At 40.5% G+C, this 71,879-nt stretch overlaps 4 protein-coding genes across 9 annotated transcripts; 2 read left to right on the top strand and 2 right to left on the bottom strand.

Annotated features, from left to right (window-relative positions):
• The first annotated feature begins 6,941 nt into the window (after positions 1-6,941).
• LOC134224826 (E3 ubiquitin-protein ligase TRIM37-like) lies at positions 6,942-18,347 on the top strand. The gene is made up of 3 exons (XM_062704426.1): positions 6,942-7,892; positions 7,960-8,061; positions 17,734-18,347. The coding sequence occupies exons 1-3, from the start codon at positions 7,087-7,089 to the stop codon at positions 18,194-18,196; spliced, it is 1,371 nt and encodes a 456-aa protein (XP_062560410.1). The 5' UTR covers positions 6,942-7,086; the 3' UTR covers positions 18,197-18,347.
• A 757-nt stretch (positions 18,348-19,104) lies between these two features.
• Positions 19,105-62,872, top strand: LOC134220307 (E3 ubiquitin-protein ligase SIAH1B-like). 5 transcript variants are annotated; one of them, XM_062699327.1, is made up of 5 exons: positions 19,105-19,358; positions 28,741-28,956; positions 38,119-38,306; positions 38,361-39,186; positions 62,535-62,872. In XM_062699327.1, exons 2-5 carry the CDS (start codon positions 28,831-28,833, stop codon positions 62,742-62,744), a joined length of 1,350 nt encoding a protein of 449 aa, XP_062555311.1. In that variant the 5' UTR covers positions 19,105-19,358; positions 28,741-28,830; the 3' UTR covers positions 62,745-62,872. The 5 variants fall into 5 exon arrangements, with proteins under 5 accessions (XP_062555311.1, XP_062555309.1, XP_062555310.1 ...); XM_062699325.1 differs by having other exon boundaries at positions 28,701-28,956; XM_062699326.1 differs by having other exon boundaries at positions 19,105-19,429.
• LOC134222554 (uncharacterized) lies at positions 25,867-28,129 on the bottom strand. The gene is made up of 2 exons (XM_062701715.1): positions 28,109-28,129; positions 25,867-27,429 (listed from the first exon to the last, which is right to left on the bottom strand). The coding sequence occupies exons 1-2, from the start codon at positions 28,127-28,129 to the stop codon at positions 25,867-25,869; spliced, it is 1,584 nt and encodes a 527-aa protein (XP_062557699.1).
• Positions 43,020-47,277, bottom strand: LOC134220305 (uncharacterized protein K02A2.6-like). 2 transcript variants are annotated; one of them, XM_062699322.1, is made up of 2 exons: positions 47,066-47,277; positions 43,020-43,185 (listed from the first exon to the last, which is right to left on the bottom strand). In XM_062699322.1, the coding sequence occupies exons 1-2, from the start codon at positions 47,267-47,269 to the stop codon at positions 43,033-43,035; spliced, it is 357 nt and encodes a 118-aa protein (XP_062555306.1). In that variant the 5' UTR covers positions 47,270-47,277; the 3' UTR covers positions 43,020-43,032. The 2 variants fall into 2 exon arrangements, with proteins under 2 accessions (XP_062555306.1, XP_062555305.1); XM_062699321.1 differs by lacking the exon at positions 47,066-47,277 and adding an exon at positions 43,262-44,369.
• Positions 62,873-71,879: the final 9,007 nt, after the last annotated feature.

Below are 71,879 nucleotides of genomic sequence, written 5' to 3'. Positions count from 1 at the left end.
GGGCACATCACGGTACATTATAAGACTCATTTACATTATTAACTTATTTAACAGATTCAAAAAATCTGAATAAGCGCCATTGAAGCGAATTATATTACTAAATGGTTTAGTAAAGATTGAGAAAAAATTGTGTAACATGCTGTAAAGTAGTTGTGCAGACACGTCAAAAACAGCTGAATAGATTCGCCAGATTTGCTGGTAAAAGCATTGAATAGAAGTTCTTGATCATATGTATAGCACACATATTCAGCTTGAAGCCGTATAGACGAGTTGAAATAACATTTACATTGACATTAAATGTTAGTTGGGAAGTCCTAGTTGATCACTATTGAATTTGGTAACGATCGACCGTTGCGTATAGAAGTTATGAAGAAAATGGTTCATCGAACTATATTAGCTCCATATAAGGTTGGTGTCTTGGCTAAATGCGAGAAAGGCAGTATCACTACTCGGTTAATTAAGTTGGGTTTTTTAAAAACACATGAATATTACCCAACTAACATTTCTAGACCAACATTTGAAAAGGGCGTAACAGCCAAAATTTATTCCTTCTGATTCCTCGCCTACATATATAGTTATACATGTAGACAAAGAATCAGAAGGAATGAATTTTGGCTGTTACGCCCTTTTCAAATGTTGGTCTAGATTTAATGTCAATGTAAATGTTATTTCAACTCGTCTATACGGCTTCAAGCTGAATATGTGTGCTATACATATGATCAAGAACTTCTATTCAATGCTTTTACCAGCAAATCTGGCGAATCTATTCAGCTGTTTTTGACGTGTCTGCACAACTACTTTACAGCATGTTACACATTTTTTTCTCAATCTTTACTAAACCATTTAGTAATATAATTCGCTTCAATGGCGCGAAAACGTTTTCATTGTGAACGTTACTCACCGTAATGTGGGAAGTTGCTAACAAGCAACTCAGTTACATACATGAGCTCTTAACCGATAAGCTTTGTTGCTAATTCAGACAGAGCTGTTTTATGACTATATGAAAGCTGCATAAACGATAAAAGATTAAATATATTCGGCACACTGACTAGCTGATAGATATTTGGGTAATAGTCGAGTTGAAGTTTAAGGGATTATTTGCAGAGGCTTTTCTTTTATTCAGCATTGGCTGCTTTTATTCAAATATTATACAGCCAAAGGCTAGAAGTTGAAGCTTTTAGCACCAAAATTGTTAGTTGGGTAGTGCTTGGCACTATTTCCGTCAAAGTTCCAAAAAAATTGACACCAAATCCTAAATTTGAAACAAAATCCAAAACAATTTAAACCAGTTCCTACGGAGGTTCCTCTGAAAATTCTCCAGGGAATTTCTACAGAATTTCCTCCGGGAATTCATTCAGGCTTTCTTTCTGGAAAGCTCTGTGAGCTCCTCAGGGAATTCTCCGGAAGATCCTCTGATGATGATGATGGGCCAGCTACAAATCCCTACAAAGCTTTCAGCTAGACGAGATTTGTCTATAAGATGAATTATCCAAGATTTTTTTCCGAGAATTCTTCTGGTAGTTTCGCTGGCAGTTCCTCCGGGGGTTCTACCAGTAGCTCTTCCAGGAAATGTTTCAGGCTGTTTTCAGGGAATCATGTCGGCTTTCTTCAGAAATTTAGCTGTAAATTTCTCCCGAAGTTCTTCCGATAGTTTCCAACTAAAAATTTTGGTGCCTTTGGTGCCTTTTTTCTAGCCTTAGGCTGTATAATATTTGAATTAAAGCAGCCAATGCTGAATAAAAGAAAAACCTCCGCAAATAATCCCTTAAACTTCAACTCGACTATTACCCAAACATCTATCAGCTAGTCAGTGTGCCGAATAAATTTAATCTTTTATCGTTTATGCAGCTTTCATATAGTCATAAAACAGCTCTGTCTGAATTAGCAACAAAGCTTATCGGTTAAGAGCTCATGTATGTAACTGAGTTGCATGTTACGGTGAGTAGCATTCACAATGAAAACGTTTTTGCTGTTGTTACAGCACTAACAATATAGCGTAATGGCGCTATAAATGAACTGACGAAGCTTTTAGGCAACTTCTGTATCTTTGAAGATTACACAACGTTTAAGTATTCCTTATACTGCTTCTTTTGCTAGCATATCAGTATGGAACGTCAAAACCGCTATGTTTACATTTGATTTTTGTTGCCGGAGCTGTGTATGAGCTATTGATTTCTGTAATGCAGCTACAAAGGTATTCACCTGCTCTTATAGCAACTGAAAAAGCGCTGTCATTAATGCTAGCAGATAGCGTAAGAGAACAAGCCACTTAAAAGCGATATTTCTGTTGACGGCTACTGTTAAACGATTAGCAGCAAAGTAGCATCTATACAGATCGAGAAAATGTTGCCTAAAAACAATTTCAGCGATTGATGATGGATAAAAGTTAGCCAACAGAACATGCTGATAGATGTTTGAATAATGGTTGAAATAATGCTGAAAGCATAATTTTTATGCTTATGTGCTGAAAGCAGCATGTAGGCCTCTTTCTAACGTTTATACAGCATGAATCTGAAAATAGCGTTAGTAAAACAACCTATAGGGTATGCGAAGAAGCACATCCATAATTTTCTTTGTTATTTACATATGTCAAAGTGACGGTGATGACAGAGCAGCGGCCATTGAATCAGGAGATCAGGAGTTCGAATCCATCCAACAAAATTGATATTTGAGTTTTCACAATGGTGGATCTTCTGAAGGAAATTTTTGAATCCCATATGAAGTTCCGTAAAAATTCCAGGAGGAACTCCTGGAAGAATTCTTAAAGGACTTGCAGGAGGAATTCCCGGAGGACCTCACAGATAAACACCCTTATTCTTGTTTACGTACGAACGCGCTTTCGAACGAAAGCTGATGTGCATTATCGTTTACGCCAGCAAATTCAAATGGGGCAGGGATTCGAACGAACTGCATTCGTTCGTTCGTAAACAAGAATAGGGGTGAAATTCTCCTAGTAACTTCTGTAGGAATTTGTAGATAAATTCCTAAAGAAAGCCTAAATGAATTTCAAGAGGAACTACTAGTGGAATTACCGGAGGAATTTTCAAAGGAACAGCCGGTGGAATACCTGGAGTTGAGTTTCTAGAGGAACTTCCGAAATCCAATTTCCCGGAAAATTCCTGCCAAATATCCTCCCTGTGAAGTTCCTGGAGGGATTCCCGGAAGAACTCTTGCAAAAACTCCTGGAAATGCTCCCGGAGGAACTCCCACAAGCACTTCCGGAGGAATTCCCACAAGGAAATTCCCAGATGAATTGCTGAAGAAATTACCGGATGAATTCCCGGGAGTTTATTCTGAAGAAATTCCTGGAAGAACTCTTGGAAGATATCCTGGAGGAACTCTCAAATTAATTTCCAAATGAAATTCTGGAGTAAATTCCGAAAAAAAATTCTGGAACAATTCCGCAGAAAAAATCCCGGAGAAATTCCTGAAGGAATTCCTGGAGAAGTACATGAGGGAGTTCCTGGAAAAATACCTGGAAGAATTTCCGGGGAAAAAACTTGGACGAATTCCTGGAGAAATTCCTAAAGAAATTTCTAGAGGAATTCTTGAAGGATATTCTGAAGTAATTGCGAAAAGAATTCCAGAATGAAATCCTAGAGGATTTCGCTATTGAATTTATGGAGGTATTCCCGGAAACATTCCTGGAAGTTATCCCGGAGGAATTTAAGGAAGAGTTCTTGGAGGAATGCCCGGAGAAGTTCATTGAAGAATTTCCGAAGGAATTTCTTATAGATTTACAAGTAAAATTATGGAGCGAAATCGGAGAATTTCCGTTCCGTCATACATTTCTGAAGAAACTGGGAGGAAATTCCGTATGTATTCTTGAAGAAACTCACGAATGCATTCCTGAAGGAAATGCTGGATATTTTTCTGGAAGAATAGCCGAAGAAATGTCTAGTAGTAAAACTTGGAGAGAAGAAAAGAAATCTTCAAGGAATTTCCTCATGAATTCCCTAAAAGAATAGTTACGGTTTTCAAGATAATTTATTTATTTGCCGTCAATCAAAAAAAATTAGTTTATATCGAAACAGATAACACTGAATCAACAATTTGTCGCCACAATACACGGTTCGAGGCCGCATCTCTCCATCCTCGAATGTGCCCCACGCTTGCCAAGTCGTTTTGCACCTGGTCTGCCCACCTCGCTCGCTGCGCTCCACGCCGTCTCGTACCTACCGGATCGGAAGCGAACACCATCTTTGAAGGGTTACTGTCCGGCATTCTCGCAACATGCCCTGCCCATCGTACCCTTCCGTGTTTAGCTACCTTCTGGATACTGGGTTTGCCGTAGAGCTAAGCGAGCTCGTGGTTAAGAATACTCCGAGTGCTTGCAAGTCCTCCTCGAGCATTGTCCATGTTTCATGTCCGTAGAGGACAACCGGTCTTATTAGCGTCGCGTACATGACACATTTGGTGCGGTGGCGAATCTTTTTTGACTGCAGTTTCTTCTGGAGCCCGTGGTAGGCCCGACTTCCCCAGATGATGTGCTTTCGTATTTCGTGACTAACATTTTTATCAGCCGTTAGCAAGGATCCAAGGTACACGAATTCCTCGACCACCTCGAAGGTATCCCCGTCTATGGTAACACTGCTTCCCAGGCGGGCTTTGTCGCGCTCGGTTCCGCCCACATGCATGTATTTACTTTATCTTTGACGCATTCACCACCAGTCCAACTTTCGTTGCTTCACGTTTCAGGCGGGTGAACAGTTCTGCCCCCTTGCAAATGTTCGGCCGATAATATCCATGTCATTCGCGAAACAAATAAATTGACTGGATCTGTTGAAAATCGTACCCCGGCTGTTACACCCGGCTCTCCGCATAACACCTTCTAGCGCAATGTTGAACATCAGGCACGAAAGTCCATCACCTTGTCTTAGTTCCCGGCGCGATTCGAACGAACTGGAGTGTTCGCCCGAAATCTGCACACAGTTTTGTACACCATCCACCGTTGCTTTGATCAGTCTGGTAAGCTTCCCAGGGAAGCTGTTCTCGTCCATAATTTTCTATAGATCTACGCGGTCTATACTGTCGTATGCCGCCTTGAAATCAACGAACATATGGCGCGTTGGGACCTGGTATTCACGACATTTTTTAAGGATTTGCCGTACAGTAAAGATCCGTTGTCCTGGTCCGTTGTCGAGTGGCCGTCAACGAAGCCGGCTTGATAACTTCCCACGAACTCATTCACTAATGGTGACAGACGTCGGAAGATGATCTGGGATATCACTTTGCAGGCGGCATTAAGGATGGTGATCGCTCGAAAGTTCTCACACTCCATCTTGTCGCCTTTCTTGTAGATATGGCATATTACCCCTTCCTTCCACTCTTCCGGTAGCTGTTCAGTTTCCCAGATTCTGACTATCAGTTTATGCAGGCAAGTGGCTAGCTTTTCCGGGCCCATCTTGATGAGCTCAGCTCCGATACCATCCTTACCAGCTGCTTCATTGGTCTTTAGCTGTTGGATGACATCCTTAACTTCTCTCAATGTGGGGGCTGGTTGGCTTCCATCGTCCGCTGAACTGGCGTAGTAATCTCCTCCGCTGCCTTGACTTTCACTGCCTGTACTCTCAGCGCCATTCAAATGTTGCTCGTAGTGCTGCTTCCACCTTTCGTTACCACAATTCGTCCGTCAAGATGCTCCCATCCTTATCCCTGCACAGTTCGGCTCGCGGCACGAAGCCTTTGCGGGATGCGTTGAGCTTCTGATAGAACTTGCGTGTTTCATGAGAACGGCACAGCTGTTCCATCTCCTCGCACTCCGCTTCTTCCAGGCGACGTTTATTTTCCTGAAAAAGGCGGGTCTGCTGTCTCCGCTTCTGTCTATAACGTTCCACGTTCTGCCGGGTACCTTGCTGCAGCGCGACCGCCCGCGCTGCAGCCTTCTCCTCCAGAATCTGTCTGCAAAAAAAAATGATTTTCTAACGGACGAGTTGCCGAATAATATGCCAATATGACCCCAGAGCACAGACAACGTAAGTTTTTTGAGCACAGACAGAAGGTTGAAATAAAATAAAAATCTAAAAATCGCAGCGCTACGTAGGTCATACAAGTTTATTTATAATTTTTTGATTTTTTCCTGGAAAAAAAAATTACTATTTTAAATGCACTTGTCATAAGACGAGTTTGTACAATCCCATTGAATTCCACCACTTAATTGTATCTTGACAGATACGTATTTCGACCTCAACAGTAAGGCCGTCTTCAGTGTCTCGTACTTGACTCGACTTAATACGTATCTGTCAAGATCAGGCTTGTAAAATGTCATATGCATGTCATTTGACTAATTTGTTCATAACTTTCTCCAGAAGCCAAATTTTTTCCATAATTTTAGATGTACTCATAACGCTTGAGTAGGGCTATATTTTTGTCCAAGGGTACATTGCTCTAAATATAACATATGAGGCGGATAGTGAAAACTCTCCAAAATGTCACGTGTCATTTGACATAATGTTATTTGAATGGCATTTTGCCTCCCTCGCCTCAGATTACATATTTACAGCAATGTCTTGTTAGACAAAGTTGTAGGCAAATTTAAGCGCTATAAGTTCGTCATACATCAAGAATGATGGCTACCTTCAGAAATAAGTTCTGGGAAAATTATACAAACGAATGCAAATGACATTTTACAACACTGGTCAATATACAATTAAGTGGTGGAATTCAATGGGATTGTACAAACTCGTCTTATGACACGTGAAGACACTAAAAAGCTCAAAATAATTTTCTTAACAGTATTTTAAATGATTGATTTTAGGTTTATTCGTGATTCCGTGTGATCAAATTTACCAAAGTTTTTTTTTAATAAACCTAGCTTTTTGCCTACCGTTTGCAACTATACTGTAATGTGTGTGATATCATTGCTTTTCAAATTTATTGTATAACTGGAGAACGCTCTATTGATGGCTATTGATGACCCGGTGCACCAATAGAATTATTGTGAGACACCATTCGTACTTGATCATTGCACCGGGCAACGTTGATCGTTGACCGTTATTTGGCAGTCTTGTTTAATCTACCCAAGTTAATCTAAATTGTGACTAAAATTGTTTTCGATCAGTGATAAAACGCCTAAAATTAAAATCGATGGATTTGAGTGGACATTTGCGCATGTCATCGATGGAACAAAGTAAGGAGATCGCCAAAAATTGGCTCCACGAACAGATCAACGCCGATATCCTATTTGCATGCGCCATTTGCCACAACGCGATAAACGTGGACCACCCCATCCATTGTCCGCAGTGTTCCAAGCTGTTCTGCGCTACATGCATAGAGAAGTGGTTCAACACGGGAGGTCCGCGGCCGTCGGTTGTGTCCAGCGTTAAACGTTGCCCATGCTGCCAGGCCAAGGTAGCGATGAATCAGTTCACCTACTGTCGCGTCTACCAGGAGGTACGTGAGTTAATAGAGGGCCTCCAGAGTAACATGGAACAGTTGATTCATCAGTTGAGCAAACCAATCAATTACTGCGACAAGCATGACAAAGAACTCATTTTGTTCTGCCAAGAGTGCCATAAGTGTATATGCATAAAGTGTACTCTAGTCGATCGACACCGAGGACATATCGATCAGGTCTTGGAATTGGACGACGCTCGAGAGAAGCTGAAACTTGCGATCCTCAGGGAAAACAACTTCTTGGTGAACAGATTGGCAGCGTTGAACAGGGTGACTGCCAAACTGACGACGCGGGAAAACGATCTGCATCGATCTTACGAAACAATGGTGAACGAATTGAATATCGCCGTTGATGGCATTATCGAAACGATCCATGAAGAAAAGGAGGAAAAAATACAAAGGCAAATAGCGCCCGTGAAAGCCTCAACAAAGCGCCAACAGGAAGAAGTGGAAACGATTATACAACAATCGTTTGAATTGGCTAATGAGGAGACCAGGTAATATTTTAAGAGTTGCGACATGTCATAATTGCACGATATATTAAACGATAATCATCTTTTACAGTCCCGATGTAATAGTCAAGACGTACCAGATGATACAAGCCATCAAGAAAATGCATTACGAACCTTTTCCTGTTGATCAACTTCCCAACGTCGAGTTTACAAAGTAAGTTTTTCAATAGCTTGTTTCAATTTTGATAAACAATAATTCAACCACTATAAGCTGTGTTACGGTACTCATATGTAGTTGATTCTATATGTAAAATCCTGCTTTAATTCGATACATCTTTCTAGAAATACGAGAAAGGCAACACATGTAGAAAACACGTCGTAGGTAATTGCAAAGCAATGCAACAAAAAATATTTAAAAAAAATGGTAATTTTTCATAATTAATGGCATTGTTTTTTTTTTTATCTAAAGGCTCTTAAACCACTGGATTGATTATTTTTTAATTTTTTCTGGAAAGTTGTTTCCTGAAAATTCTTATGATTTTTCCCTGCGAAGTTTTTCTGATTTTTTTTTTGATTCTAGGACATTTTTTTTTTCCAGAAAATTCTTCTCAGTTTTGCCGTGACCTTTTGAGTTTTTATGGCATTTAATTTTTAAACTTTTCTGAAAAAAAAAACTTCCACGGGGAATTCTTCTGAAATTTAAATTTCTTAGCTATAGCGCTGTATGAGCTATATTCTGAGCTATAGCGAATTTTTTTTCTCTAAATTTCTTCAAGAAAATGTTTTTTACTACCCAAGGAACATTCTTCTAAATATCTCAATGAACTTTTAACTAAATTTCTTCAGAAAATTCATCTGAACGTCCACGGCGAATTCTTCTGAATTAGCTCGTAAAACTTTAGATCTTTAGAATTTTCTCGATAAATTCCGCTTGAATCCTCTAAATACCCCTTAATAATCTTCTAAATTTCCGTGGAAAATTGCTCTGAATTTCTTCGCGTTTGCTTGCTAGACAAACCAGTTTTCAAGAACTAATGCAAGTTTCGAAACTGTCCCCAATGAGGAAATATGAAATCTTATTTCAGCAATTCTGCCCTATTTTTTAATCTACTCGATCCTGCTGTTCTATGCATAATTTCCTTATGTTACCTTTGAGCTTAAGCTTGATTGATCGCCGGTTGTTGCTACTGCATAATTGCCAGATTAGCTCTATTTGTACAGGATGTTGGGATAGGCATTCATCTTCAATGTATAAGTACTCGTGATCTCATTTGTTTGGCAATACTGGCGCTTGCCACGTCGAAATGCAGATCAATGTAGGGAAAGAGAAGGAGTTGATTATGCATTTGCCAGCGGTCACTAGCTGAATATACCTCTGTCCTAGTGCGGACTCATGCATATTTTCATGGGGTTGAGAAATTTGTATTTAATGGCAAAGGTTCGTCTTGGTTAATGGATTGTCACTTAAAAGGTATTGAAACAAGGATAAGCTTGAGAAGTGAAACAATATTATGAAAACGGTTCCGCGTCCGTTGCGGCTTTAGCAAGTGCTAGAACCAATATGATAGAGCTATTTCATTGATGATTGTTGGAACAGTCTAGTGGAGGATGTAAAAGGTTTTAGGGAAAAGAGAATTATTCTATAATCTTGGTTATCTTCCCTTGTCGTACTCACGCACTCGTTCTTCCTACACTGCGTACTAATCAAAACACAAACAAACGCGTATTTTAAACTCACCGACCACACAAGGTAGAACACATTCTAAAATCCTAATACGATACACGTCCAATCATGAACTCTGGTTGCCAATCGCATCGCACTGAACAAAATAACCCGGATCTCGTACCAACATTATTCGATTTACTTTCCGACCGCACAAAACAGAACTGAACATCCGCATCTGCGTTCGTTACGAAACACGTTCAATCGCAAACTTACATAACTGCCCCATGGGGGGGGGGGGGGGGGGGTTGGTAAAAAGATATTTTAGTTACTAGATAAAGATTGTCGCTGTCGTTGCTGTCCGGAACATCTTTTGCCGGCGAGGATAGGGGATTTAAATGTCAATGAAGGAAAAATACATACGATTTGACAGTTTAGTACCACACATGTTTCGTACAGCAGAACAAAAAGAACCGAAGCTACAATGCAGCTGAAGAGTGCGTATTAATTCGTGTTTTCTACAAGTATGCGAAACGATCGCGCGATCATCGGAAATAATTTGTTCTGCTTTGTGCGGCCGGTGAATTAATCAATCAGTTCGTGTTTATTCGTGTTTAGGAGAAGTTTGAAAAACGATCTTCAGAAAAAAAAGGTTCTACTTAGTGCGGCCGGTAAATTAATTAATTAATTTATTTATTTATTATTTATAATTCATCTGATTTGATCTGATCTTAACCCTTTATAAGGCAGACGAATCTAAACAATAAATTAACCAAAACAACAATAGGACACATATACATTATACATTAAACAGTTCAGAATTGAAAAATTGGTGGCAATATAGTTGCCACTGCCCGGCAAGCGGGAAAACAGGCAACAACAAAAATAAATAAAAGTTTTTTTTAAAATTAGGTTTTACGTAAAACCAGTCAAATCAAGACACGTTACATTTTTTGGTAAAGAGTCCTAGTCGGAAAACGCATTATAAGTAAAAAAAAAATTGCGCTTTTGTTCCCAAGGGGGACCCTTGGGAAAAAAAACACAATTTCGTAAAAAAAAAACAAAAACCAAATATACAGAAAGGCAAACTTTTTTTTCACGCTAATCATGTAATAATCTAACACAGGAGATTCAAAATAATTAATACCAACGGGGAAAAATATATCTTTGTCGTTTTTTGAACGAATTAACAGAAAATCCTTCTTACACTCGAAACCTACGATCTGTTCGTAAAAAAACAACAAATTGAGATGTAGTCAATTCAAAATCAAACACAGATTCAACTGATTGAAAGCTCATATCATCGCGCAAATGGGCTGGTTATATGCATAACGATTTCGTTGAAATCCCTGTTGCATCAAAGTGTGTTGCCTTAAAAGTCTTCCTGATGCACGAAAGTCCAGCAAAGATAAAAGATGGGTGCGGTCGAGGTCTCCGTTGAGTAATTTAACGATGAATCTTACGCCGCCGATCGAGAGTTTCGAGACCAAGTAGTTGGCATCTATCGGGATAAGCTGGTAGCTGGTAGGTTCAATGGGTCACGCAATGGTAGATTCCTCAAAGCAAGCCGCACAAACCAGGGGGAGAAGGCGGAGCACTGAATCCCTACCACCACATTTGCGACATCTGGATTTGGTTCTAAACTGTAAACAACAGTATTAATTCTTTACCACCTTTTGTTATGGCGAGGCAATTTTTATGCACACTTTTGTTTTTGATATTTTATCAAAATTAAACACTCAATCATGCACCAATATAACGATGTGATATGCTTGAGATACCTGTTTTATTATAGGGACTCGAAAAAGAATTTATTTGCAGTAACTAACCAAGTATAAAAATGTTCACATTAACGATTGCGCCCTAACACCGGTTCTAAGCTTCGATGCAGAGTACACGAGCTTTGTTCGCCAGTGACAGGCGTATGAGGCCCGTTTTTGGACTCGCTCAAACCGTTTTTGGACTCGCTCAATTCGCAAATTCAATGCCACGTCATTTGGAGCCCAGACAATTGCGGCATTTTCCAGGATGGGTCGTACAAGCGAACAATAAAGCGCTTTGAGGCAGTGCGGGTCTGTAAATTCTCCGGCGATTTTAGAGATGAAACCGAGCACACGGTTTGCCTTGCTTATTATTGAAGCATAATGCGAGTTAAGGAAAGTTTTGTGTCCAATGTAACGCCGAGATCTTTTGCTTGATCAACTATGCTTAGTAGAGTGTTATCTATGTTATTAACGCATTTGCCCAAAAGTACACGCGGCGCTCCCCTAAAGAAACGACGCACCGCGCTTTTTGCTGCCCGTATACTCGATTCTTATGGGGAGATAACATTGCGGCGTTTCCTAGGGTGCGGTTGTTCCTTTCAAATGGGAAACGCCGCGTGGAATCTTGTGCAAATGCGCTTTTGTAAACATTACAACAGCCGCGCGGTGTATCGTATTGACAGCACCCTACAATATATTCAACAATAATCGGGTTCATCAAACGATGAAAAGTCATTACTGCACATTTACCGACGCTAATCTTAAGCTTATTCATGCTACACCAGTTGACAAACACATTGACACCACGTCGTCGAAAAATATTACAAACGATTGGCAAATAATATTGACTAGTTGCTGCAATACCAGAAAGAAGGCACTTCAGAGGATTCAAAATAAAATTTTGAAAATGATTTTGAAGTTGCCTCCGTGGTATAGTACCAATGAACTTCATAGAATTTCTAATATTGAGACATTGCAACAAATGTCCACCAAAATAATTTCCAATTTTAGACAAAAATCGTTGCAATCTTCTATTGCAACGATTAACTCCTTGTACCCTTAGTATTAATTAGGTTAAGTTTAGTTTAAGTAGAAAACATTGTAATTCCTACATGGTTTATTTCAACCAGAGGAAAAATTCTAACTGCCAAAGGCAATTGAAATGTATTAATAATAACTAAAACTGTAACATAGCAAATAAGGATGATAGTGTTAAGAAAACACGGAACACCTAGTCTAAGAGATGAATGCATGTATTAGATAATTAGCAAATAAAATAAGTTTAAAAAAAAACGATTGGCAAATAAACGTCCCACAAAGAAGAAGTCGAAGGATGATATTTGAAAAAAAAAAATGCACGGGGAAGCATACGGGAAGTTTTTTAAAACTCTTCTCAAAAATTCTAGGAGTAATTTAATTAAAAACGGTTAGCAGTACGGGATTGGACTTTCTACTGCATAATAAACGCAATTTTTCGATATCAAATTTTATTTTATGATATCACCCTTGGGGCCCTCCTTAGCCGTGCGGTAAGACGCGGTTACAAAGCAAGACCATGCTGAGGGTGGCTGGGTTCGATTCCCGGTGCCGGTCTAGGCAATTTTCGGATTGGAAATTGTATCGACTTCCCTGGGCATAAAAGTATCATCGTGTTAGCCTCATGATATACGAATGCAAAAATGGTAACCTGGCTTAGAAACCTCGCAGTTAATAACTGTGGAAGTGCTTAATGAACACTAAGCTGCGAGGCGGCTCTGTCCCAGTGTGGGGATGTAATGCCAATAAGAAGAAGAAGAAGAAGAAGAAGAAGAAGAAGAAGAAGAAGAAGAAGAAAAACCCTTGGTACACAGTACAAGCAAAGTCCAACCCTGTACTACTTTCCGTTTTTTTATGCAGCTAGCTCAGCATCGACGTCAGTCGATGATTCAAACTAGAAAACGGATGAAAAATGCCTTGTACCCTTAGGGGTCCCACATACGCTCCGACATGTTGTACAACTTTGACTCCGCCCCTAGCAAATTTGGTTCGGTCGGAGTAAAGTCGGACCGTCTGTGGGTAAGTTGTACGACTGTTGAACAGTACAACTTGCCCACAGACGGTCCGACTTTACTCCGACCGAGCCAAATTTTCTGGGGGCGGAGTCAAAGTTGTACAACATGTCGGAGCGTGTATGGGGCCCCTTAGGCTGACCGATGACAGGCTGACCGATGAGCTTGCAAAAATTTCCGCTTTAATATTCGGAGACCAGGGGTGCTGTAGGGAGGGAAGACACGCCTTTTCTTCATTGGTACATTCTCATTCAGCCACTGATTGACAACATCACAAAAAACTGTAACCATATCGTGAACAGTCACACTATAATACACACAACTCCAATTTGTACCGGACAAAAAACGCATTAACTGCTCAAAATAAATTTTGCGAAAATTTAGAGCTTTTTCACACTCATTTGCAACCGGTAAGTGATCCCCCCGATCAGATGAAAAGGTATTTTAGTTACCAGATAAAGATTGTCGCTGTCGGTTCCCTTTGTTCTGCTGTCCGAAACATGTGTGGTACCTAACTGTCAAATCGTATGTATTTTTCCTTCATTAACATTTAGATCCCCTATCCTCGCCAGCAAAAGATGTTCCGGACAGCGACGACAGCGACAATCTTTATCTGGTAACTAAAATATCTTTTGACCAACGATTGACCAACGGCGAGGACACAGAAGTTGCCGTCGATGACAATTGTTTAATTTCGGTCTGAAGATTGTTGATCGCGTCAGTTAGAGAAACCTGTGGAGATTTTTCATCTGTTGCTTTGGTGATAGAACGTAGATGCGAGTTGTCGAATAGATCTGCACATTTGTCACACATCCAGAATAAGTTTTTCCGGTAAAATAATTCATTAGTGCACGTGTGGCTCCAGTGCAAGTCATATGGAACTCGCAACCACAGTATCCACGGCAGACGACAATATCGATGCCGTTTATGACCTGGTTGCATTTGACGCAGTTTTTCTCCATTTCGTTACGTTGTCGTTTGTCGTTGATACAGAAGCACGAAGGTCTCTACGTCTCTACTTTTGAAGTGTTCAACATTTACACATTAAAAACTACGAAAAACATGATAAAATAATGAAATAAATCAACACCTTCTGAATCGAAATCGGTCCAGCTTGGTCGGATTTCGAATCAAAGGATCAAAATCGGTACAGTTTAACTGTAATATTAAATAAATATTTTCTATCTAAATATTCAAAATGCATGAATCTGTCTGATTGACTAAACTACCACTGTAAATATTTCAATACGCACCTTATTTTATGATTCGAACGTTGCAATTGAATGGACAGTTACTTTTTGTGCAATTATGTGCTACATGAAAACAAATGGCGCCAGAAACTCTGCGTTTCGTGTTTTTGATTTATGTTTTTTGTGCTTTGCAGCAAAAAGACAACTTTGGTGATCATTTTTCAAGGCTCTTAAAGATGTGAAATTTATCCGCTATACAAATAGCACGTGCTATCAAAGCATTCATCGCCACAATCCACCACGTGGCGCCTGCATTTTAGAAAAATCAAAGTAGCTCTTTTCTTGCAGGTATGTTTTTCTTAGGCGACTGTTTAGAGCTCATTTTCTGTTGCGATTAAAAATAATCAGGTCTAGATTTTTTTTATGAGCGGTACAATAATTTCAAAGCTTTCTTTTTATCGCATTTGCTTAAAAGCTTACTGGCAAGTATTTATTTGAACAGGATAAAATAAATGATTTATAAACTAATTACAATTACCTTAAACCCCCTTCGATAAATTCTTATCTCATGAGGTGGACGGATTTTGGACCCCCATGGTATCATCTGCGTTAAATATTACATTCCACTTTGAAGTGTATCCAAACTTGATCACGGTGTACGTTGACGTGTTGTTCGTAACTAATCAGCGGAAAAACAGTATTGCTTTGCGAACGTGCTATAAGTCATGGTCTACTGATGCTCATTTATGTCGCGAATAGAAATATATACTAGAATAAGAGATCGGCGAAGACGCCATCTTGTTCATTACATGCATTTTCATACGTTTCCAATTCGACAGTTTTTCACTCTGCCGGTCTCTGGTTATAGGGTTGCTAGGGTTAAACGTCCTATCGTTGTGGTATGTCCTAATGTTGCGGTAGTGTTAAAATAGTCGATTCTGGATATAATAAATAGCATTCAAAACAATTATGGATACGCTAAAACTCCTCGAATTAACGACTAGAACAGCTTTTGTTTGACAAAATTCCCTTCAAAATTATGAAAAACCAACATTTTTCATAAAAAAATTGAATTCTTTGTAGTTTGTTTTTATTGTGGTAAAAACAAAACAACATAAGTTTAGCACAATGGACGTAACATTTACGAATCTATAGTTAACGAGCAACCTATTCGACTACTGCAATGTGGAAAAAGACCACCAGGTAACTTTTAAGGAATTCTTTAAATCAATTTTGTTTTTACACGTTGCTTAATCCCTCCATAATAGGTCGTTTTACCCTAGTCGCGAATGAAAACTTTACACTGCGCTGTTGTCTCTAAATTCCGGGCTAAAGGCCACCTACACCTCGGGAGGGAGGGAGTGAGTGAGAGAGATTGAGTGGCAGCGGCACGAGTCGCTTGACGCCTTGGGATTAGAGTTAGGGACGATGGTCCCGGTCTAACTCGCAGTGGCTATGGGGAGGTTCGTCAAGCCCTTGGACAAAGTCCCTGCTGCCCCCGAGTGGCAGAGAGAAAGAGGAAATGAGTGAGCACGTGAGTGAGAGTAAGTGAGTGAGGGTGACTGAGTGAGAGTGAGTGAGTAAGCCAAAGTGAGAGATAGTGAGTGAGAATGAGTAAGTGAGCGTGAATAAGTGAGTGAGAGTAAATAAGTGATGTGTGTGAGATTTAGTGAGTGAAAATAAGTGTGTGTGTGTGTGTGTGTAAGATTGAGTAAGTGCGTGGCAGAGAGATAATGAGTGAGAGAGTGAGTAAGAGTGAGTGAGACTGAGGGAGAGAGTGAGTAAGAGAGTAAGTGAGAGTGAAAAAGTGAGTGGGGGAACGAGTTAGTCATTGAGAGTGATAGAGTGAGAATGAGTTACAGTGAGTGAGTAAGTTCGCGAGTGAGTGAGAGAGATAATGAGTAAGTGAGAAATAGTGGATGAGAGAGCATGAGTGTGAGAGAGAGAGAGAGTGGGTGGTTGAGGGAGAAAGGTGGCCGTCTCACTATGCATTATTTCTCAAACTTCTTTTCAAACTTCTCCATTTTCACTGCTCACTTTCAACTTCTCACTTCTTACAATTCATTTCGCACTTTACGCTTTTTACGTCTCAGTTTCAATTCTCAATTCTCACTATTAATTTCTTCACTTCTCACAACTCATTTCTCACTTCTCATTTCTCATTAGTCACTAGACACTTCTCACTTTTTTTTCTCACTGCTCATTGTGCACTACTTACTTCTCATTTTCATTTCTCGCTCATCATTACACAGTTTCCTCTTCACACTTCTCACATCTCTCACTTTCCAGTATCCACTTCACTAGGCTCTTTCCATAATAAATTTCCGTCAGAGATTACGCATTTCCCGTGCGGAATCAATTCAAAACGGAAATGTTTCCCCGCGGGATTTGCATCTCTACACATGGGATTTTTCACCGTACACTTTTCCCACGATTGGGTTTCCGCTTCGGGAAATTATTTTTTCGTGTAGACTTCTTCTCCTGTCACGAGAAACGCAAATCTCGCTACCGTTTAAATTACATGGGAGACCAAACCCCGGGACACGTTTTCCGAACTGTAAATGTGCCAAATTTCTGCTGGTCAAACAACTTGTGGAAAAGTCACGGAAAGTCACGCGAAAATAAAGTCTTGCGTTTGGACGCACACCCTACTTGCAACTGATGATGGAACTAATTCGCTCCAGAGTCATGATCGTTTGGGTTATCTTCATGTATTTTATTTTCATAAATGCCTACTGACCGCAATACAAATGACAAAACATCGATTTATTGGCCGCTTTATTGCAATAAGATGATGTTATTTTGAGACATATTTACATATTAACGTATATTCGTCTTCTTATTCTACTTATTAAGTTATGGGGCACCACATCCCCTACTGGGACATTTCCGCCGTCATAGCATGAGTAAGTCTCATTAGAATTCACATGACTTGTCTAATGTCTGATGCTCACAAGTTTCTTTTTATTCAGGTAATCTAAATGTAACAAATTATAAATAACCTTCCCACATAAAGTTTTAGTTCACGAAGTGTTTCCTGTTTACTTAAGACTGTTTAAGTAAGTCTGTTATAAATCAAATAAGTGTTGTACGCGAGAAATAAGAACATTATATAGACAAAAAATTGCTAACTTTGGATATCACATATTTTAACATTAGGTCATGTTTCTGCTACAAAATATTTTAATATTTTTTCGCTCAATATATAATCTATCATTGCAGCCCGATTACGCCACCCCCGTTAGAAGTGCGCTTCTCCGTACCCTGCTTCTCGCAGCGAATTCTCCGTTCCTGCACGGTGTTCTCCATTCCGCAGAGCTTCGACGGTTTTATGTTGCAGCTCAAAGGCTACCACGATGCGGACGAGGACGCGATCAAACTCTCGCTTCGCATTCTCGAGGGCTACGATGTGAACGATATAAAGGTGGTCTGTCATCCGATGCGAGAAGGAGAACCGCTGGTTCGGTGTATGGACCTGAAGAAGGGCGAAGACAACACGGTGCTGGAGTTTGCCAGTTTTGCCGGGATGGGTGGCTTCTTGGACACCCAGCTCGACGAGCTGGTCATTGAGATGAAGCTGAACCTGTGGCGCACGTACTATGCCAAATGTGCGCACAAGGACTGGTGCATCAAGAAACTGAGCGGACTCAAGGAAGTGATGGACGATATTCAAAAAAGCAGTTGAGAAGACTGTCTCATAGGGATCGCGCTGGACGTGACCATTGGTTAGATACGTTGATCTTTATTGTGACTTCAAATTTTATGATTGTTCAAATTACCTGTAATAGATCTATCTTAGCCATCAATCAATATAATAAATGTTGTAGTACTGTAAACAGTGATTTGATTGAAATCATATACTGCGAATAGTCCTCCCAAATTAGTAGCTCCGATAAGGCCACAGTTATGATGACTTGTTTATATCTGTTGGCGGTGTTTGTAACGCTGATACAGTTTGTTCATTAGTTGTTAAGATAAGCAAAACACGCCTTCTGCTTCTGCTGGAATTCCTGCCACAGCTTGGACGCCGATCAACAGTGATTCCTTTTCGGCTTTTAACATGATTGCATGGATTATTTAGAACAATTAGATCACATCAAGATCGACTTGTGTGACATCAAAAGATTATAATTATTGAATTTCACGAGAAAATGATTAATCTACGTTGGGGGCTGTCCATATACCACGTGGACAGTTAAGAGTATTTCGAATGTGCATGACTAATAAATTTTTCTTTAGAAAATTTATAAGATTAGTTATCCACACTTGTCGAGTATATCTGAAACCAGATATGTATTATCTAAAATCCAGACCACATGGTACATGGACAACCCCTCAGGGGAAGCTTAAACTGTTGTCACTTTTAATTCTCCTTCGTCAACGTGTGTCGTTTAGATAATACCGCGCAAGACGGAATGGCACTCGTCAATTTGGTGTCGATAAGAGAATGGCACCCGAAATCGGAGAAATCTGCGAGCGAAGCCACAGCGATAAGATATGTTGTTACTCGGAATAACAAATTCAGCATTGCGTTGCCTTACCGCAACCAATCAGTATTGCACTGGCAGTTGGCCCCGTAGGCCATAGGCTAGGATCAGGTACCGATATTGAGATTAGATTTCGAAATTACCCGAAACCCGGATATGTGGGAGTTTTTTCTTAGTGCAAATGTGTTGTGACATAAATGATAGGAAACTCTGCAAATTATTCATACCAATTAAACTGCGAACACAATTTGTTGCCACTCCGCGGTGATTCATAGAACTTTGGTGTTATTTCCATACCACCTGTCACGTGAAACCGATAGATAAATTATGGTGACGACAAAGTGCGGAACTGTCGATTCAGTAGGTGCAGTTTTTTCAAGACTAGAAAAATCACACGAAAAAAGTGATACATCAGAATGGAAATGATTCATGTAAAGCAAGTTTCAGAACAGTTGAAGTGAAAATTGAACGTGATTGAACTCATATGGAGTGAAGACAAAGAACCAACGAAGCCATTGCTTCTAATTTATTTCAGCTAATCGTACTCACTATATATCCACAGACAAACAGATATAACACGTGGAACATTTGGCAATCAAATACATCGTTACGAGAAAAATAACGGAATCTGTTTTACTTTTACTGAGGTAAATCACGCTAGTGAGCAAACGTCAAGCTCGAATAAAAGCGATGCGAGCATCACAAGTGGTCGATTAGCCTACTAATAAATATTTGAATTGGCCGGTGAGATATCATCTAGTGTTATGTCTGTTTGTCTATTGCAGCTGTAGTACGCATTAGTCAGGGGACGAAGGCGGAACGGTAAAACGCAATCCCAACATGTGCGACATGTGGATTTGGTTCTAAATGTAAACAACAAACAATTTTAATTCTCTACCACTTTTTCGTTATGGCGAGACAATCAAAACCAAGAACTCAATAATGCAACAATTTAACTGTAATATTGGAATTTTCGGATGAAAGTAGGGATAAACCGTAGGAGAATCACTAAGACACAATATCGATTAGCACAACTTATATTGATCTGCTCTCCAAGCACACTTGCCTTCAACTGCCAGTTAACTCTGATATCTAACCATTGGCCTTCTACTATCATAGGACACTACACTCTCCCTTTACTCAAGATTAAAAACAATCGTTATCGTTTACATTGGTTACATAGTTTTTTAGGTACGTTGGAGTTTTAATATCACGCCTGCGACGAATCTCTGATGGTTCTTCAACATTCGTATGCATCAAATCTGTGACCAATTTCTCTTCTTCCTTGTCATCCTGCAGTTTTGTTGATCTCTCTTCTGTTTCTTCAATGATGCGCTTCAGATTAGCCACATTCCGGTAACAGCTCCGAGTCGTAGTTTGTAGCCAATTTATTTTCTCTGGTGGTGCGTTTAGCCACTATTACGTCTCCTTCCTTCAAGTCATTTATCACGGCGCGTCTTTGAGTATACGATTTCTCTGCTGATTCCAATTTCCTCTTCCAATCCCGATTTCTGATTTCTTCTGATAAAATGTTCTGTGAAATGTGTGCCCTTGGTAGTTTATCTCTCTAAGATCCAAACATCAAGGCTGATGGTGCGACACCAGTGATGGAATGCGGTGTTGAGTTGTACATCAATAGGAAGCTCCTCAAATCTCACTTCCAGTGTTTACCCTTTTCTTCCTGGCTTATTCGCAGGCCCTTCAAAATTGAACTGCTCATGCGCTTAACTTAGCCGTTCGCTTGTGACCAATAAGGAGTTATTTTCTGATGGTTAATTCCGTGTTCTTCGCAAAATATTTTGAATGACTCACTAATGAACTGTGGTCCATGATCTGACCTTAAGTTTTTCGGAATACCAAACCTGCTGAAATAATCGACCAGTACAAGTAAATGATCTCCTGATGGCAATGACCCTAAGAAATCAATAGCCACATCCGTCCACGGGCTTTCTGGCATTTTAGTTTGAAGCATTGGTTCTGGTCGCCCCACAGATGAAACTAAAGTACACGATCTACAGTTTTTAACGTACTTTTGAACCAAATCATCCATCTTTGGCCACCAAACTTTTTGTCGCAACCTTCGCTTCATAAGGCTCATTCCTGGATGCCCATCGTGAGCACACTGTAGCACTTATTGTTGGAGCTATGTTGGGATGATCTCCTCTCATTAGAACACCGTTGCAAGAGTGAATTTCTAATTTAAAGGGCTTGAAATCCTTTAATGTATCAGTCCAACAACATGTCGACATGGCGTTATTTAGTGATCGAAGCTTATCATCTTGTTCTTGTGGCTTCAATAACTTTTACTAGGGTAACAGCACTTGGTGTAGCATGTTCCACTAGTTGATTGATGTAGCTTGTTTATCGAAATCGTATGAATCAGCAATTGACAATCGGGACAGAGCATCTGCCAGGTTGGTTATTCCAGGTTCATACTTGATATCTTAGTTGTATGATTGGATTCGCAGTACCCAACATTCTATTCTAGGGCATGGACAAGATCTTACTTTGGATAAAAATTTCATAGGTTTGCAATCTGTAATGAGTTCGAACTTGGATCTTAGTAGATACAATTTGAATTTTCATACTCCCCAGACTATGGCCAAGGCTTCACGCCAAGTTCGAAAATATTTCCGTTCCAAATTAGTAAACGACTTACTAGCAATTAAAATAATCCTGTTTTGACCCTCCACATTCTGCTGCAATAGTACGGCTCCTAATCCTTCCGGACTGGCATCGACAATTAACTTTGTTTTACCTTTCCTATCGAAAAATCCTAGATACTTAGTATTAGCAATAGCTCCTTTTATGACGTTGAATGCCGCTTGTTGTTCCTTCTTCCATTGAAAACTTGTTCTAGACTGGAGTAATTTTCTGAGTGGTTCTGTCTTTGCTACTAAATTTTAAATGAATCGACAAATGTACGTTATTAATCCTAGAAAGCTTCACAATTCTCCTATCGCTTTGGGTTCTCTCCACGAAGTCGCCGGCCCCTATCTGGTTCTCTGTTGAATATTGTTTTCGCTATTCTTTCTTCCGACATTCGTACTAAGTGACCAGCCCACTGGAGTCTGCCGTATTTTATACGATTCACAATATTTTCTTCTTTGTACGCTTGATACAGCTCATGATTCATGCGTCTGCGCCACACACCATTTTCTAGTTTACCTCCGACTAATTGTACGCAGCACTTTTCGCTCGAAAACCCTGAAAATTCTTCGGTCCGCCTATTTTAACGTCCATGCTTTATGTCCATAAAGGGCCAGTGGTAGAATCAGAGTTTCCGTCTTCATGTTGCGGGACCTAAGCTGGTTACGTAATCCGTAAAAGGCCCTATTCGCAGCAGCAATACGTCTTTTCACTTCACGGGGAACGTCATTGTCACATGTCACAAGCGTTCCACGGTAAATAAATTTTTTAACAACTTCAAACACATCCCCATGAAGTCGACAGTGTTGTGCTGAATCATTCTCAGACGATAATGATTGCAGTTTTCACGTGAAAAATTTTAAGATGAAAACAGTAGGCGAGTTGTCGCCGGTGATATCATCTCAAATGAGGGTATCAAACGATAATAAACATAGAATTATCATTCAAATTTAAACCTTACTAATACTAGCTAAATGTCAACAGTCTCGTTAAATCTTTTGTTTGGCTTTGTGGTTTAGTGTTAGAAAGAAAAATGCGTTCAAAAAGTAACGGTAAATGCTTCAAATTAAGATACGATTTTCAAACGATTCGCACTCGCTGGCGAGTTTTTATCAACTGATAATTTAAATGTGTTATCGCGTGTGAGTGTTCATCACCCTCGATTTTTTGAAAATTTGATTTTTTCCTTCTCTGGAAGTCGATGTCGTTCGCAAAGCCCAGGATCATATGCGACCGTGTAATGATAGTGCCGTTCCTCTGCACGCCAGATCTCCTAATAGTGCCCTCGAGTGCAATGTTGAACAATGCATTCTCGTCTAAGGTCACAAACGAGGTTGACACTTCGTCTGCAATCCAAATACAGAGCAGAAATTTTTGCCCTGAGTGTAGGACGGTCTCAGGCCATTAGGCCGAAGGTCATTTGGCCGATGGTCATTAGGCCGAATGGTCATTAGGCCGAATTAGCAAAAAGTGAAGGTGAATGAGAAGCTCTTTCTTCACCTTACCACTTCTTCCTTCTCCCTTCTTACATGTTCCTTCTTCTATCTGTTTTCTTTTGTTCCTTCTTATTTCTTTTTTTTTTGCCTTTCTCGTATACAAAGTATACGTAAAGGCTATAGGATCACTCCAAAACCGAACTTTTGATAGAAGGCTCGGAGACCCATAGTGTTATATACCAATCGACTCAGCTCGACGAATTGAGGTGATGTCTGTATGTGTGTATGTATGTGTGTGTGTGTACAAAAATGTGAGACACACTTTTTGGTACTTAGCATTACACTCACGATTCGCTGGTTGGGCCACGACCTCGGCCCAACTAACGAATTTGATTTTTTAGTTGGGCCAACTGACAGCCATTTGAACACGTGTATATCGACTTGAACATCACAAATGATGTCCAGTGACGCCCAATCCCGTTTTCCGTGTTTACATTGAGTTTTGACGTACGGTTGCTTTTTAGTTGGGCCATGGCCCAACCAGCGGAGGCCCAACTAAAAAGTGACCCAAGTATTAAAATCCCAACCAGTGAATCCCGACTGTATTCGATTTGCTCGCAACAAGTTGCAGTCGACGCGGATTGCGGTCTAGTTGTTTCCTATTGAAATTTGGCCCGATCGGTCATTGCGTTCCAAAGTTATCGAAAAAACATTGTTTTTCTGCCAAGGGTCCCCCCTTGGAAATTTTTTTTCAAAAACGAAAGAATTTTTTTTTTCAAAAATTGCAGCAATGCATTCAAATGACCGCAAATGCATATGAATTGATGGAAAAAGTAAAATCTATCCCCCTGAAGTGCTATTTCGACCTCTTTTATGTGTTTTTCTAATTTTTTTTAATGCACGGGAAAGGCACCACCAACGCTTCCTTCTTTCTTTTTTTCTCCTTTTCCCCACCCTTCTTTCTTCTTTCTACCTTTTTCTTTCTTCGTTCTTCCTTCTTCTTTTATCCTTCTTTTTTTCTTGTTGCTTCTTCCTTTCTGTCGCTTCTTTCTTTCATCTTGTTTCTTCTTCTTTCTCAATTATTCTTTCTTTCTTCTTCTTTCTCAATTATTTTTTCTTTCTTCTTCCTTCTTTCTTCTTATTTTTTACTTCTTTTCTTTTTTATCCCTTCTACCTTCTTCTTTATTCCTTATTCTTCATTCCTTCTTCCTTCTTTCTCCTTACTTCTTCTTTCTTCCTTCTTCTTTATTCTTTCTTCCTTCTTCTTTCTTCCTTCTTCCCTCAGGCTTCTTCCTTTTTGCTTCAGCCTTCTTCCTTCTTTTTTATTCCTCCCTCTTTCTTTTTTCCTTCTTCTTTCTTCTTTTTTGTTCCTTCCTTCTTTCTTCGTCCTTTTTCCTTCTTCCTTCTTCTTTCTTCTTTCTTCCTTCTTCCTTCCTCCTTCGTCCTCTTTCCTTCTTCTTTCTTTCTTCTTCCTTCTTCCTCGTTCCCTCATCCTTCTTTATTTTTCCTTCTTCCTTCTTCCTTATTCCTTCTTCCTCGTTCCTTCATCCTTCTTCCCTCATCCTTCTTCCTTCTTCCTTCATCCTTCTTCCTTCTTTCTTCTTTCTTCTTTCTTCTTCCTTCTTCCTTTTTTCTTCTTCCCTCTTCTGTTCTACTTATTCTCTCTTCCTTCTTCCTTATTCCTTCCTCCCATCTTCTTTCTTCCTACTTCCGTTTTCTTCCTTCTTCCTTCTTTCTTCTTCTTTCTTCCTTCTTACTTCTTCCTCCTTCTTCTTTTTTCTTCTTCCGTTCTACTTCTTCCTCACTTTGTACTATCCACTTATAACTCCCCAGTTCTCATTCGGCCTAATGACCGTTCGGGCTAATGGCCTTCGGCCTAATAACCCAGCATCGAACTGACGCTCGATCGGACTTGCACCTCCGAAGCAAAGCCAACCTTCCCAGTTAGCATACGACCGTAGTTGCTGGGTAAGAAACAAAGGACCGCGAAATGTGGTCAATTTTATTCTTCCAGCAGCAGCAGAATTCCGGTCAAAAAATCTCTTGTAAGAAAAGAAATTCTCGAAGAGATTTTCAAAATTTTCTTATTTTGAAATTCCGACGAAAGTGTGGAAGAAATTGTTTGACAGATAAAAAATAAAACGAGAATTTATTTAAATTTCTTCCAAATTTTTGTGGGAGAAATTCGTAAAGAGATTTTTCTGGGATGAAATTTGACGGTAGAATTGAGTCTTTACTTCCCAAAATGAGTGTAAATAATGTGAAAAATGTTCTCGGTTCCCTTAAGTGTGCCCATGGGCATGCATTCATTGTAATTAATTACCACTCAAGATACATATTCATGCAATGGCCAGCATAGAAAAGCTTTCAATAAATAACTGTGGAAATGCTAATAGAATCAGTTGAAAATCAGGCCAAGTTTCAGATGGAATGTAGAGGCATTGAGAAAGAAGAAGAATCGTGTTTGATTGATTATTTGATTGCATTTTTTCAAGGCAAACATTTCAAAACATCCGAATTATTTAAATATCATGATACATATGTGCACAATCAACTATGTATTAATAATTATGATACAAAGTACGCAGATTTCAAAATCAAAGCTAAAGCTAAGCTAAAGCTAAGCTAAACAAGAGGTAAGCTAAACTAAGCTAAAAGCTAAGCTAAAGCTAGCTAAAGCTAAAAGCTGAGCTAAAGCTGGGTAAAGCTAAGCTAAAGCTAAGCTAAAAGCTGAGCTAAAGCTGGCTAGCTAAACTAAGCTAAAAGCTAAAGCTAAGCTAAAGCTAAACAGGAGCTAAGCTAAAACTGAAGCTGGTGGGCTGAGGGCTGAGGAACAGGAGTGAGGGAACAAACTGGGGAGCTGGAGCTGGGGCTGGGGGGCTAACAGGCTGGTGGGGCTGGGAACAGGCTGGGGTGGGAACAGGGGCTGGGGTGGGGCTGAGCTGGGGAGCTGGGCTGGGGTGAACTGGGAGCTGGAACAGGGGGCTGAACAGGGGGTGGGAGCTGGTGGGAGGTGGAGTGGGGCTGGGTGGTGAGGTGAGGCTGAGGCTGGGGGTGGGTGGGGCTGGGAACAGGGGGTGGGAACAGGGTGGAGCTGGGGAACAGGCTGGGGCTGGGGTGGGGCTGAACAGGGGTGGGCTGGGGGCTGGGGGCTGGGGTGGGAACAGAACAGGGGCTGAAGGCTGGGTGGGGAACAGGAGCTGGGAGTGGGGCTGGGAGTGGGAGTGGTGGGGCTGAGGTGGGCTGGGAACAGGAGGTGGGAGTGGGAACAGGGCTGGGGTGGGTGAACAGGGGTGGGAACAGGAACAGACAGGGAGGTGGAACTGGGCTGGAACAGGGGCTGGGGGGTGGGGCTGGGGTGGTGGGGTGGGGTGGGAACAGGGGTGAACAGGTGGAACAGGGTGGGAACAGGTGGAACAGGGGTGAACAGGTGGGGGTGGGAACAGGGGACAGGGCTGGGTGGAACAGAACAGGGGCTGGAACAGGGTGGAACAGGAACAGGTGGGTGGGGTGGGGCTGGGAACAGGTGGTGAACAGGGGCAGGGTGGAACAGGATGCAGTGGGGTGAACAGAGGTGGGCTGGGGTGGGTGGGGTGGGAGCTGAACAGGTGGGGTGGGGTGGGGTACAGAACAGACAGGTGGTGGGGCTGGGGTGGGGTGGGGAGCTGGTGGGCTGGGAGGTGGGGTGGTGGGGAGTGGGGTGGTGAACAGAAGGCTGGGAGGCTGGAGTGAACAGGGGTGGGCTGGGAGTGGGCTGAAGGTGGAGGCTGGGAACAGGTGGGGCTGAGGTGGAGGCTGGGAGTGAGGCTGGGAGCTGGGGCTGAACAGGGGGGGAGGCTGAGGCTGGGGTGAGCTGGGGAGTGGGAGTGGAACAGGAGGTGGGGGCTGGGAACAGGGGCAGGAGCAGGTGGTGGGGTGAGGCTGGGGTGGGAACAGGGGTGGGCTGGGAGACTGGGAACAGGGCTGGGAGCAGGGGTGAACAGGGCTGAGACAGGGAGCTGGAGACAGGGTGGAGCTGGAACAGGGGCTGGGTGGAACAGGAACAGGGCTGGTGGAACAGGTGGGAACAGGTGGGGCTGGGCACAGGCTGGGGGTGGGGTGGGAACAGGTGCAGGAGGCAGGGGTGAGCTGGGGGAACAGGTGGGGTGGGGGTGGAGCTGGGGAGCTGGCTGGGAGCTGAACAGGGTGGGAACAGGCTGGGGTGGAGGCTGGGAACAGGGGTGGAACAGGGTGAAGGGCTGGTGGGGTGGGGAACAGGGTGGGGCTGGGGTGGGAACAGGGGGCTGGAGCTGGTGGCTGGGCTGGGGCTGGTGGGCTGAAAAGCTTGGGGCTGGAGTGGGGCTAAGCTAAAAAGCCCCAGGGGTGGGCTTAAAACTGGTGGGGTGGGCAGCTAAGCTAAACTTAAAGCTAAGAAAGCTAAGCTAAAAGCTAAGCTACAAAGCTTAGCTAAAAAGCTAAGCTGGCTAAGCTAAACAAAGCTAAGCTAAAGCTAAGCTAAAGCTGATAATGTGGTCTTCGGAATAGCTCAATGTGTTATGTTTTTCTTACAAAACAACAAACAGTTCAAGGTTTGAATTTTACTTGTTTTAAAATCAATGCGATGATAACAGTAACTTATTTATACCAAATGTTTGAAATTTTTGTTATTATTTAGTAAAAAAGATTCAAGGATCTCAGTTATTGACAAACTACTAAATGATAGAATTCAAATTACTAAATGATCAAAACTATCCCTGAATGGCAATTTTTCCAATTTTTTATTCTTATTCTTTACTAGCAGACTCGACGAACTTCGTTTCGCCTAAAACTAGTTTATTCTCTTATCCTAGTTCTCGAGCAATGCAAACATTTCTGTTTCATTTATATGGGAGCTCCCCTTTCCAGAAGGGAGAGGGGTTTCGAACCACCAAAGAAACATATCTTCCCTTTCAAAACCTCCACATGCCAGATTTCTTCCTATTTGCTTGATTATTGCTCGAGTTATGAAGAAATTGGTGTTCCATTTCTATGAGAGCCCCCCTTTACAAATGGGGAGTCTCGAACCATCTTAAGAACCTTCCCCGGCCCCAAAAACCTCTGCATACAAATTCTCTCGCTGATCGGTTTAGTACTTTCCGAGACTATAGGGGTCAGACAGACCGAAATTAATTTTTATGTATATAAGAGAACAGTGGCGTAGCCACAAAATTTGTCTGGAGTGGGTTTTCTGAACATTTTTTTTTCGAAAAAAAGATTTTCTTCCAAAAATTTGGTCTTTGGGGGGGGGTTATACCCAAAACCACCCCCGTGGCTACGCCATTGTAAGAGAAGAGAAGAGATAAGTTAATTTTACTGCCAAAAAGTGTCACGATGGTGAGGAAGAGAAAGTGTTTAAATGTGTTTCAAAATAGCCATTCATTAAATTTAGCGTACGTAATTTTTCAACAAACCAAATGCATGCATCAGTGTTGGTGAACGTTCCGTTCAGGCTCGGCATCCGAACCGAAGTCATCCTTCGGAGATTTTGAATGGGAGAAATTGCTGATGAATCAAAACAAAGATAAACTATCGACGAACCGGAAAAGCATATAAAGTGTATCGCGCGATTCGTGCCTTATTAATAAAACGACCCTTGCAGGCGCGTGAAACTTGATTGACTGTTTTCATTAAATATTTAGATCTAGTTCAGTGATCGAAGTGTGGTCTCCCGTGCGTGCAGTTTTTTAAACGTTGCTTTGTCTCGAAATCGTTATTTTATCGACGAGGACATGGATATCGATAAAATGAAGTGCGTGTTGTGCCACAAGTTCCCGGACGCCGAAGTGTACGAATGTTCGGCGCAGCATGTCGGTTGCATCGGATGCGTCGAAAAGCTCAACGTGAGACTGTGCAAGGTAAGTGCAACGTGTTTTGACTGGAGGGGGGTATGGTCTAATTCAGAGTTAGAAGAGAGCTTTTGAGCCTGAGCAATGAATGACGCTATGAGCACCGCTAACCACAAAAGGAGTAAACTTTTTGAATCTGTATGGGGTATGTCGTCTAGAGGAAAATTTCAGAAAATTGAACATCGAAATTTCACGAAAGTCCATTCACGTTTAGATGTCTTTCGCCCTTCAATTTTCATTTATCTACATATGTGTATCAAATAAGCGCTAATGCTGGGAGTGTGTGTAGAAATAGGCCATTGTCTTCGAGTCTGTTAATTTCATTAATTCATTCACTATGGGTTTTACGCGGAATTTGGAATTTTAATACCGATTTATTATATTCCATTTATCATCATTCCATTTTTCGTCAAAGTGTGTGCAACTCGTTGCAAAACTCGATTTTTTCAGCACTCATCAAGCCTTGCCGCATAAACGTGCTGACAAAATGATCTTTTTGCAACTAGTTGCACAAATACTATTCAATATTTTGTAAATCTCATCTAAAAAATACATTTTTTGAAATTGAACACGATATTCAGAGAACAAAATTTAGGCAAATTCTTGATTAATCCACCTAGCGGTGTTAGAAAAATAAAAAATAAAAATAGACTCAATTATCCATTTCTATTGTACTTCCAGTTGAAAACCGAAGTGAGCTCTCGCGACAATCGAGTTTTCTCCCGTTTCCTTTTGTCGCAACTAAGTCGCGACTAGTGCGCATCATGGCGCATGGCGGTGGCATAGATGCGCACTAGTCGCGATGCAGTTGCGACATCAGGAAATAAGGAAAAACTCAATCGTCGCGAGAGCTCACTTCGGTTTTCAACTGGAAGCACAATATCCATAATCTTCTACTCCTGCACTTACATATCGCTTCGACGGACGTACCGTTAAACGGGGTGACTTGCAACACTTTTCAAGTTTCTCGCTCAATAACTCTGAATCAAAAGGATTTATTCATTCTACTAGTACATGATACTTTTAATGGGTCATAATATTAGTGATTAGACATATAATCAGGTATACAACAATAATAAAAATATGAAAATAATATCAAAATGATGGGTGCCACTCCTACTGCGGGGTGACTTGCAACACATCATCGAATTTAATCATAACATGTTTTAGAACAACTTAATCATAGTGATTTTTCATCCTGGGTCATTCTTCATCACTGTCAATGCAGGGGCCTTACTTGAGAGATCCCCCCTCCCCTCATTCCGCCTTTTTTACGATTTCAACATATCGATTGATATTTTTAAGTCATCGGTTTGAAAGTGCTCTATGTCGGCTTAAGAATGCTGTACACCACCAGTCATTCCCTGGATAGTTGTTTTTAAAACGGTTTTCCTTTCATTCCCCATCATCCAATTTACCACAATCATTATTTTGAAAAGGCATTTCCGCAGCAAGCAGCAAACCATCCACAAGTGTTGAATCTTTTTGGGGATTCAACACTGTTTAACCACCGTAAGTCTTAGTTTTACTGTTTTCTGTATTAAGATAATGTAAAATTGTTGTTGGGGACAAATCGTACCGCCAAGCGGCTTCCCAGATAAACAATTTGTTTTTTAACTTCTACCGCTGCCTTCATCAAAGTTTTATTTGAAAAATTAGAAATCATGCGACTTCCTTCAGGTTTTTTGTAGTTTCGCGGCTAATAAAGGAATTTTGTAACATAAAATCGATGCTAGTTTGAAAAAAAAATGTTTAAAAACTGAATCAGAAGTTTTTGAAAAATAAAACTATTGTTGTTGCAAGTCACCCCGCAGGGGGACAAATTTAAAAAAAAGTTATATTTCAAAAACAAACAATTTTATTATTTTATAGTTTTTGCGGAATTACATACCTTATTAGGTACTGTAACTGGAGAGGGGATCGATTTTGATGAAATTATTTTCAATTTGCTACACGAACTTACGATTTACGACGTTCGACTTTCAATTAACGAAAATGTTTCACAAAATAATACAAAAAAACAACAGTGAGTATTATTTTCATCTAAATTCCAACTAGGCACAACAAATACAATGTAACCTAGGGATGTGTGACGACAAATTCGATGTTTGGGCATATTTTTATTGTAAAAAAAACAAAAACTTGTGTTCAGTTCAATCAAAGGTAATTGCCTATTTCCGGGGATAAAAACACCCGACTTGGACGTTAATTTACAATGTTATTAAAACTCATATGTGAATATGTACGTTATGTGGAAGATATTGATTTGGAAAATGTATTGGAGGTAACCACTTTCCCTTCGATGGGACTCGAACCCATGACCCTACAGTACGCTAGACTGGTGCTTTAACCAACTAAGCTACGAAGGACCTCCGTCGGCCTTCGCAACCTAGCGGCTACTGAACGAGCTCGAGATTCCCAAATTGGACGCATAGTCAAATCACTCGCAATCCATTTCTCAAGCCAATACTTCCACATGTGTATTGTAAACGTCCACATTAGAGGAGCGTGAGTATTTAGAATGTCTGGCGGCTATACACATTCTTCATCAGCAACGGTACTGATCAAGTGAGGTTGTGTAAGCTATTTGGACGTGTACAATACACATGTGGAAGTATTGGCTTGAGAAATGGATTGCGAGTGATTTGACTATGCGTCCAATTTGGGAATCTCGAGCTCGTTCAGTAGCCGCTAGGTTGCGAAGGCCGACGGAGGTCCTTCGTAGCTTAGTTGGTTAAAGCACCAGTCTAGCGTACTGTAGGGTCATGGGTTCGAGTCCCATCGAAGGGAAAGTGGTTACCTCCAATACATTTTCCAAATCAATATCTTCCACATAACGTACATATTCACATATGAGTTTTAATAACATTGTAAAAAAAAACTTGTGGCAAACCCAAGTGTTGCAAGTCACCCCGCTGTTGCAAGTCACCCCGTTTGACGGTATGCCATTCGATTTTGGCAACATGTTCGAAACGTAAATGTGTCAAAATCTAGTTCAAAACGAATGGTTTTTGTTTTTCCATAATTCTCCGCATTTCTTTACTTGTTTTGCCCTAGACCGGCTATTCACGTGATTTATCATTCTGCGGATCTTTCATGCAAATATTGAGGACCGCGCAATTTTTTACATGAATTTTGGAAAAAAAATTGGGGCATTTTCTCTACGCGATTGTTTTACACAATTTTTTGCCGTTTTTTACGTTGGTTCAGCGCTTTTTCGAGGATTTTTAGATGACCGTTGTTTCCCTGGCAAATTCAGAATCCATTTCTATCTTGAAATCAAAAGGATTTTTTTTGAAAACTTATAGACTTATAGACTTACAAACAATTCAGAAAAATTTCCCTTGAAAATAAAAAAAAACTTTCGGATATCATTTGTTGAAAATTCGGAGGAATTCCCATCAGAAGTTCGAAGGAATTTCCTTGAGAATTTCCGTTGCAAATTTAGAAAAAATGTCCCGTGGAAATTCTGAGAAATATCTGTTGGAAATACTGAGTAATTTCCGTTGGATTCTTTTAGAAATTCATAAGTATTTCCCTTAGAAATTCAGTAGAATTTCCCTTGGAGATTTAGAGGAATTTCTTTTGGAAATTTAGAGTAATTTCTGTTGGAAATATACAGAGGAATTCCCGTTAAAAATCGGAAGATTTTTTTAGCTTTGGAGATGTTTCCTTGGAATTCCACTTCAAAATTTAATTGTTTTTCAATTAGAAATGCTTAATATTTTACCTTAGAAGCTCAGAAAAAGCTATCCTTAGAACCGTCTAAGACGAATTAAGTACTCTCCATTTAATTCCACCAATTAATTTTCGTTATCTTTGCAGATACGCATTTCGACTACAACTTTGTGGTCGTCTTCAGTGCCTCGTACTTGACTCGACTTAAGTACGAGACACTGAAGACGACCACACAGTTGTGGTCGAAATACGTATCTGCAAAGATAATGAAAATTAATTGGTGGAATTAAATGGAGAGTACTTAATTCGTCTTAGACGGTTGAATACATTCCACTAAAAGAGCTTTATATATTTTTCTTATCCTTAAAATTAAAAAATTAAAATTAAAATTAAAAATTTCAATTTTCCGCAAATTTTCAGATTTTTTGTGTAGTTCAAAATAAGCTACCAAAGAGATTCAGAATAAATATCTGGAGAAATTCCGAAAAAAATGCCTCTCCCGCTCCCTTTGTTAACTCCCCTGAGGATAGAGAATGTGTGTACAAAATTTGGTTGAAATCGGCCAAGTGGTTCAGAAGTAGTTAGCGGACATACATACATACATAGATTGGTTTTTACATATATAGATGTTAGTTCTTGGACGAATGATTAGAAATATACCTACCAAAAAGGTGTTAAAACCCATTTTAAAATTACTTTGTACGATTCGATCAAAGCAACAGGATTAGCAGAAAGCACTCTCAATAATTACAAGCTTGAATAAAAAAAAGATGATTATTAACATCTGACATTTTTTTTCGTAAATATCTTCAAAAGTTCTTTGGGAAATAACTTTGCATATAGGAGAACTGCTCCTTGATTTCCTACCATGTACCTAAATCAATACCATTCGAAAACAAAGAATTGGGGCGCTAATTGTTTTATTTCTCATTTCGTGAATTTTTTCAGCAGTGAGTACGCCGGAAAACAACAAAACACGACACAAATTGAGCCTAAATGGCCTGTTTTGCGAATGTTATTGATATAGGTGCATGTTATTAATAATGGAACAGATACCCTAAATCCAAAAAATTCTTTGAAAATTAAAGAAAAAGGGATTCTAAGAAAATTTTGAAAATTTCTTCGAAAATTCCTTTCGAAATTCTTTCAGAAACTTCTTCAGAAATTTTCGAAAGATTTTCAAAGGAATTCCTTAGAAAATTTCTTCGGGAATTCCGTTCCTTCGAAAATTATTTTGGGAGTTTCTTTGGAATTCCTTAGGAAAATTCTGAAGGAAGTCTCAGAATTCTTTTTTTAAATTTCGATAGAATATATTGATGCATTCCTAAAAGAACTTCTGGATTTATATAAAAAAAAAAATTCCTGAGAATTTTTCGAACAAATCCCTGGAAGAAATTTTGAAGGGAATCTCGGAAAAATGCCCTGAGGAATACTAGAATTCCAAAAATTCCTTCAGGAGTTAGGTGACAATATCGTTTAAATGTATGCTCTTTTACCGCCGAGTATTGTCCGCAGCACCTTACGCTCAAACACTCCGAAAGCTCTCCGATCAGCCTCCTTTAACGTCCATGTCTCATGGCCGTATAAAGCCACCGGAAGAATCAGAGTAGTATACAGCGCGAGTTTTGTTTTCGTTTGCAGACTACGGGACTTAAGCTGGTTACGAAGTCCGTAATAAGCCCTATTTGCAGCTGCAATACGCATTTTTACCTCGCGGGTAACATCATTATCGCACGTCACTAATGTTCCAAGATGCACAAATTCTTCCACCACTTCAAATTTTTCACCATCCAGCACCATTTCGCTACCATTACCACTAATGAACCCACGTTGCTTGCCAGCGACCATGTACTTCGTTTTGCTGGTATTGATCGTGAGTCCAATCCTCGCTGTCTCCCTCTTAAAAGGCACAAAAGCCCCTTCCACGGCACGGCGATCAATCCCGATAATATCGATATCGTCCGCAAATCCCAGGAGCATATGCGATTTTGTGATAATGGTACCGCTTCTTTGCATACCAGCTCTCCTAATCGCTCCCTCGAGCGCTATACTGCCGCTAACCGCAAGTCGAGCACATCTGTATATGGAGGCCCATAGACAGATGTGCTCGACTTGCGGTTAGCGGCAGTATATTGAACAGTAGATTCGAGAGTGCATCACCCTGCTTTAATCCATCTAAGGTAACAAATGACGTCGATATTTCATCCGCAACCCTTACACTTGATTTCGATCCGTCCAACGTTATACGAATCAGCCGTATCAGTTTCGCCGGAAAACCATGTTCAAGCATAATTTGCCATAATTCATTCCGTTTCACTGAATCGTACGCCGCCTTTAAATCAATAAACAGATGATGTGTCTGCAAGTTGTACTCCCGGAATTTATCAAGAATTTGTCATAGGGTAAACATTTGATCCGTCGTTGATCGGCCCTCACGAAAACCGGCTTGATATTCGTCGGCGAAGGACTTCTCAATCTGTTGAACAGAATACGGGACATAATTTTGTACGCCGAATTAAGGAGGGTTATTCCTCGGTAATTGGCGCACTCCAGTCTGTGCCCTTTCCTAAAGAGAGGGCAAATGAGGCCGTCCAACCAGCTAGCAGGCATTTCCTCGTCTTCCCATATTTTTGACATAATATGGTGCAGAACTTCATAAAGCTGCTCACTACCATGTTTGAGAAGTTCAGCCGGGAGCTGGTCCTTCCCCGCAGCCTTATTGTTTTCAGCTCTTTGACAGCTTTTTTAACCTCATCTAGTGTAGGTGACTCCACAGCTTGTCCATCGTCGCTAATATTTATTCTGTTCCCCGATGCACCGTCACTTCCTCCATTCAACAAAGTCTCGAAGTGTTGCTTCCACCTGGCAGCCACTTCAGTTTTATCTGTCAGCGAATTCCCTTGTTGGTCGTTGCACATGACGGGAGATGGCGCTGTCTTTCTCCGCACGCCATTGACAGACTCATAAAACATCCGCATATCGCTCTGCTCCATTTTTTCCTGCGCCTCACTAATAACTTGTTCTTCGTACTCTTTTTTCTTCTTGCGGTGGGTTTGTTTTTCGGCTGCTCTTGCTGCCTTGTACCGATCTCTATTCGATCGGGTACCCGACACCAACATCCGGCTTCTGGCAACGTTCTTCTCGTCTGTCACTCTCTGACACTCCACATCGAATCAACCCGTCCTGGGTCGCCTCTGTGCAGTGCCTACCACTTCTCGTGCTGTTGTGCTCACCGCTCCATGGATCGACTCCAATAGATCGTTGATTGCACTTATCCGTTCGTCGAGCTTCTGGCGGTACTCAGCCGATACTCCTTCCGCCGACAATCGCTGGATATTGTAACGCATCGTTCGCTGTGATCTTTCGTTGGATACAGTTGACAACCGTGATCGAATTTTACTGACAACGAGGTAGTGATCAGAGTCTATGTTCGGACCTCTGAATGTGCGCACATCGATAACATCCGAGAAATGGCGCCCATCTACCAGAACATGGTCTATCTGGTTGCAAGTTTCACCATTAGGGTGTCTTCAGGTGTGTTTTCGGATGTTCTTTCGTGCAAAGTAGGTGCTACTGATGGCCATCCCTCTGGCTGCAGCAAAATTTACTAGCCGTAGACCGTTGTCATTGGTAGCGGAGTGAAGGCTCTCCCTACCGATTATGGGACGGAAAAAGTTCTCTCTACCGACCTGGGCGTTAGCGTCTCCGATAACAATTTTCGCGTCATGCTTTGGGCACTCTCCATAGGCTTTATCAAGACATTCATAAAACGTGTCCTTCACGTCGTCGGATTTATCGTTTGTCGGTGCGTAAACGTTGATTAGGCTGTAATTGAAGAATTTGCCCCGTATCCTCAACACACATATTCGTTCGCTAATGGGTTTCCACCGCATCACTCGCTTCATCTGCTTGCCCTTTACTACGAAACCAACTCCATGCTCTGCTTTTCCGCCGCCGCTGTGATAGATGTTATACTTGAACGCAGTGTTGGTCGTGGGGTCCACGGCTCGGAATTCACGTTCTCCGGATCTGGGCCATCTGACTTCTTGAATAGCGGCCACGTTCACTCCAACCTTCTGCAGTTCGCAAGCCAGAAGGCTCACTCGTCCAGGTTCATTTAGGGTCCTGACATTCCAGGTACCGAGTTTCCAATCATAGTCCTTATTTCGTTGCTGGGTCGGTTGCCAAAAATAACGTTCTCTTTTTCTTCTATCTCCATTTTTCGTGGTATTTGAGAGGCTTCAGTAAGCTACCTTACCGGTGTCGCGTTACCACCTTAGGTATAGCTGACGCGATACAGCATTTCCAGGCAGACGCTGTTTGAGCCGCACCTCCTGGTGAACAGACGCTCGAGGCGTACCTTCTCACTCTAGCTGATGTCAGAAGGACAACAGTGCCCAGGCTGCACTACCAGCTATTGAAACAACTTCCCGTGAATATTCTTATGTAAAATCCGAAGAGTTTTTCGCTGAAATTCCAAACAATTTCCGTTGGGGAATCCAAAGAGCTTCACTTGATAAATCCAAAGAATTCTCGACACTTTAAAATAGCTTAAAAAACTTAAAGTATTTTCTGAGGAAGTTAATCGGATTTTTCCGGCGAAATTCAAAAGATTCTTCCGTTAATGTCTTGAAAATATCCAAAATGACCAATTCAGCTGAACGACACTATCGGCCGAATGTCCATTTCGGCCAATGGTGCTTTTTGCCAAACGGCATATTCGGTCAACCGACATTTTCAGGCAAATGAACTGTTCGACCAAATGACATTTTCGGCCAAATAACTTTAGGCTAATTAGTCTTCTACCAAATGGTCTATGGCCTTACTTAGTATGCGCAAAGGCAAAGGGGTCTCCAGTAGCCTTGCGAGCAAATGCGTAGGATTGCCAATCCGGAGATAACGAGTTCGATTCTCGGTCCGGTCTAGGATGTTTTCGGGTAGGAAACTTTCACGACACCCTGGGTTTAGTGTATCCATTGTACTTGCCATTCAAGATACATACTCATGCATTGGCGGGCATAGAAAAGCTTTCGATTAATAACTGAGGAAATGCTAATAGAATACTAAGTTGAAAAGCAGGTCAAGTTTCAGTTGGAATGTAGATCCGTTGAAGAAGACGCAAAGGCAAAGAATCGTATGGGTGCGATTAAGAAATTATATGGAGCTTTTTAGTGAAATGTATTTAGTTGTCATAAGACGAGTTAGTATTGTACCTTCACAGATACGTATTTTGACCTCAACAGTAAGGCCACGTAAGGCCGTCGTCTGGGCCTCGTACTTGACTACAAGTGGTGTAATTAAATGGGTTAGCATCTACTACTTGTTCAATGACAAACTTATGATTTTCCCCGCAAAAGTCTTTAAAATAGCCTAAAAATCGCTTTTGAATCTTCCCTCCCCAGTGAACTTCATAGAATCTTTAAGAATGAATATGTACTCTTTATCCACTGCATTTTCCGTTGATTACCTTTTACTATTATTTTTTCTCGATAGTGCTCGGAATATTTCGATGAGAAAAAGGATAATCCAATCGAACGACTTGCACAAAGCAGTAAAATTCCGTGCCCCTACAAAGCGACCGGCTGTACCTGGATCTTCGGGCCAACAGATATGCGTCAACACTTGGAGGAGTGTAGGTTCCGACCCGTGGGCTGTATCGCAAACAGTTTGAAAGTTATCACGTAAGATTATGAAGCGTATTCGTTCGACGAGGTACTCATGTTTCGCTATTTCAGTTGTCGCTGGAATGGCCAACAATATCAGCTAGAAGATCACTTGATGAAATTCCACGCCGATATCGGTAAACCATTCAGTTACTATCAGCTCACTGAAATTCCCTTCTCGGCCACTGTTTCCAAAACCGGCATAAGGCTGGTTGATGCCTTCTCCAAGCTCTTTCTGTTTTACTTCTCAACGAATGTGGACACCAAAATGATTTATTTCATGTTCGTATATTTCGGACGCCGCGAGGAAGCACAGCAATACTATTACGAGTTTCAAATTCGAGATCACGCCGGAAAGGACGTACGACAGATCAAATTCGTCAATACCTGTGTCGCTGATTGCGAGGATCTGAATGGAAAAATCGAGAATGAAGATTGTATTGCTTTGACGTTCAGATCGATCAGGCACTACTTGAAAAACGATTCTATCCCGATAAGATTCATTGTGAAAAAGTTGGAAAAGGAAGCTGAAAGTGCCACCGCACGAAAAACTTCAGCGGATGAGTCGAACAAACCAGTCAAACCGAAGCCAAAACCGTTCGTTTTTCCCCAAAAAGGAAAACAGCAACAAAATGTAAGCCGAAGCAGCTCTGTGGGGGGACCTGCACCCAATGTTCCTAAAACATCTCCAGTGACATCGGATGATCCGCCGCTGCGGCCCCCGCCCAATCTGACTCGATCAATTTCAGTCACTAAGCTACCAAGCAATATGCCGCCAGTACAGAAAACTCCGGAATTTTCTTCCATCAATCGAATCGGTATCAGCGGACAGGACTCGCCTCTCGTTCATCAGGAACCATGCCCGTTCATGTCGCCGTCCATCAATCGCCTGGATGCGGTGAGTAAACGCAAAAGGTTTTTCCGCAAGCGTTGAACGTTTCATTCTTTGATCTTTGCTTTGAGCTTCTGCATTTGTGGATGTTTTACAGTCATTGTCATATGTCTTAAGTGTAAATTTGGTGAACAATTGAACTGCTTTTTTTCTAAATACATGAATTTGGCTAATGTTAGGAAAGCATTTAAGCGTCCGAAATTCCCTGGTGGTGGATTGTCCCATATATGCTTGAAATTGATTTAATTTATTAACAAACGGATTTGGGCCTTAGAATGGTATGTGTTTGCTACCGGAATCTGAAGAAGTGACGTATATGCCATTTTAATAAATGGTGTTAACGAGTGTAGTACTCATCGAACTTTTTATCAGAAAAATGGTAAACTTGCTTGTTGTAATTTGGCGCATACGTCACTTTTTCAGATTACGTAAGTTTGGCTTATAGGTACTTGGATTTCATGAATTATAAAACAGTACTAAATTTTTCCATAAATTTATGGAACTCGAGCTTTTCAGTTGCATTCCATTTCGTCAAGGTGTTTCTTACTCCGCGAGATTTTTTTTTTCTTCATATGAACTTTGTGAACCATTCGAAAAAAGCACAATTTCGCAGAGCATATCATTTTGTGGAGATGATAAAATTGTATTTCATGACACATCTTTTTGAGTGTAGAAGATTCCAGGACATCGCATAGTAAACTGTTGCCACATACCGTTGCACTATGGAGAAAAGGGTGGCCATTAATCGAAAAATTTACTATCTCCAATTTGTCTAATTTATATATTATATGAAAGTATATAGCCTAGATAAGAAAATCGGAAAATATTAAAGTGCTGTGTTTAATAACTCAAAAGATATTAGCTGGCGAAGTGACAAAAGCTGATGAAAATAAAAAAATCATTCCTTACCAGGGTTCGTATCGCTCACTCAATCTCAGGAGCACAGAATGCTCCCTCATGAAAATTTTCGGGGATTCTGGAGAGTGATAACCATTTTTCGCTCACTTCGATTGCCGACAAACGTTGGTTTGCTCTTTTTCTTTCATATTCGAGTCTTTTCGTGGCATCTTCAATGCAAATGGTAGTAGCTTATGTAGAACAAATAACCTGATGCTTTCATTCAGATAGCGTGGTGGTGTGGCTAGAGTAAGCGCATCCCTGCGGCTATTATTGTTACTATTCTGGGTTCGAATCCCGGCGCGGCCATACAATTTTGTAATTGTTCAGCGATAATTCTCGCGAAAAGTGAGTGAGTGGGTAAAAGTGATGAAACGAAAAAGGATTTTCATCTAATAAGCAAGATTTTCGTTTATCATCCAAGGAGCACAATTGTGATCCAAGGCTAAATTGTAGAGAAAGATTGATAGGTGAAAGATGATCCTCAACATAAACAACGAAAAAAGATTCTCCCTTGGCCCGAGAAACGCTTGCTTTGGTCTCATTGAAACGAAAAGTTGAAACCCTGTTCCTTACTTTGATTTGTATGTTATGAAGTCAATTTTTTTTCCAAATAAAAGGTTTTATATACCATTTCAAAGCTTACAACCTTAGCTTTTCGATGGTCTGTTTTGTTTTGCATGCAAAGTTTCATATCGAAAAGTTGTAGAAGAAAAGCTTTCATTATAATAATTTTTCGCTATAAAATGGTCCCGCAAACCTAATGTTCCCAAATGTCCCGTCATCTGTGAATGGGGAATTGAAATATAACCCTAGTACCATCTTTAAGTGAGTGATTTGCTTGCGCATATTTGCGCTTTTACGAGAACGCTGCAATCAAAGTTTTCTTGATAATTGTAGGTTTAATTCTCTATACCTAGTAATGATTAGAAACTGAACAACATTATCACTAGAAATATGATTGTTTGCTATTTTATGCATGCTGTATTAAAAACAAATAAAAAAAAAGTGCCAAAAAAAAAAAAATTTTCGTTTGTGACATTGTTTGTAGGGTTAACGATGGCTCTTAAAGGGTTAAAAAAGGTTCTTAAATATTCCTCCACATACTATACGTTGCATTGAATTCATTGAAAACATTGTTGTTGAACAAAATGCAAATTTATGTAAGGTTAGGCTCAAGCTAAGTTCCCGTGAGAAGTACACGTACCAAGAACTAACTTCCTTGAGAGTATCATCAGTCACATGGAGCTTCAGACACACCGGGCGAGAGGCATTTCAAAATACTGGTCCGAGGATGTGTGACGCGTCTTCTCTGGGGATCTCTTGGGAGGTTCGTTTTTGGTCCTAGTCATCCTCGTTTCGTATTGATGTCTTCCAGGAGGTATGATTTCCAGTGCTGCATTTCTTCAAAGCAGACACGCTTAATGTGCTTGGTTCCATGTCTCCTTACCGTTGTATTGTCCGCAGTCTGCCTACGTTGCAGCCTTGTTTTAGCTTTTGGACAAGTTCTACAAAGGTCTGCAATCGCCTCATACAACCAACGCTGCAAAACATCTTTTTGTGCCCCAAAACAGGGAAGCGTAAACTCAATCAGAGCGTAAAAAGAGGGAGCGTTGCTTTATCGCTTTTTTTTCGGTGCACTGCCGTGTCAAGCATATCTGTCCCATGTCAAAAAATATGCAACTGAGAAAAATGCGATTGAAGTTGGAAACATATTTTTTAGTTTGAAGCTAAATTGCCCCATGAAATTTTGATTAATAAACGTATATCGATGAAAATAGTGTATTTCTAATGGCTTAGTATGTTTCAAAGAATAAACACTGTTTTATTAGTGGAATTTATTTAGTGGGACGTTTATGCTGCGAAATTGAAGACAAAATTGATAATTCCAAGCATATTTGTCCCAGTGCTAGAGAGTACTTTGCGCTTAGCAAAAGTTTAGTTGGGTCTGGATAATAACCTGTTTCAGATAAGATGCATAAGGTCTTTTCAAAGCGTATTGTAGTAAAGGGCCGTACACTAATAACGTAAGCTTTTGGGGGAGGGGGCTCACGCTCCATAGAAAAAAATTTGTATAAAAAAGCTGACATGGGGACGAGTGTGTCTGAAAACCCCAGAGATATTATATCTTTCATAAGTATAAGGACAGTGAGAATTGGTTCCTATACATAATTTAATCCTGAAATAAGTTATGGTCAGTGGCGTAGCCACGGGGGTGGTTTTGGACATGAACCCCCCCTCCCAGAGACAAAAGTTTTAGAAGATTTTTTTTTTCGAAGAAGGTGTTTCCTTATTTCAGATTAGCATCTGATGTGTCGAGTGGAAACTTCCACCTGTGTGTGGTGCGTATGTGAACATTTGTAAACACATTTTGAGGACCATTTTTTCGTAATAAGTTGCATTCGACGGGAAATTCGGCCCCATTGTTTGCTATTGAAAATCGATTAGTCACTTCCGAAGCTATTGCAAAAATCTTGTATAGGGTGGGTGTACCAATTGTCGCCATACTTAAGAACAACTATTTTTAAAAAATAAGTAAAAGGCATGTGGGTGAACTTTATACATCAAGGGAAAGGTTTTGCTTCCTGCTCCTTAAAACAGCTGTTTTTTTTTTTTTAATTTCTTTATTAACGTGATTTTTTAAGGTTTGACATAAGTTCATCACGGTATTAGAACAGCTGTGAAAACCACAATAAAATTTGTTATTAGCCTCAAAATTAATTAATCCATAATAGGAACGCATGCACCAGTTGTGAGAATCTACTTATAGTGAATATTTACAACATATGTTTACTGTTTACAATACATTTATTACACACATTTCCATACTTAGTTCTACACACCATTCACAACACTTTCGTACATCTGACACATCCATAAACAACAAACATAAGTTTGACAAGACAAAGTACATTATATACAAGGTATCACATCTCCTTTTTTCTCCAGACCTAGCTATTCAATATATTCCTCGACGTAGTCATCATATTTCATTGGTCTACGGGTGGTACGCTTTGGTCTGGTCTGGCTATCGTTCACTTCCAAAGAATGGGTTGTATCGTCAATCGATGGATGACCCTGGACCATTGATTGAAGCGTGGGCGGGATCTGTGGGGAATAATAAATTTTTTTTACCACATACACCTACCTTATTGTTGTGTTATTCACACTATTTTTTTTATACCTGTTGTGCTGGAATGACACCCGAACATTCACCAACCTCACCTTCAATTGGTTGATCAATTTTTTTCAAATGAGCTGTATTCCTCTGGAAAGTCTTTCCTGTCGCATCGCTCTGAATAGTCACATGAGATCCTTCTTTATCAAGAACTGTGTATTCTGCCTGTCCGTATGTCGTACTTAACTTATTCCCAGGGGTAAGATTTTTCATAAGAACCGTATCTCCTAACTCAATTCTCGATGCTTTAGCATGCCGATTAGCATTCTCCCGATCAACAGACCGATACTTTTGAATCCAATCACGATCTCGAAAGTCTTCACTTGATGGAGCTGTTTCTATATCCTTCAATGACGGTATTTTGGTTCTAATAGTCCGACCAGTTAGAAGCTCTGTAGGAGTTTTCCCAGTAGTTGAATGCGGAGTTGAGTAATACATCATTAAATAGTCATCCAAATCCTTACGCCAATTTCGCTTTAGAGCACAACTAATTTGTAGTCTTTTCAAGAGTGAACGATTTTGACGTTCTACTTCTCCATTCTGTTGAGGCCAATAAGGGGTACTGTAGTTGAGAAAAATACCATGTAGCTGGCAATATTCGCTGAAATCCGTACTGACAAACTGCCTAGCATTGTCTAGCGTAATGGTTCTGGGAAAACCTAATCGCCGAAAAATACTACTAAGCCTTTCGACAGTATCACGTGCAGTAATTTTGGTCATGACTTCAACCTCCTTGTACTTGCTGAAGTAGTCGATTATTACAAAAAGGTATTCACCAGATGGCAGAGGACCAAGAAAATCAATTGCCACATCAGTCCATGCTTCTGCTGGCAGAGGTCTACGACGCAATGGTTCAGGTTTTTGTGGTAACCCAACCAATCGACATCCTTCGCACAAAGAAACCCATTTGGTGACCTCTTTATCCATTCCCGGCCACCATACTCTTTCACGTAATCTTCGCTTCATTGCTGATTCACCTGGATGTCCTTCATGTGCTAATTGAAGAAATCTATTCCGCAATGATTTTGGAATCACCATTTTCTGTCCTCGTACCACCAGTTCTTCGACAACACCTAGTTCACTTTGAAATGGCTCATAAGATTTAGTCTCAGTATTGCTCCACCTTCCAGTTTGCAAACTTTCTCGCACTAACTTCAACTCATGATCCTTTTTAGTCTCGGTTTCAATCTCACTGATATCTATCGCTGTTGACTCCAGGATAGCCAAAACCAAGAAATTTCTCTGCGACCTTCGATGTCAGGTTCTGCAGGAAGATGATCAGTCAACCGAGACATTGGATCTGCAATGTTAGACTTGCCCTTCCTGTATTTCACCTCAAAAGTGAATGATTGTAACCTTAACACCCAACGTTCAATTCTTGGACAAGGCCTTGAAGTAGGAGAAAATATTCTTTCCAGGGGTTTATGATCAGTTTCCAATTCAAATTTCCGTCCAATCAAATATGTTGAAAACCGTTCTACCGACCACACTAAAGCTAAAGCTTCCTTTTCAGTCTGGCAATAACGTTGTTCTGTAGAAGACAAAGTTTTACTTGCATAAGCTATGACTAGTGGATTTGAGTCATCATATTGGTGTTTGTATTGCACCAATACTGCACCCATAGCTACAGGCGAAGCGTCCGCAACTACCCTAGTACGTAGTGAGTTATCGAAGAATTTCAGATGTTTTACGTTAGCTATCATATGCTTCAACTTTTCAAATGCATCAGTGTGTACCTCACACCATTTGAACGTAACTCCTTGATGAGTTAGTTCACGTAACGGAGCTGATATTGTTCCTAAATTCGGTAGAAATCTTCCCACATACGTGACCAATCCCAGGAAGCTTCTCAATTCCTCGGCGTCTTTAGGAACTCGAAATGCTCTTAATGTTGACACTTTATCATCCGCAGGTCGTATTCCGTCAATGGACACGTGATGCCCCAAGAAATCCAGCTCAGGAACTTTAAACAAGCATTTTTCAAAATTCAGCAACACGTTGTGCTCTTTCAAAACATTCAGGACTCGCTTCAAGCAATGATCATGCTCTTCTTCATCCGAACCAAAAACAAAGATGTCATCAATGAAATTAATCACATTATCACAATTCGCTAGCAGCTGCTCCAAAATTTTCTGAAACATTTCAGGGGCACAAGATATGCCGAACATCAAACGTTTATAACGGTACATACCACGATGGGTAATGAATGTTGTTATTAAGCGAGATGATTCTTCGAGTTCTATTTGATGAAAGGCATCTTTTATATCTAGTCGTGAAAAGAATTTGGCAGACTTCAAGCGAGGTAAAAAATCATCTATGGTTGGCATCAAATGATATTCACGCTTGACAGCTTTGTTCGCAAGCCTCATATCCACACAAAGTCTGAGATCACCGTTGTCTTTAACGATAACTACCAATGGAGAAACCCAGTCGCTAAACCCGTCCAGTTTTCGATTATGTCAGCTGATACTAGCTGATCAAGTTTGTCCTCATTTCGACCAAGCAGCGCCAGTGGTGTTCTTCTCACATGTTGAGCTATTGGAGTCACAGTCAAATCGAAAGGAATATGTAGTTTAATCCCTTTTATTTTTGGAAACGCAGTTTTGCATACAATCTTCAACAAGAAAAAAAAAAAGCATAACATAAACAAGTTTAATACATATTGTTCTATAGGACCATAAATACTAACATACCTTACGAATACTAGCTTCTTGCTTAGAGTAGACCCAGGCGCAAAACATTCAACTCTTTTGCAGTTTCTTTTCCAAGAAGTGGTTGATTTCCGTTATCAACTACATAGAAGCGAGCCTCACTACTAATCGGCTGACTATTATCAACCTCTATCACGACCGTGGAATCAAACATACCCAGCACTTTCATTGGTTTTGCCTCCATTCCATAGCCACGGAACTGATGATCCACTTTCGTAGTTGAATTTTTAATGACCACTCCTTGCGCTTTCAACCGTTTCCATGTTTCACCATCAATTATGTTTTTATTACTACCGGAATCGATCAGTATTTGCATCATTATTCCTCCTATTTTGATCCAGATGTATTCATCACCATCCCCAATAGCGAAAATGAAACTCTGGGGTGGCTCTTCAGTCTGTTCACTTTCTTCCTGCTCTTCCGAAATATTTCTAACACGGTTGGTAGACCGCTGAAACGATCGCTGAGCCTCGCGTTGTACATGACCTGGTGGACGTATGGAACCCTTTGCATTGGCGGTTTTACACTTCTTTGCATAATGTCCTACTCGTTTGCAAAGATGACATTCCTTATCTTTTGCAAGGCATTTCGGATCATTTGAAAAATGTCCTTTTTTGCCACACCTCCCACACTCGGAATTATGAAATTTATTGAAACGACTAGAGTTTGCATGTAGACGGTTCACATCAAATGGCGTGCTTGACATTCCGGAAGGCCCAGCTACAATCATCTGACTAGCCTGGTATTTAACCGATTGGTGGGAAGCAACGATTTTGAACACATCGTCTAACTTCAATGAATCCTTCTGAAGCAATTTTTCCCGTAAATCAGGTGGAGCAAGTAAAATTATTTTGTCAATCACACAGATATCCCGACTTTCTTGAATAGACGAACCAAAGTTACATTTGTATGCTTGTTCGCGAGCTCTTAGCATGAATTTTTCTAAATTTTCATTAGTGTCTGGTTTTAATGTCCAGAAAACATGACGCTCCATGGATTCATGATGTTTGGGAGCAAAATATTCATTGAGCTTTTCCAATGCAACCTAGAATCATATAACCATAGTACCACAATACTGATTAAATTTAAATAATTCTACCTGATAAGGATCAATTCCGTTCTCAACATCCTCTGTAACATCCGCTTCAGGAATGGTTTGGAAAACGTCTTGAACATCCGTACCTGCTCTTGCTAGCAACAGATACTTTAATTTAGTTTTATCCTTTTCGCCGCATGCTGCGACAATGTAATCGAAATTCCTTTTCCATTTCATCCATTGCTCACGAACCTCATTGGGCGGCATCGACTTGAACAAAAACGGCTGGATTTCCCATCGATCCATAGTTCTGTAACAGAAGCATTAGTTTAATAACTAATTGCTGACGGCATTTAAGCCTAACCCTAAACTATAATTCTTTTTAATATTTCTCGCCTTTAATAGCAATATTCTCATTATACGATTACATTCGCCTTCGACGGCTACACTCGCCTTCAACGGCTGCATTCGCCTTTAATGGCTACATTCGCCTTAACGGCTACATTCGCCTTAACGGCTACATTCGCCTTAACGGCTACATACGCCTTAAACGGCTACATCTGTCTTATATTCACTTTATTTATACGGCACAAATACTTCTATCAACAACCGCCTTTAAAATTTAGCTTGTATCGCCTTCACCGGCATAATGTACTTCAATTAAAATAATCACCTTTTGCGTATATTTACCGTTCAGACCAAGGTTCAGACGAATGAGATCGAGAATGAAATAATCTTTCTGCAGTTTCCTCTCTCTAATACATAATATTAGAATATTTACCTGATTAATAGAAGCAAGCAAAAATAACACACAAAACGTTTCAAATCAACACTCGTTCTATATCTAATTGTTTTACTATGGCCGAATTTTCTTCACGTTCAGTTCACCTTTCTCGTCGCCACTGTGAGAATCTACTTATAGTGAATATTTACAACTGTGTTTACAACATATGTTTACTGTTTGCAAAACATTTATTACACACATTTCCATACTTAGTTCTACGCACCATTCACAACACTTTCGTACATCTGACATCCATAAACAACAAGCATAAGTTTGACAAGACAAAGTACATTATATACAAGGTATCACACCAGTTATGGCACTATTCTTAATTTTGGTTCCTTATTTGGCAAATCCCATTGTTTTCTTATGGGACTGGCCAAATAGGGACCACTAGTGCGACAACTGGTGCAAAGGATGTCAAAAATTAGGCAAAATCAATTTTAACAATTATGCTTTGCTTGTTTTGGAAGAGATCAAATGTGTTATCGTATCATATGAATATGCTTTATCGATATGAACTTGGTTTGCGGCGATTTGATCGGCCATTTGGCATATAAAGCACTAGTGCGACAACTGGTGCTATAGCCACAACTGGTACATCTAGCCTATATGTAAATTGAATGGGCCTACCTTATAGCCATGCGATTAGAAGCACGACTACAAAGCGATGATGCTTAGGTGGCTTGGTTGGACTCACGGTCAAAGGCATTTTCGGGTGCAATTAGGCATAAAAGTATTATCGTGTTAGCCTCATCATATACGAATGCAAAAATGGTAATACCAACAAGGAAGGAAGAAACAGTCTGTATAAATATGTACATAGAATGCGATTAAAAATGAGAGACTATTCTCACTCAAGTTTTAATATAAATCATCTTAATATGCTTCAATTATTACTTTTCAATTTTCATAATGCACAAGAAAGGCATCAACGATGTTAGGTGGATTAACCTTTTTACCCATTGAAACTATACCACAACCCATATTCTTTCTCTGAATGATTTGATAATGAAAATTGGCCTCTTCGAAGTAATTTAATACATGTTATATGAAATTTGTTTCAATGGGACAGTTATGCTTGGAAATTCTACAATGGGACAAAATGACCCGATATTTTTTCGCCAAGTTTTCGAACAAACTATATGTATTTTTTTGTTCACAATGAAATATACATTAGTTTAGAACGTTTGGTGCATAAAACTCAAAAATGATAAAAATCGACATGGGACAGATATGCTTGGGACGGCAGTGCACATCTGCGTCTTTTTGACGCGACGTGCACTCAGCATTGAAAAAAAAGCTACGTGGGCATCGAGCCTTATTTGGAATTTTGAGCGTAAAAGGAGGGAGCGCTATTTCGAATTTTGAACATTTAAGAAATGCTTGGAGTCTACACGCCTTAAAACCAACACGCGTAACCTGAGATCTTTCAGCCTGTTTCAAAAATAGAGTCCATAGTTATCATAGTTATCAAAGAAAACCCTGGAGTAAGTTCTTGAGAGTAAGCCTGGAGTAAGTTCTTGCGGGCAGCAGGGACTATGACCAAGCGCTTGACGATCCTTTCCCAGGCCATCTGCGAGTTCTGGGGCTTTCCTAGGATGGGGTGGGGTTTGACAGTGGGCCTTGTTAAACTTCTAAAAAAGAAGCATGTATCCGCAAGTAGGCTCCACCAAAGCGACCGTGCCGCTCAAAGCCCACAAGCCCAAGTCCTGGTGTCAGGTGGGACACAAAACCGACCTGACATGACGGCCCTCCGACAAGAGGTTTGCGCAGGCTCAATAAGCCGCCTCTCAAACCAATAATTACGAGCAATATAAGAGATAATACGACTCGATACTATCGGCAAAGACCTAGGTGAATAAAGGATCACGATTGGAAGCTTGGAACATGGAACTGCTAGTCACTAGGTTTCGCAGGTTGCAACAGGATGATCTGCGATGAATTACATCCCCGCAACTTCGACGTTGTAACGCTGAAGAAAATCTGCTGGACAGGACAGAAAGTGTGGAAAAGCGGGCATCGAGCGGCTACCTTCTATCAAAGCTGTGGCACCACCAACGATCTGAGAACCGGCTTCATATTGCTGGGTAAGATGCGCCAACGCGTGATTAGGTGGCAGCCAATCAACGCAAGGGTGTGCAAGCTGAGGATAAAAGGCTGTTTCTTCAACTATAGAGGCATTCCACGGGGGCATGTCAGTCGATCCTGAGCGACCATTTCGAAAATATTTGAAACTCTGCACAGTTTTTCAATTTCATCTAAATCGTCATTTTTCGATATCAAATCTTCATATTGAGTCACGACTAACTTTTCAAAAGGGTGTATGTGAAAATGGTTCAAAATTATTTAAAAAGCTGCACAGCAAAAACGGAATGTTCGATTGTTATGATTTTTTCAGCAAAGTTAGACAACTAAATGGTGATTCTTAAGAAAATGTGCAAAGTAAAAAAAAAATTTTTTGCCTTTAAAAATATCATTTTTGTCACAAAAACTCAAATATCTCAAAACCCTATTTTTTTTTCGAACGTAATTTTTTAGGAAAACGGTCCATTATATTAGCTATCTACCATAAAAATTTGGTGATGGTCAACTAATAAACAAAAAGTTATGACATTTCAAACATTTCACAATTTTCACATTTAGTAAAAAACTTTTTTTTTTTTCTGTGTAAGTTATTTCGAGAATTGCAGTTTGATGCAGATTTTATTGTTAAGGGACGTGATTTAAACAAGTTGTTTTCATGATATTTTGATTTAATTATTCATAGCATCTATAAGAAACTTAGACACGATCCAGTGTTGTGATCAAAAGTATTGATAGTGTCATAATTTTCATTGCACGTGACTGGCGAAAAATTCTTTTAATAGTGTTGAAACCTGTTGATAATAACGTTGATAGAAACATATCAGAAATGTTATTTTTAAGACAAAAGCTGCAAAATCAAAGATTTATATACACGTGTACGTCTATAGTTTACCTGCAAAAAATATACCTCTTAGAGAATAGACTTTATGATCGGGAGGAAACGGGTATCTTCAACAACAACAAATGCATGATAGGTACATACCATGACAATGCTCACGAAAAAGCAAAAAATTACTACTACTAAGGTTGTTAAAGATCTTATAGTAATTTTTTTCTTCAGTCAAGCAAATGACACCAAACTAGTCAGTAAAAACTTAAAAGTGATTTTGTTTATTGAAATATTACGAACAACATGAGTAGCCGCTTTCTCAACTGTGGTAGGCCGTTTGATGGAAAAAAGTGTTCAAAAGAGTTACGAAATCTCACCGAAAGCACCATAGATAAACTGAAAGCGACTGGTTATGCTCCAATGTCCACATTGAATACAAATTTACGCATTTGCACGTCCTGCCGTCTAAACGTTGACAAAAGAGCAATCTGTATATCATCGGTTGAGCAGAGCGCAGGAAGTTCGAAAACAATAATTCATAATTCAAAAGTGTTCGATATTTTAAAAAATTTGAATAAAAATAAATAAAAAATAAGTATTAATAAACTGTTTTCATGATATCATAACCCATACCAAAATTCAAACCCAAAACTCTTAGAGTTTCTATAACAACATTGTGTAACTGCCACATTTAATTTAATACTTAGGATAATATTAATTCATTTTTATTTATTTATACATATAATATTTATACATATAATATACATAATATCGATGAATACATAAATATGGAATATCATACAAACAACTTGTTTAACTCACGCAAGGCCCTTAACAATAAAATCAGCATCAAACTGCGATTCTTGAAAAAAAAAAATACACGGAAATTTTTTTTGTTTACTATATGTGAAAATTGTGAAATGTTTGAAATGTCATAACTTTTGTTTATTAGTTTACCATCACCAAATTTTATGGTAGATAGCTAATATAATGGACCGTTTTCCCTAAAATTACGTTCGAAAAAGATAGGGTTTTGAGATATTTGAGTTTTGTGACAAAATGATATTTTTAAAGGCAAAAAATTTTTGTTTTTACTGTGCACATTTTCTTAAGAATCACCATTTAGTTGTCTAACTTTGCTGAAAAAGTCATAACAATCGAACATTCCGTTTTTGCTGTGCAGCTTTTTAAATATTTTTGAACCATTTTCACATACACCCTTTTGAAAAGTTAGTCGTGACTCAATATGAAGATTTGATATCGAAAAATGACGATTTAGATGAAATTGAAAAACTGTGCAAAGTTTCAACTCAATAGAAAATCATGAATTAAAAATTTTCTTAAATTTTGATGCTGTTGCTTGGAATCGCTCTCTTGATACCAAAAATGATATTGATAATGCTCTCGTATCTTTGACAAATTTAATTGTCGAAGCCAGAGGCATTGCAATTCCGAAATGTGAAGTTAAATTCAACTCCATTATTATTGACGACGATCTTCAGCTACTGATCCGTCTTAAAAATGTGAGAAGAAGGCAATATCAAAGAACTCGCGATCCCGCTTTAAAAGTTATTTGGCGAGATTGCAAAATAAAATTAAAAACCGTTTCGCTATTCTGAGAAATACTAACTTTGAGAATAACGTCTCGAAGTTGGATCCCAGTTCGAAACCCTTCTGGAAATTAACGAAAATTCTTAAAAAACCTCAAAAGCCAATTCCAGCGCTTAAAGAGGGAAATAAAATTTTAGTAACAAATGGCGAAAAGGCTCAAAAAATTGCTCAGCAGTTCGAGAGTGCCCATAATTTTAGTCTAGGTCTCACTAGTCCAATTGAGGATCAGGTTACACGGAGCTTCGAGGACATTCTCAATCAAGATAATGTTTTTGACCCTTCGTTGGGAACTAATTTGGATGAAGTGAGATCTATCACTAGAAAATTTAAAAATATGAAAGCCCCGGGTGATGATGGTATTTTCTACATACTTATCAAAAAACTTCCTGAGAGCTCTTTATCCTTTTTGGTTAATATATTTAACAAATGTTTTCAATTGGCATACTTCCCAGATAAATGGAAAAACGCCAAAGTTGTTCCTATTTTGAAGCCGGACAAAAATCCAGCTAAGGCTTCTAGTTATCGCCCAATCAGTTTGCTTTCTTCAATAAGCAAACTGTTCTAAAAGATTATTTTAAACAGAATGATGGTTCATATTAATGACAATTCTATTTTTGCTGATGAGCAATTTGGTTTTCGCCATGGGCATTCAACCACCCATCAGTTATTAAGAGTAACGAATTTAATTCAGCTCAACAAATCTGAAGGATATTCGACTGGAGTTGCTCTTCTTGATATAGAGGAAAGCATTTGACAGTGTTTGGCATGAAGGTTTGATTGTAAAATTGATGAATTTTAATTTTCCTCTGTACATTATTAAACTGATCCAAAATTATTTATCAGATCGCTCACTGCAGGTAAACTATCAGAATTCTAAATCTGATAGATTACCTGTAAGGCTAGTGTCCCCAAGGCAGCATCCTGGGGCCCATATTGTATAACATTTTTACTTCTGACTTACCTGATTTACCACCAGGGTGTCAAAAATCTTTGTTTGCAGATGACACGGGCCTTTCAGCCAAAGGGCGAAGCCTTCGTGTCATTTGTAGTAAATTGCAAAAAAGTTTGGATATTTTCTCCACTTACTTGCAAAAATGGAAAATTTCCCCGAATGCTTCCAAAACTCAGCTTATAATTTTCCCACATAAGCCGAGAGCTTCTTATTTGAAACCTTCTAGCAGACATATTGTCACTATGAATGGTGTTCCAATTAATTGGTCTAGCGAAGCTAAATATTTAGGACTTCTGCTAGATCAAACATTAACTTTTAAAAATCACATTGAAGGCCTTCAAGCCAAATGTAACAAATATATTAAGTGTCTTATAAACAGAAAATCAAAACTTTGTCTTAAGAACAAACTTTTGATTTACAAACAAATTTTTAGACCTGCCATGTTGTATGCTGTGCCAATATGGACTAGTTGCTGCAATACCAGAAAGAAGGCACTTCAGAGGATTCAAAATAAAATTCTGAAAATGATTCTGAAGTTGCCTCCGTGGTATAGTAGTACCAATGAACTTCATAGAATTTCTAATATTGAGACATTGCAACAAATGTCCAACAAAATAATTTCCAATTTTGGGCAAAAATCGTTGCAATCTTCTATTGCAACGATTAACTCCCTGTACCCTTAGTATAAATTAGGTTAAGTTTAGTTTAAGTTGAAAACATTGTAATTCCAACATGGTTCAATTCAACCAGAGGAAAAAAATTTTAATGCCAGAGGCAATTGAAATGTATTAATAATAACTAGAAATATGACATAGCAAATAAGGATGATAGTGTTAAGAAAACACGGAACACCTAGTCTAAGAGATGAATGCATGTATTAGATAATTAGCAAATAAAATTAGGTTAAAAAAAAAAATAATAATAATTTTTCGCTATAAAATGGTCCCGCAAACCTAATGTTCCCAAATGTCCCGTCATCTGTGAATGGGGAATTGAAATATAACCCTAGTACCATCTTTTAGTGAGTGATTTGCTTGCGCATATTTGCGCTTTTACGAGAACGCTGCAATCACAGTTTTCTTGATAATTGTAGGTTTAATTCTCTATACCTAGTAATGATTAGAAACTGAACAACATTATCACTAGAAATATGATTGTTTGCTATTTTATGCATGCTGTATTAAAAACAAATAAAAAAAAGTGCTAACAAAAATTAAAAAAAAAAATTCGTTAGTGACATTGTTTGTAGGGTTAACGATGGCTCTTAAAGGGTTAAAAAAGGTTCTTAAATATTCCTCCACATACTATACGTTGCATTGAATTCATTGAAAACATATTTTTGGCCGCCCATTTGTATGAGAATTTCCCATCGCAACGCACGATTGTTGAACAAAATGCAAATTTATGTAAGGTAATAGGCTCAAGCTAAGTTCCCGTGAGAAGTACACGTACCAAGAACTAACTTCCTTGAGAGTATCATCAGTCACATTGAGCTTCAGACACACCGGGCGAGAGGCATTTCAAAATACTCGTCCGAGGATGTGTGACGCGTCTTCTCTGGGGATCTCTTGGGAGGTTCGTTTTTGGTCCTAGTCATCCTCGTTTCGTATTGATGTCTTCCAGGAGGTATGATTTCCGGTGCTGCATTTCTTCAAAGCAGACACGCTTATTATGCTTGATTTCATGTCTCCTTACCGTTGTATTGTCCGCAGTCCGCCTACGTTGCAGCCTTGTTTTAGCTTTTGGACAAGTTCTACAAAGGTCTGCAATCGCCTCATACAACCAACGCTGCACAACATTTTTTTGCGCCCCAAAACAGGGAAGCGTAAACTCAATCAGAGCGTAAAAAGAGGGAGCGTTGCGTAATCGCTTTTTTTTCGGTGCACATCTGCGTCTTTTTGACGCGACGTGCACGCAGCATTGAAAAAAAAGCTACGTGGGCATCGACCCTATTTTGGAATTTTGAGCGTAAAAGGAGGGAGCGCTATTTCTAATTTTGATCATTTAAGAAATGCTTGGAGTCTATACGCCTTAAAACCTACACGCGTAACCAGAGATCTTTCGGCCTGTTTTAAAAATATAATACATAGAATAGAATACGTCCATTGCATATGTTCATAGTTATCAAAGAATACCCTGGAGCAAGTTCTTGAGAGTAAGCCTGGAGTAAGTTCTTGCGGGCAGCAGGGACTATGTCCAAGGGCTTGACGATCCTTCCGCAGGCCATCTGCGAGTTGTGGGGCTTGCCTAGGATGTGGTGGGGTTGTGGTAGTCTGCACACTGTATCGAATGATAACGGCCAACGATGCATTAACTTTGGAGTCTCCCGCGGAATGATAGTTCGAAGCACTTTCTTCTCCCGCAAGAATATCCACAAGGCCACAAGGAAATCACCTAATCAAGTAACGGAAAACCAAATCAACCACGTTGTAATCGACGGCAAATTCTTCTCCGACATCACGAACGTCCGCACTTACCGCAGTGCGAATATTGAACCCGACCACTACCTCGTTGCAGCATGCCTGCGCTCAAAATTTTCGACGGTGTATAACACGCGTCGAAGTCGAACAACGCGGCTTAACATTGGGCGGCTACAAGACGGTAGACTAGCCCAAGGATACGCGCAGTAGCTGAAAGTGGCACTCCCAACGGAAGAGCAGCTAGCCGCAGCATCTCTTGAAGATGGCTGGAGAGATATTCGATCCGCCATTGGTAGCACCGTAACCGCTGCACTAGGCATGGTGCCCCCGGATCAGAGAACGGACTGGTATGATGGCGAATGTGAGCAGTGCTGCAACACCGCACGAGGGCGAACGAGGCACGATATAAACGGGCGCGGAACAGACAAAACTCGATTTTCCGGAGGAAAAAGCGCCAGCAGGAAAATCGAGACCGGGAAGAGACGGAGCAACTGTACCGCGCTAATAACACACGAAAGTTCTATGAGAAGTTGAACCGTTCACGTAAGGGCCACGTGCCTGATATGTGTAAGGACATAAACGGGAACCTTCTTACGAACGAGCGTGAGGTGTTTCAAAGGTGGCGGCAGCACTACGAAGAACACTTAGGTGTGGCGATGTGGCAGACGAAGATGGCGGTATGGTGATGGACCTGGGAGAACGCGCACAGGACATAATTTTACCGGCTCCGGATCTCCAGGAAATCCAGGAGGAGATTGGCCGGCTGAAGACCAAAGTCTTTGGGGTTGACCAACTACCAGGAGAGCTATTTAAACACGGTGGTGAGGCACTGGCTAGAGCGCTGCACTGGGTCATTACCAAGATTTGGGAGGAGGAAATTTTGCCGCAGGAGTGGATGGAAGGTGTCGTGTGTCCCATCTACAAAAAGGGCGATAAGCTGGATTGTAGCAACTACCGCGCAATCACATTGCTGAACGCCGCCTACAAGGTACTCACCCAAATTTTATGCCGTCGACTAATGCCAATTGCAAGGGAGTTCGTGGGGCAGTACCAGGCGGGTTTATGGGCGAACGCCCTACCACGGACCAGGTGTTCGCCATTCGCCAAGTACTGCAGAAATGTCGCGAATACAACGTGCCCACACATCATATATTCATCGACTTCAAAGCCGCATATGATACAATCGATCGGGACCAGCTAATGCACGAACACGGATTTCCGGATAAACTGACACGGTTGATCAAAGCGACGATGGATCGGGTGATGTGCGTAGTTCGAGTTTCAGGGACATTCTCGAGTCCCTTCGAAATGCGCAGAGGGTTACGCTAAGGGGATGGTCTTTCGTATCTGCTATTCATGTTAGCCTCATGAATGCAAAAATGGTAACTTGGCTTAAAAACCTCGCAGTTAATAACTGTGAACACTAAGCTGCGAGGCGGCCTTCCTCCTGTGGGGGATGTAATGTCAATGAAGAAGAAGAAAAATTCTTGTAGAATAGATAATTTATCTGAGGACAAGAAAACTAAATTATAAGAGATCTTTTTGTACGATTTTGTTACCCGACTAACAGACTATCGCCCTAGCCCTCGACTGGCTCGTCTCTTCTTATGAAGTTCGTAGACTACTTAGAACTCATGGCAACAGCAATAACTACTCGGAATGCAAACGTATTAAAAGATCAGGTAATCAATAACTTCCTTCGTTACTGTGGTTGATCTGCAGATTTTTGGCTCATGCACACTTATTTTTTTTACCGGGGTCTCAGCAAAATGTTGAGCTTTTACCGAGAATCGCTCAGCCGTGCCCCAGCAAACATGTTTTTAGCCGAGATTTTTGTAAAAATTGCTGACAATCAGCAAATAGTTTGCCGAAAATCAGCTAACAAACGCAGTTTTTGCCGGAATATCAGTTGTTTATTTTGCTGGCGCACGGCTGTGCGGATTTTTGCCGAGCTGCAGAAATAAAAACTGAGTGTGTGGAGTTCGTAGTATACTAAGAACTCATGATAACAACCAGAAATACTTGAAAAGCAAACATGCACCCATGAAGGATCAGGCAACTTATCAATTATTCAATAATTGTCTCCGTTACGGAGGTTGTTGGCATGGCAAATGCTGGGTAATACGTACCTGAAGGAATAAAATAGACCCCATTTCGCGGTCCTTAGCCTCTTACCCAGCAACTCCCATCCCTACCTCCTTGTGGCGATGGCCGGGATACGAGCAACCTTAGGGAAGATCGGGTAAGCAACCCTGGTGGGAACTATGATCGTATGCTGACAGGGAAGGGAAGATTTTCTCCTCTCCGGAGGTGCAAATCTGATCGAGGGTCTGTTCTCCATGTTAGGGGCGGCTGATCATCGTCCGAGTGCCAGCGAGGGACTCTAAGCCAAACTGTGCACATCATGCTGCATCGTGTCAGCAGCGAGAAGGCAGCACCTTCAATGCGATCCCTAGCAGCACAATTCCGAAATTGGTGATATATAAGTAACAGTAATTTTTTTAAAACAAGTGTGCTGCTTGGGATGTAGATAGCGCAACCCTGGTAAGGTAGCCTACCGAAGATTCTACCAAGAAAGGCAAAAATAGAGCCAACGGATTGATTTAACGGCAACAGACCCGGCAATGGATAAAGGACAACTAGTGGTAAGTCGGATCTTGCAACGTGAGAACTTTGAATGGACCCGCACGTGTTGTGCTCCTGGCTCGTGAGCTGCAGAAGGTTGGCGTGAGTGTGGCAGCAATCCAGGGTATACGGTGGCCCAGAACTGGAGAACGTGAATTCCGGGCTGTGGATCTCATAGCGAACACTTCATTCAAGTACTACATCTACTATAGTGGCGGTGTCAGAGCAGAACGTGGAGTTGGCTTTATGGTGATCGGGAAGCAGATGAATCGTGTTATACGGTGGAAGCCGGGAGAACTGCCTAGGGCGTGGTGGGATTTAGCAGTGGGCTCTGCTAAAATCCCTCCCAAAAAACCACAAGTGCCCGTAATCAGACTCTATCAAAGCGACTGTGTGCCGCTTCAAAAGCACAAGCCCAGGGAGTGCCAATTGGCATGGGGAGTGTCCCTACTTCGGTAGGGTAGCGCGTGAGCTGCTTCGGCAGGGAGTGAGTGATCTGTTTGTGCTGAGGCAGGAGTGTCATAGCGCGTCACCGCTATTGTCACCTCGAAGCGCAGCAGAAGTCTGAGTATGGACTGCACATGCTAAGGTAGGAGTGTCGTAGCGTAGTATCGTTGATTTGTCCCTACATACCGCTATCGACACCTCGAGGCATGGCAGTGGAGTGTTAGAGTGAGTTGGGGAGTGTCCCTACTTCGGTAGGGTAGCGCGTGAGCTGCTTTGGCAGGGAGTGAGTGATCTGGTTGTGCTGGGGCAGGAGTGTCATAGCGTGTCGCCGCTATTGTCACCTCGAAGCGCAGCAGAAGTCTGAGTATGGACTGCACATGCTGAGGTAGGAGTGTCGTAGCGTAGTATTGTTGATTGGTCCCTACATACCGCTATCGACACCTCGAGGCATGGCAGTGGAGTGTTAGAGTGAGCACCCGAATAAGGGTCACATGGAGCGAATGGTCTTTGGAGAAGCTGCTTCGGCGGCAGGGTAGCAGTGGGTTGTACCCACACCTACAGTTGTGCACATGTGGTGCATGGGGAGTGTCCCTGCTTCGGCAGGGTAGCGTGTGGTCTGTTTCGGCAGTGGTGTGATTGATCTGCTCGTGCTGAGGCAGGAGTGTCGTAGCGTAATATCTGTAGGCCCAGGCAGTTACCGCTATTGACACCTCGAGGCATGGCAGCGGAGCGCCCGGGAGAGCATCCAAGTAAGACTCAAATGGAGTGAATGGTGAGCGAGCACCCAAGTCAGTCTCGCATGGGACGAGTGCCTGTGTGAGCGATAATGAGCGAGTACGCTTAGTACTGCCATCCCCCCAGAAGTAGTACTGCGATGGTGGAGCCCAAGGGAGTTTAGTCGGTATTACCGGTATGATCGAGTCCGACACTGCAGTACACTTCCGTGTGGTAGTTTGGCAACTACAATGCACGTGTACTGGGTTAGTGTGTAAATGCATTCTCCCTTGTAAAAAAAAAAAAAAATACGGTGGAAGCCGATAAGCAACCGCATTTGCGTGTTGAGTGAGAATTAAGGGCAAATTCTTCATCTATAGCCTGGTCAACACGTATGCCCTAACGAACGATAAGCCTGATGACGTGGAAGCAGTGGTTTTGGGGGGTGGGGGTGGTTTTGGTTAAACCGCCCACCCAAAGACAAAATTTGAAGAAAATTTTTTTTTCGAAAAAAAAAATGTTCAGGAAACCCCCCCCCCCCCATTTTCTGCCCATTTTCTGGCTACGCCACTGCGTGGAAGATAAGTTCTATGAGAGCCTTGATAAGGCCTACGAAGAGTGTCTTACACACGATGTAAAGATTGTCATCGGGGATGCAAATGCGCAGATCGGAAGAGTAAATTTATTTCGCCCTGTCATTGGTACGGAAAGCCTTCATTCCGCTACCAACGATAATCGTCTGCAAACACACCTGGCAACATCCGAGTGGAGACACTTGGTCACAGATAGATCGCGTGCTGTTCGACGGACGACATTTCTCGGATGTTACATATGTAAGGTCCTTCAGAGGCCCGATCATTGACTCGGATCACTACCTTGTAGTTGTAAAAATTCTGGCGGGACTTTCCAGCGTTACGAATTTACAAAACAGTTAGTTGTAGTAGTTGCTGTACAGTATCACCAGAAGCTGGAAGAGCGGATAGTAGATGCCACCGGATCTGGCTACGTCAACAGATTGTGGGAAAATATCAACGAAGCTGTGACTATGACAGCGTAGGAAGTGTTAGGCACTGCAGAGCGACGCCAACGAAATGGTTGGTTTGATGATGAGTGCCAGCGAGTGACGGACGAAAAATGTTGCTAGGAGTCGAATGCTAGTGGCTCGTACCCGTTTCAACAGAGAGCGGTGCAGTGTAGCAAGGACAGAAGAGAAACAAATCCACCACCGAAAAAAATGCAACACGAATCGAGTGTGATAGCTGATGCGCAGGAGAACATGGATAGAAACGATACGCGGAGATTTTACGCAATTGCCAATGGCGCGTGGCATAAGACTGCGCCATTGCCTGCCATGTGCAATGACCGAGAGGGTGCTGACAGACAAGACTATGATGACAGCCAAGTGGAGGGAGCACTTCGAATATTTTTTGAACGGTGAAAATGAAGATGTATTAAGGAGCAGCATGGACATAGTCGGCGACGGTCAAGCTGTAGAATCAATAACGCTGGACGAGGTAAAGAAGGCTTTAAACGAGCTGAAAACAGCAATGCTGCTGGGAATGACGAGATTTTTTTCGAGCTTCTTAATCACGGAAGTGAGCAGCTGCATCAATCGATTCACCACATTATCCAGAAAATGTGGGAGGATGAAGAGCCTCATATGCCCAATCTATAAGAAGGATCACTCTTCTGAACTAGGCATACAAAATAATCACGACTCATCATCTGTTAATTGATTTCAGAGCAGCGTACGGTTCAGTGAAAAAAAAAATTACGGTTGCAGATAATGTCCGAACATAGTTTCCGTCGAAACGGATTAGACTGATTAGACTGATATGTGCAACGCTGGATGGCTTGAAATGAAGTATTTGGATTGCAGACCAAGTCTCAACATAGTTTGTGACCTTAGACGGATTGAAGCAGGGTGATACACTTTCGAATTTATTATTCATCATTGCACTCGAGGGCGCTATTAGGAGACTTGGCGCGCAGAGGAACGGCACTATCATCACACGGTCGCATATGCTCCTGGGCTTTGCGGACGACATCGACCTCAATAGAAATGATCGCAGAGCAGTAGTGGAGGCTTTTGTACCACTAAAAAGGGAGACGGTGAGGATAGGCTTAACCAAGACAAAGTACATGGTGGCAGGTAGGGATAGAGCAAGAGCTAGTGGTATTGGTGCAGAGGTAGTAGAGATAACGTAACCAGCGTAGGTCCCGCAACATGCAGACGGAAACGAAAATTGCTTTATATAATTCTACCAGTGGCCCTTTATGGAGTGGTCTATATTCCGTTAAAGTGACTTGAACTGTCATAGCTATAGAATATATTCTACACAGTCCTTACCTTAATGAAATATATAGTCATGGGCACTTCGTCCCCCACTGGGGCAATGCCGCAGCACAGCTTAATATTCATTGAGCACTTCCACATGTGTTAACCGCGAGGTTTGTAAGCCAAGTTACCATTTTTGCATTCGTATATCCATAAGGATAACACGTAATACATGATACTTTTATGCCCAGGGAAGTCGAGAACATTTCCAATCCGAAAATTCTCTTGACCGGAACGGGAATCGAACCCAGCCACCTTCAGCATGGTCTTGCTTTGTATCTTACCGCAAAGCTAAGGAAAGCCCCCGATGCGCAATCGTACATTCCGCAAAAAGGTATCAAACAATATAATCGAACATATTTCTTAATCCTAAGTAAAAATTTATTGTTTACCATAAACCAGTGTATGTCCGCATCGTCTTCTCTTCTCATTGTAACCAGTAATGCTTTCATCCACGTGCATTTCACGCATTTTGAAATTGGTTTCTGATTACACACATCTCTCTTCTCGGTTCATGATTTTGTTCTGTGGCCAGTTCTGGCCAAACTAACAGCACTCCATCCTCAAACCCCAAGCGCATGCTCTCTTCACCTATGTACAAACCACAGCCACACAAACAATAAAACCCACCACCCAACGAACCACACAAATAAAACCCCGTGCTTAGTACAGAACGCCTTTTATACTATATGTACTTCCATTCTCGGACAACCCTCTCGAGCAGCCTCCGGCGTACAGCATCGTGGGGACCCGGGAGAATCGGATCAGTGAAAACTATTGCACCCCCAGTAACAACAAACCTCCGCCGGTGGAGGTCAGAACGACATCATCCGTCTGCTATCGGTACACCCAGCCGTACAAGACGGCTGACGAACGTCTGTACCTGCAGCGCTATCCACGGGACTGTCTGAGTAAACCCGTCTACAGACGGTAGCACACGTGCTTGCTAGGGATTTGTCTCGTACTTGAATCGAGATAGTTCTTTTATTAGTAGATTAGTTTTTCATTTTAAGATGCTTTCTTAGAAAATAAATTGACAAAGATAGTTATTCTATCCGAAATTCCCAAGAGAAAATCTTCCAATTCGTGTTGTGGCTTGATTTTGTTTTCTATGGACAATTTTATTTCTGGTCTTTCAAGCTGATGGCCTTCACTTTGTTTAATCTGTGCCGCAATTCGCAAATAAAAAAGGCCTTCGCAGAATCCCATTCTGAAACGATGAGAATGCAAAGAGAAGTGATTGGTAATTAGACGACACTTGCCTCGTAATAGAAAAACATCCAACATTCATTTTTTTACAACGAACGTTCCGATACCTGCAGACATCCATCTTTCTATTTACACTGAAGGAATTCAAAGTTCCAAAGCTGCTAGATTGAAAAAAGCATTTGGCAAACAAGCATATTATTGTCTTGTCGCCTTTCTGGTATATGGACAACGTGTCCAGCCCACCATAGTCGTCCGTGTTATATATGCTTAACAATATCCATCCCTCTAAACATCTGGTATAACTCGTGATTCATGCGACGCCGCTGTCTGAATATTGTTTAATTTTGTCAGAATATTGTCATCGTTCAACTGACGTTATGATCAGTTAATTGCGGAAATCCTCTGCTCCGAATAGTGTGTAGTTATAATTTTCTTTGTTAACCCTTATGCGGCCAACAAAAAAAAAACACACGTGGATGCCGACAGGGTACTCGTGTTCCCATAAATTGATTATTCTCATAACTTCAACAATCTTCAACCGATTTAGATAATTTCGACAGTTTTGGAAACAGAAACTCATATTCTTTTTGCCAATTGTCAAGATTTACAGCTTATGTCCATGGTTATACAAGAAATCATTGAAGTAAGGCTTAAGATTCTACACGCGTATCCAAAGGCCATTCAACCAGTTTCAAATATGCTACAAACTCTTTGCGCTTCTTAAAATTGAAGGTGTTCGCAGTATATGCTGCGGGTAATGCAAAAAATCCCTGAAGTGAGGTGTTACAGTACATGCTCTTTGTGGTATAGAATGCGTTCACAGTATATATGTTCCGAGTCATATAAGAAATCACTGGAGAAAGGCCTAATGTAAATGGAATCAGAGCGTAAAAAGTGGGAGCGTAAAAAGAGGGAGCGCTATTTGGAATTTGAAGCGTAAAAATGTTTGCTATCTTTTAGGTAAGGAAAGTTTGATATTTAACTTACTTTTAGTCTTAAGATGCGTCTTTTACCAATTTCGGTATTAGGGTCGTCCAAATTGTTTTCGTTATCATGGTCGTCCAATTTTTTGAGTGCTGAGGCCTTTAGATGTTCTTGGTACGCCGAGAAATCAAGAAGTCATAAGGGGTGCAGATCCTTGATGACGCACAGTAAGACGTTCATCATCATTTTCAAGTATTTAAAGTTTTTCGAGATCCTCCTGGAGCTTGAACCTATGTGTTTTGTGATACATAAAATAGAGCGCCTTCATTGCATGTGTTCATGGCCATCCAAGAAAAAAAAACTGGAAAAGGCCTTAAGATCTACATGCGTAGCCAGATTCCAGATTCACTCGATTCGTACGTTTCTGCATTCGTTTCGAAAAAATTGCGGCATTATGTATTTCGTTCGACTTCATTCAGTCGCAGTACAAGATTTCGAACGGTGCTGTACTAGCTCAATCGAGTATGTTCTGTATGTATGTAAACAGAGAGAATAAGAGATAGCTGTCTCCGTGTTTAATATGCCGGCCGCTCGAGAGACAACCTTCAGCGCATGGCGAATGTGAGTAAACAAAGAGAATAAGAGTAATTTCATCTGCGTGTAGCATGTTGCCTGTTGAAAAGGCATCCTTCAAGGTATGAATTGGCAGTTAGTTTATAAACAAGCAAATTGTGCTCAATGACTGTAGTCAAAGCAATATTATTAATTGAGCAGTTGCAACCGATTTAAACATTATGCCGATACGATATGTTTTATAAATTGAGATATTGTTACGACACAAACTATAAGTTTTATGTTTGTTCGAGTTTATGCCACAGATCCAATTTTGAGCTAAAAAATTTAAAGCTAAAGAAGGATTCGATAATAAATTACTTTGATGTTTCCATGTGTTTTAATTAAATGCACTTGGGTTTTCTCTTACACGTTTTATTTATTTAGCGCAACTATTTTTACGCAGATTTCCACGCGGTTTATTGAAAGCGTCAAGAAATACGTAAAAATGACGAAAAAACGATTTTAGTTGAAGTCGTTTTTACGCGGATTTCGGGATAAGTAGAGATAGCATATTTTCTGGGAACTATAAAAGCAGGTATACTAATGACATTCTTTCCTTCAAAATGCAATAATGAAACATTTGTAGAGAAATAATATTAAATATAATTAAAAACTTTCAGCAAGAAATGACTCTCGAACAACATTCGAAAGCTATAAAGGTGACGAGCGTTTTTCATTCGACTTGAGTCGTTTTCCAGTGTACTATCGAGTATCCATAATGCCAAAACATCTCGTTATTCTTGTACCTCCTCGAGCATACTCGAACGATGAGTCGTTTTCGAGATCGAATCAAAAGCCGTATTGTGAGAACAGAGAAAACTTCTAATTTTGCGGAGCAAAGAAGAAGAAGAAGACTGAGTGTCGGAAGCTTCAAATGACATGCACTTGCGAAAAGTGTTGATATTCCTTGATATCAAGAATATTCGAGAAGTCTAAAATGCTTCAAAATCGCATAAATACGTTCCAAAATGCCTTGAAAGTACCGTATAACTTATTTAAAATATATAACGGCATGTAGCACTCGTTTAAAGTTACATATTTTATTTGATTTCAATAATCAACAAGCACACCGAAAAAGTCAACCAACATTATTTTCCGTGCATCGAGTGATTTGACGTTTGCGGAACAGCTTTCCGACGGTCGACCGTCGGACCCTCGTTCGAATTTCTCTATCTTCTCGCAATAATGCCAAACATGTTCGACTCGATAGAATTTCGTTCGAATCGAGATGCACAATGCCACCCCTGATCTCCAGATTGAAAGTGCCACCCCTCTATTTCAATGAATATCTTAAATGAAGTCTCCTGACCAATTTTCAGCCAAATCCATGGAGATTTAGAGGTGCATCAAACGAGATTTAAGACTTTTTCATAGAAATGTCGTCTGAATGCATCAATTTTACTCCACATAATAGAAGCATTAGTCGTTAATAGCTTCTTTAGACTATTATCTACCACTTTGTCATTGATATTAGGATTATTATTATTATTATTTATCTTTATTAACGAGATTTTCGGCCCTTGGCCGGCTCCTCTCGTGAATACTAGGATGTTTAGAGGGCTCATTCTATGACTTTTTAGTAGATTTAGCTGAAAAAAAAATATCTAAAAACCAGAAAAATAAATTTAGGTGCTTCTGGGGGTAGTATAAATTTTCAATATGTGCCCAGTTCAGTGTTTCTGTTCATTTCCTTCGAGTGTTGCGGAAGTTTCGTCCATACTGTCGTATTCCAGCCGAAAACGGCTGAATGGAATCCGCCGTTGAAGAGCGGTGCGACTGTTCGTTTTAAAATTCGACAACAAACTGACGGTGCCATCTTCGTCGTTGCTACTCAACCCGATGGCGCTACCAACACCATCTCACACTGCACAATCATGCACTCAATCATGCACAGATTCTTTCTCTATCGTGATTAGTGCATATGCAAAATTGAGAGTTCGAATCAAGTCTAATGTAAAACTTGTAACATTGTACGGTAAATTGGGGCACGCGAAATATGTGATTTCACGATTGGTATATTTGATTGCTTATGTTTAATGTACTATTCGCAATAGCAGAATCAATTCATAGTCTAGAATCACTTATACAAACTAAAATCATTAGCCGCTTACTCTGAATACTACATCTTTCTCCTTCCCTACTCTTTGAACTTTGTAAGAATATGATTTCAATTTTATAAATATTTAATTATAAAGAAAAATCATACCCAAATTGCTTCAAAATAAATTAAAACAATTCTTAATATTGTAGTACCATCAACATCTAATGCAAAGAAGAACAAACTTGATATGTTAAGTACCGTCATATTTTTGCTAAAACTAATAATGATTGTGGGTCACATTTTATTTTTTTTTTTGGAATTCTACTTGCTCTTGCACAATTCGGAATACACAAAAAAATTCCCTGAGTCCTGCTTGGTACTCGCAAAGAGCAATCCTCTATAGAACTTGCAAACGTAGTCCTACGTCAACATTCTTTGGGGTTTTACTCACTCTGGAATAAATAAAAAAGGCCTCGGAGTCCATTTGCAAAATGTATTCCTTCATAGAAGCCACAGACGGAATCCTACGTCAACATGTCTCGGAGTTCTACTCGCTCCGGAACGAACAAAATTGTTTCCCCCCTTTTCTGTCTCAATTCTCTCAATTGACTTCTTATGCCCCGGTCACGATTGGGGTTTCCAAATCGGAAACGAATCTCGCTATCGAATTTTTCCCAAGTCGTGCAGTGGCTCTCTCTTGTAAACCACCAATCGCTTGCTTCCCCTTTCAATCTGTAGTGTATTTTATTCAATAGTTCATTCTTTCCTACTCCTTCATGTTTTGCTAATTTTTTTACTCTGTTTAAGAAATCTTCTACCTGTATGGATCGCGCATCACCACTGAAAACAATGTCCCATTTTTCAACTCTAGAATGTATTGACCTGTGATAATCTTCCCTGCGTCCTCTATTGCGTCTCGCGGGGGACGGTGATCTGTAATTGTATCTTTCTCTGTGCCTTCGTCTTTCTTCCTCTAGTTCTGAACTGCTTTCACTCAATGAGGTAGAATAAAATCTACCCCTGGATTTTTCACTTGACTTTTTCTTGTATCTATCTTGATCTCTTTCTTTGTATTCTCCTTCCTCTGTGTCTGATGAAGCTGTTGAAGAATATTGTGTGCTGCTTCTGTAATTGTCCCGTCTATATTTAGTTCTGTTACTCGCATATTTTTCATATTTGTTTTGTCTTCCATTCTTCTCATCTTGTACTTCCCTCATTTCTCTTTGCTGTTTACTTCTATCTTTATTTACTCTTCTTTCGTCTCTTTTATCTTTTGGTTTCTCCAATTCTGACTCTACTCCTCTATTTTGGGTTTTGTCTTTATGTACAGTTCCTGTTCTGCTTTTTTGACCCATGAGAGCTATTGCTTTCGGATCAGGATTTCTCCAAGACTGTTTTAAAGCCTTTGCCCCCTCATTATAATCCAAATCCGTTTCATCATTCGATAGCTCGGGATCATAGGTTACCCTCTGCCTAAATGCGCGTAAAAATTGCTCTATTTGTTTGCACTGCTCTTCCTTTAATCTTTCTTCTTCCTCATTTATCGTTACTGATGATGACAATCGAATCAAATAGTACCTAAGGCGCGATACAATAGTGTAATCAAACTCTCGTCGCAAAGCCTGTCTTAATGAATTGAGTGTTCCATCCAGAGTTTTAATTTCGTCTGTAATGGACAAACCTGTACTGTATAGTTTCGGCTCCCGCCGTTCATTTTTATATGCGTATCTTAGAGCTCGCTTCCTATCTTCTAGTTTTGCATCTCTTCCGATTTCAACTTCTCTGAACCTAATTTCAAAATCTATTTCATTTTCCTGTAAATAATCTGCATTTGGGAGAATATAGAACCGTACCATCTTGGCAAAAGGTTTGATTTTTTTTTTTTTTAATTCTGAACCAGAATAATATTCTCTTAACAATTGAGAGATGCCACTTATTCACTTCAAAAAGCAAAATCCTAACGGGGAATCATCTAAAACAACCAAATTCAAACTTCACCAAACTTTCTCAAATTTTTAACAAAATATCTTAAATCCTACAAAAAATTCAACTTGCTATCAAATTCAAAAATATCTTTTCTAACTTAGTCAAAATATGTACAGTATGCGATATAAACTTAATTATAAAAATAATTCAAATGCTTAATGTCTAGTTATGTTACAGTCTAGTTGAAAAAAAAAACGAACGGAAGTTGAGATAGTATTAAAGAGAAAAAGAAAATCGAATTCAAAACAAATGGTGATAAAAATGTATAAATCAAATGTAATTATAGGATCGAATTTTGCGTTCGGCGCCAATGTAACCGTTCTTAACTTCGCTCTAAAGAAGATTCAAACGCAGCGGCTTATGCGCCACTCTCTAAACCGAGAGACCACTGGTCATGTTAATTAATGTTGCCCGACTTGCTACTAGAAGCATGAGTTCTCTTCTCTAGGGGGTTTCAAACGGTTATTTGTTGATTGAACGGAGTGTAACCAAAAACGAGAATCGACTGTAGATTTAAGTAGATTGTGCCAGATCACAAACGTGCCTGAAATGAACGAAAAAATAAAGCGAACTCAACACAGCATCACCCAGGCGGACTGAGATACCACAGGGATCTTGGCGTATGAAATGAATACCTATAAAAAAGGTAATTTTATGCTGGATTTATTTACATGTATTCATTCATCTTCCTTTCGTGTATGTATCAGTGTATGTGTTGTGAGTGTATAATGGCCTTGGCGAAACATATACCTGCGCAGGGTTTTATGCTCCCGACATTCGGTTCGTCAACCGGGGGTGCACGGATGGTGTGCGATGACCTGATGTGGGACGGTGTAGCTGTTCTCGTCACCAGGGGCGGTCGGGCCCGGATGCCTCGAGGCGGTCGGTGTTGCCAAATCGTCGCTTCTTCAGGCCGAGTTAAAGTTGCGGGGGAGGGTGTCGGCGAGACCGGTACTCTACCAGATCGTCCGCGAACGAACGCAAGCAGGCCAGTAATAATCCTCTCACCCCGTTTGGCTACCAGGAAACTGGCGGGCCTAGCGGAAATCCACACCGAGAGTGCACAGCTGGCACGGTGGCCGGAAAGATGGCGGAAACTGACGAGCTTTATGCCCGTATAAAAAAAGCGCCCGTTGGACGCTGAGGTCCAACACGAAAAGATAGTTAGATAAATTATACAATAAAATGAATTCTTTAACCTTTTACCTTTGTAATGGAAATTAAGAACGCACAGGAGCAGCACAGACAAACAGACATAACACTTGTCAAATTTCCATCGTTTATTGAATTACTGGTCAATTCAAATAGTCATTAGTTGGCCAATCGATCACTCGTGGCGCGCGCATCGTTTTTGCTCGAGTTTGACGTTTGCTCACTACCGCCATCTGGTTCGTGATTTGCCCAACTAACTGAAATCCACAGATGTCGTTAGTGTTTGAACGACGATGAATTTGATGAGTAAATGTTCAATGTGTTATGTCTGTTTGTCTGTGGGAGCAGTGTGTTCGCCCTTGGTGATTCTTAATCTGCGGGAACTGGTTGAGTTAGGAATAAATATTATAAATTTTAAAAAAGAGTTCACTTCACGCAAATGTAATTTAAAATGAAAAAACTTTTGGCTTTGGCTCCTCTACTTCAATGTAATTAAATTTACACACCTTAGAGAAAATCAAAAGAAAACGGAGATCACTGGACTCACTACCGCTCACTAGCCGACGTGAAATAAAAGTAAAATGGATAATCATTTCTCTATGTTACAAATTTCGCGGTTTTTGACCCTTACTCATACTTCTAGTAGTTAAATTATTATTTTGTCATAGTATATCTCAATTGGCGTTGTATGGCCCATCTACGTTTAATCCGAGAATTAGTTTTAGTACATATTTTGAATCTAAGCTTTTATCCAATTTTTTTGAACTTTTATAGCAAGCCCTAAATACAAATGGTTCTTAAAATATTTATTCTCTGTTGAGGGGTTTTAAAGCAAACTAGATTATAGAAAGGAGTATAAAACCCTATGATCCAGTGGAAAACGTTACAAGGATACACAAACGATGTCCTACCTCAAAATGCCTAGGAGTTCTACTCGCTCCGGAATAACCAAAAATGCTTTGGAGTCCTTCACATTCGCAAAGTGTACTCTTCCATAGAATACACAGACGTATTCCTACGTCAAAATGCCTCGGGTTTTTAATCACTTCGGAATGAACACAAAATGGAATAAACATAAATTTTCTCGGAGTCGTGCTCTGTATTCGCAGAGGTCCTCTATAGCATACCCAGACGTAGGCCTACGTCAACATGCCTCGGAGTTCTGCTCGATCCGGAATAAACAAAAATGCCTCGGAGTGCTTCACATTCACAAAGTGTACTCTTGTGTAGAATACACAGACGTAGTCCTACGTCAATATGCTTCGGCGTTCTACTCGTTACAGAATAAACACGAAAATGCCTCGAAGGTCGGCTCGCATTCACAAAGTGTACTCCACATAATACACAGACGTAGTCCAGCGTCAACATGTTTCGAGGTTCTACTCGCTCCGAAAAAGAAACAAAAAATGTCTCGGGATCTTGCAATGCATTCGCAAAGTGTACTCCTCTATAGACTACCCAGATGCAGTAATACGTCAAAATGTCTCTGATGTTTACTCGCTCCGGAATGAACACAAAAATGCCTTAGAGTCCTGCTTTGCATTTTCAAAGTAAACTTTTTTGTTGAATACACAGACGTAGCCCTACTTCAACACGCATCGAAGTTTTACTCGCTCCGGAATAAACACGAAAATTCCTCGACGGTCTGCTTCGCATTCACAAAATGTACTCTACAGACGTAATCCTACGTCAACATGCCTCGGAGTTTTACACGCTCCGGAATGAACAAAAAAAGTCTCGGACACCTGCTCTGTATTCGCAAAGTGCGGTCCTCTACAGAAAACCCAGACGTAGTCCTACGTAAAAATGCCTCGGATTTCCACTCGCTCCGGAATCAACAAAAAAATGCCTCGGAGTCCTTCACATTCGCAAAGTGTACTCCTCTATAGAATACACAGCCGAAGTCCTATGTCTACGGAATGAACACAAAATGTCTTGGAATCCAGCTTCGCATTTGCAAAGTGGCCACAGACGTAGTTCGACGTCAACATGCATCGGAGTGTTACTCACATTCACAAAAAAATGCCTCGGAGTCTGCATTCGCAAAGTGTACTCCTCTATAGAATACCCAGATGCAGTCCTACGTCAAAATGTCTCTGATGTTTACTCGCTCAGAAATGAACACAAAATGCCTTTGAGTCC

The sequence above is a fragment of the Armigeres subalbatus genome, chromosome 3 (assembly GCF_024139115.2).
Source record: "Armigeres subalbatus isolate Guangzhou_Male chromosome 3, GZ_Asu_2, whole genome shotgun sequence".
Lineage (NCBI taxonomy): Eukaryota > Metazoa > Arthropoda > Insecta > Diptera > Culicidae > Armigeres > Armigeres subalbatus.
This window is presented reverse-complemented; position numbering and strand designations above follow the sequence as displayed.

Bases quoted from the DNA above. Each gene is read 5' to 3' on its own strand.
- LOC134224826 (XM_062704426.1), top strand. From the start codon at position 7,087: ATGGATTTGAGTGGACATTTGCGCATGTCATCGATGGAACAAAGTAAG. The intron at 7,893-7,959 runs GTAATATTTTAA...CATCTTTTACAG, and splicing joins TTGGCTAATGAGGAGACCAG to TCCCGATGTAATAGTCAAGA. The intron at 8,062-17,733 runs GTAAGTTTTTCA...CTATCATTGCAG, and splicing joins CCCAACGTCGAGTTTACAAA to CCCGATTACGCCACCCCCGT.
- LOC134222554 (XM_062701715.1), bottom strand. From the start codon at position 28,129: ATGGTTCGAGACTCCCCATTT. The intron at 27,430-28,108 runs GTAAAGGGGGGC...GGGGCTTTTTAG, and splicing joins TGGTTCGAGACTCCCCATTT to CTTAGCCCCACTCCAGCCCC.
- LOC134220307 (XM_062699327.1), top strand. From the start codon at position 28,831: ATGGATATCGATAAAATGAAGTGCGTGTTGTGCCACAAGTTCCCGGAC. The intron at 28,957-38,118 runs GTAAGTGCAACG...TTTTCTCGATAG, and splicing joins TCAACGTGAGACTGTGCAAG to TGCTCGGAATATTTCGATGA. The intron at 38,307-38,360 runs GTAAGATTATGA...TCGCTATTTCAG, and splicing joins AACAGTTTGAAAGTTATCAC to TTGTCGCTGGAATGGCCAAC.
- LOC134220305 (XM_062699321.1), bottom strand. From the start codon at position 44,293: ATGGTGATTCCAAAATCATTGCGGAATAGATTTCTTCAATTAGCACAT. The intron at 43,186-43,261 runs GTATAAAAAAAA...TATTCCCCACAG, and splicing joins GTGTCATTCCAGCACAACAG to ATCCCGCCCACGCTTCAATC.